The sequence below is a fragment of the Pan troglodytes genome, chromosome 21 (assembly GCF_028858775.2).
Source record: "Pan troglodytes isolate AG18354 chromosome 21, NHGRI_mPanTro3-v2.0_pri, whole genome shotgun sequence".
Taxonomy (NCBI): domain Eukaryota; kingdom Metazoa; phylum Chordata; class Mammalia; order Primates; family Hominidae; genus Pan; species Pan troglodytes.
In genome coordinates, this window is record NC_072419.2 from 28,582,212 (window position 1) to 28,654,300 (window position 72,089).

General features: G+C 38.4%; 1 long non-coding RNA gene across 1 annotated transcript; it reads right to left on the reverse strand.

Annotated features, from left to right (window-relative positions):
- Positions 1–17,626: 17,626 nt before the first annotated feature.
- On the reverse strand, positions 17,627–36,369 carry LOC107969898 (uncharacterized). The gene is made up of 4 exons (XR_001712029.2): positions 36,315–36,369; positions 34,040–34,183; positions 32,561–32,674; positions 17,627–18,161 (listed from the first exon to the last, which is right to left on the reverse strand). It is a non-coding gene; the product is annotated as an uncharacterized LOC107969898 (long non-coding RNA).
- Between the last annotated feature and the right edge of the window lie 35,720 nt (positions 36,370–72,089).

Consider the following 72,089-nt stretch of genomic DNA (forward strand, 5'->3'; position numbering starts at 1 on the left):
TTTGGCTTATTTTACATAACAACATTCATTTAAGGTTCTTTCTTTCTTTTTGTGGCTTTATAGCTCATTGATTTTAATTCCTGAATAATGTTCCATTATATGGATCTAGCACTGTTTGTTTATTCATTCTTCAGTTGAGAGACATCTTGCTTGATCCCAGCTTTTGGCAATAATGAATAAAGCTGATATAAACATGAATATGCAGATTTTTATGAATGTAAGTTTTCAACTCACTTTACAAAACAGGAAAGAAATTCCTGGATGGTATGGTAAGAATAAGTCTAATTTTATAAGAAATTGCCAAACTGTCTTCCGAAGTAGCTGTGCAATTTTGCATTCCCACCAGGAATGAAGGAGAAAGTTCTTGTTGCTCCATATCATCACTATCGTTTGGTATTGTTGTTTTTTTGTATTTTTTTGTCATTCTAATTAGTGCGTAGCGATATTTCATTGTTGATCTCATTGTTAATTCCTTAATGTCATGATGTTAAGCTTCTTTACATATATTTACTTGCCATATGTATCTTCCTTGGTGAGCTGCCTATTCAGATCTTTTACCCATTTTTCAATTGGTTGTTCATTTCATTTCTTTTTTTTGAGTTTTAAGATTTCCTTATATATTTTGAATACAATTCCTTTATTGGATAAGTGTTTTGCAAGTATTTTCTATAAGTCTATGGCCTGTTTTTTAATTTTTAAATAGCAGAGCAGAAGTTTTAAATTTTAATGAAATTTAACATCAGTTTTTCATGGATTATGCTTTTGATGTTGCAGCTAAAAGCTCATCTACAAACCCAAGTTCAGCTATATTTTCTCCTGTGTTATCTTCTAAAAGTTTTATAGTTTGGATTTCATATTTAGGTCTATGGTCCATTTTGAATCAATTTTGTGAAAGTTGTAAACTTTGTGTCTAGATTTTGTTGTATGTGAAATTACAGTTGTTGCAGCTCCATTTGTTGAAAAACTATCATTTCTCCATTGAATTGCACTGCAAAAGCTTTGAAAAGTGAATTGACATTAGAACCAAAGCTCTCAGGTGGTGAATTGGAACAGTTGCCTAATTTTATCAGGTCAATTTGCCACTAAAACAAAAATACTAACATTCTGTATGGAATTAAAGCAAGATCCTGAGTTTTGTAACACAAGAAATAAAATGTCTAAGATTCACTTCAAAATTACTCATCATATGAAGAACGAGGAAAATCTGTGCTTGCAAGGGTAGACAGTCAACAGATGACAACACACAGATGCTGGAACTGACTGACAAAGGTTTTAAAGCAGCTACTATAAAAATGCCCCAAGAAGCAATTGTGAACACTATTGAAATAAGGGGAAAAATAGAAAGTCTCAGCAAACAAATAGAAGCTATAAGAAGACCTAAACTCAATAAAAGGGCTTAATAGCAGTAAGGAGAAGAAAGACAAAAGTCAGTAAAATTGAAGATAGACCAAAAAAAAAAATATCTAATCTGAACAACACAGAAAATTTTAGAGAAGAAAAAAAAGAGAGCCTCATGGGCTGTGGGACAATAATGAAAAGTCTAATATTCATGTCATCAGAGTAAAAAAAGACAGGAGAAAGAGTCTGGTGTAGAAAAATATTTGAAGAAACAATGAGTGAAAACTTTTCGCATTGGTAAAGAGAAAAATGTAAAGATTGAAGAAGCTAAGCAAACCCAATGCATAATAAACCCAAATAAATCAATGCCCAGATACATTGTAATTAAAGTTCTAAATATAAAAGACAAAGAAAAACCTGGAAAACATCCAGGGGAAAATGATTAAGTACTGGGATATTTGAGAAACCATGAAGACCAGAAGGAAGTGACACAAGTTTTCAAATGCTGAAAGAAAAGTATTATCAAACCAGGATTTTATATTCAACAAAAAATTCCTTCAGGAATGAAGGATTAACAAAGATATAGTCAAATGAGGGAAAACTAAGAGAGTTTATTGCCATCAGATCTGTGCTAAAAGAATTGCTTAAAAAAATTCTTCAGACAAAAGGGAAATGATAAGAAATGGAACTTGGAACTTCAAAAATAAAAGAAGATCAACAGAAATAGCTACGTAAATAGAGTAGACTATTTTTCTCCTTTTGAGTTCTTTTTTCCTTTTTTCTATTTGTGTAAATTTAGGGAGTACAAGCACAGTTTTGTTACATGGATACTTTGCATAGTGGTAAAACCTGAGCTTTTAATGTAACCACCACCCAAACAATGTCATTTGTACACCTTAAGTAATTTCTCATCCCTCACCCTCTTCCTACTCTTCCTCCCTTCCAAGTATTCAGCCTTTGTTATTCCACACTCTATGTCCATGTGTACACCTTTTTAAGGCCCTATTTATAAGTGAGAACATGTGGTAGTATATAACTATATTCCATGGAATGCTACTCAGCCATAAAAAAAGAGTGAAATCATGTCTTTTGCAGCAACATGGGTGGAACTAGAGACCATTATCTTAAATCAAATAACTCAGAAACAGAAAGCCAAATACTACCACATGTTCTCACTTATAAGGAGAGTAGAGGAAGACAGATTACCCCAAGAATCTAGGATATGGGTGCAAAAGAAAGGATGGAATCTTCAACTCCAAAATGCAGCATCACCCTGTTTTATCTAAGTTATCTAGTTTACCAGCCTGGAGTTATCTGTAGTATGTGATAGTATAGTATAACATACATTTTCCCCCTTTTAGTATCTACATGGTTTGTAATGATTTCCCCTCTTTCATTCTTGGGGTAATCTGTCTTCCTCTACTCTCCTGACACATACTTTGGGCAGATCCCACCTCTAGGTACAGAATGTGATTGGCAATTCCTGTGGACCAATCTGAGCATTGCTTTCACTTGGCTGTCCTGATTGCTTTGAATGGAGAGAGTAAGGCGCATCAGGCAGATACAAAGCATTTTGCTGAGATTACTGGCACTATATAAACCCTGCACTCCCGGGGAGCAGTAAAAGTCTTGAGAATGGATCCATTAGAGTGTAAGGCAGACGTTAAAGATGGAGAAACCAACTTCTAATGACAGCTTGGAGCATCTGGATCTAGTCCCAGACTTTTTAGTTATGAGTCAATACTGTCATTATTTTTTCTCTTTACTTTTTAATTAAATCAGTGAATTGGATTTTCAGTTAATAGCAGCCACCAGTCTTAAATGATATGATAGCCTATGCTTTGTTAGGTTTTGTTGAATGTATAAGTCTCTCAGTGTTGGTATTAGAATCCATTATTTTCCACGTCTAGTAGTTAGATTGTACTAATGATGTGTATTCCATAGTCTTACTTCTGCAACTATTTTTATAGATAAAAGGCTTTAAACCTTTTAAAAGAGTAGTATCCGTTTTCCGTTTTGTTTAAAAACGGAACAAAGACATAAAAACAGATAATGGTATGAGTACTGCAGTTGAAATGCAATTAGGGATTCTTAGCCTACTTGGTCTTTACACCTCTTCCCCTGTTCCCCATCCCTGTGTGGCATCACAAGAAATCTTACAGCCTGAAAAATATGGAACATAAAACACTGTTTTGTCATTTATCATACAAACAGGGTCAATTTTGAGAATAAAAGAAGACATTCTTAATAAATTTATTCTGGGAAAAAGGCTTAAATGGGTGATACCAGGAAAATTGGGACATACAGTTATCCTGGTTCTATACCACAAGAGTTGAAATGAGAGGAAAGTATGGTTAAGTCAGAAGAAATGGATTCCAGCCCCATTTCTATCATCCACGAGCTGTGTATTCTTAAAAAGTTACTCAACCTCTCTGAGCTTCAGTTTTCTTCATTAGTGTGTCAGAGAGAATAGTAATTACTACCTCACTGGAGGTTGTTGTAGGGTCATAGTTATGAAAGGTCATAGTTAGTTATGAAAGATCATAGTTATGAAAGATCATAGTTATGAAAGTGCTTTGTCAACCATAAGACACAATGTTACTAGTGGCTTTTATTGTATGAACTAACCAATCTAATTATGATGACTCTAACAATGTGGTTGTACTTAACTTTACACAATAGATGAATTCTCAGAAAAAAAGTTGAGTATGAATGGTTTTGTAAATCGTCTCTTACTTAAAAAGCTCACATGAAACAAAATTGTCTGAGAAATTCTTCTATAAAGTTCAGAATTATTTTGTAGAATAAAAAGTTACCCCATGCTTATATCTTATATATCAGAATTTGCTTTTAAGCAAAACATATCCCTAATGTCTTCAAGGATTTGTCTCTCCAGCTAAATGTGGAGAATGAGGCATTTCATAAATGTTAGATTACCTGGCCAGGATGCAAGCTGGGGCTAGGGTTGGAGCAGGAGGCCCTTTTCGGGGCCCAATATGGCCATGAAAAAAAAAAGACAACATAAATTCTTGCAAAGCAGGACCCTGTCGGGTTAATTTATTTCACATTTGCCCTGGAAGCATGAGGCTCCAGTGGGCTAATGAGTACGAGATGCTGTTACAGACAAGAGGCAACCTATGCATGCTGCTTGTATGACTGGCACCCAAATAGGCTTGCTCGGTTGGTGCACTGTCAGGTTTCCAATTCTTTCGATGTGTCTGTAGCCTTGGTCTGGCCAGGCCTGCCTTGTCCTCCTGGATGGACATTTAGGAAATGCATCCTAACCCCATCAGCACAGTCATGCACTGGTCTTCTTTTCCCATATGTGTGTGCCGCCATCTGGGACAACTTAGCCATTGTCTGTTAGGGCCTTTGATGCTTGATTATAGGGAAAGAGGAAAACATCAGCTACAATAGAGCAATCTGTTCTGTTTGGGACATCTTACAATCTTTTTTCCTCTTTTTCTTTTTTTCAATGCACATATTTTTGATCATCTTCACATAGGGATGTATATTGGTAATGGAATGTATTCGAGAATTCTTTCTCTTGAAAGGAATGAAGCTCTCCATTTACCCTGTGCTCATAAAATAGTTTTGTAAATATGATCTTGCTGATAAAACACTTATTCCAGTTCTGTTGTCCTCTTTTTGCTTACAGACTGCCAAAAGAATCTAAGATTTCAAAGCATAAATGCTGATAACATAGTTTTTTCATTGCTTTTGCTCTGTATTTCTGCAGAGCTTATTGTTTATTGTTTTCAGTGGTAAAACTTTCATCTTCAACAATAGTTAGATTAATTTAAAAACATCTTTACAATGGTATATTGTAATAGGTATTAGCAAATTTCTTGCATAAATGTTGTATTCAAATAGAACCAAATCTATACTGTACTGTTAAGTGTATGTGTTAAGTAGGGGGTGACTAAGTTCCAAGGTCATATATACTTTGTAATTTTATTTTGGTAGAAAAATAATAAATAAAGTGATGTACACCAAATAATTACAAGTCATGGTCTCTGTGGGATAGAACCACAAAATGTTTTTCTTTCTTTCCCTTCTTCTTTTTTTGCTCTCTCTCTTTCCTCTCCTTCTGTTTGCTTATTTGCATTTTTGAATTATTTTATAATAAAATTGCATGACATTTGTACTAAATCCCACTCTATAAAATAAGTTTAAAAACATAAAGGAAAGTTTGACAGTCTATGAACTTAATCTCCACCCAGAAATGGAGTGCTGTGGTAAGGCCCAGTCAAGATAACGATGGCAATGGGAAGCTGGAGTGACAGATGGCACACGATGGCAAACAGCCCATACACGTTAGTGCTTTCTGTGGAAAATAATTTTGTATATATATAAATATCTTTTATAATTTAGGAATTTCCACATTATTAAGTCAGGATAGCCAGTATAGCAGAGATACAGGTGTCCAATATCCCTTTCATCCTTCTTCCTTTAGTAATAGTCTATCCGAGTGTATACTGAGTGTGGTCCCTTCTCCAAAGGAACCTTTAAAGTGGTGGTGGCCACATACTAAACTTATAGTCAGAGGTATGTGAATGGCGATGGTGGATATCACCTCTCAGTCATGCTCATATCTTTCCTTCTGTCCCTTGTGCTCTGCACATGGCAGTGGGTGCTGAAGCAGCCACATGAGACCAGGAGGTGCAATCTGTTCATTGAGGACAGCAAAGCGAGAACTAAGGAAGTTGAGTCCTTGATGCTGTTGAGCCACCACATCAGTTCAGAATTGCCTAAACCTGTGTATTTAAGCAAGCAAGAAAGAAATCTTATCTTGTTTAAGTCACCATTGGTAGGGTTTTTTTTTTTGTTATAACCATTGAATCTACATCCTAATAATAGTATATTATATTACTATAATTTTACAGTATATAATAATATAATTTTATAACATAATATGTAGATAGACATAGATAAATATATGAATGGATGGATCTATAGATTGATGAATGAAGGGAAAGGTGGATGGATAGATGAATGAATGGATGAATGGGTAAGTGGATGGATAGGTAGATGGATGACAGATGAATGAATGGTGGATGAATGGATGGATAGATGGATGGATGGATGGATGGATGGATAGATGAATGTATGATTAGATAGATGGATGAATGGACAGATGGATGGTGATATGGTTTGGCTGTGTCCCCACACAAATCTCAACTTGAATTGTTTCTCCTGGAATTCCCACATGTTGTGGGAGGGACCCAGGGGGAGGTAATTGAATCATGGGGCCAGTCTTTTCCTTGCTATTCTTGTGACAGTGAATACGTCTCACGAGATCTTATGGATTTATCAGGGGTTTCCACTTTTGTTTCTTCCTCATTTTTCCTTGCCGCTGCCATGTAAGAAGTGCCTTTTGCCTCCTGCTATGATTCTGAGGCCTCCCCAGCCCTGTGGAACTGTTTAAGTCCAGTTAAAGCTCTTTTTGTTCCCAGTTTTGGGTATGTCTTTATCAGCAGTGTGAAAATGAACTAATACAGATGGATAGAAGGGTGGAGGGATAGATGGATAGAATGGGTGGACTCAATCTTGTTGCCCTTCCTTTTCTTCACCCCATTTCTCTACCCTCTGCAGGAAGAGCCCACCTTACTTCTCAGTCTAAGAAAGTGGCAAGCAGTGCCGGGCTCTTTCCACACCTGTAGTTCCTCAGTTTTCTGAAACATAGGTTGTGTGTTTCTAATCTGGCAAAGACTTGAAAGAAAAAAAATCCTTTTTAAAGTCATTGTAAACAGATATTACTTTTATTTCAGCAATTTGCCTTGGTAAAATTCGAGAATTGAAATGTAAATAACCGGTTATGTACAAATTTGACTGGTTTTGGGGCCAAACCTGTATAGCTGGTAGCCTGCACGGATTCCATGAGGGTTACTTCCTGTGCCAGTCCAAGTGCACAGCACAGGGCAGAGCATTATGAACACATAAAAACAAGGGAAAAGTCAGAGAGAGGGAAACTGAACAGTGAAGATGCAGAGGAGTAAGAGAGTCTTGGGAGCAAGTAACCAGAGAGGGAGTTGAGGCAGCATTCAGCCTAGAGGGCATGATAGGCCAAGGCATAGAGATAGGAAGTGTTGAACACTGGACGCTGTGACAGTGAGGGCAGCTGGCCTGGCTGAAGGAAGAGTTTATGTGGGAAGTGGAAGGAAAAGTCCCTAGAAGGCTGAAGGCAGGTATTGAGCCACCATGGATAGACAGAGGATGCCACCTGAATATTATTTCTTCTATATATCAGGACTGTAGCTCTGTTAAATAGATTCCAAAACTCTTGTTTTCATGCAGATATCTTTTTGGAATTGTGATAGAACATGAGGCTATAAAATTCCAAGCCAAGTGTTCTAAAATCCTCAAGACCATATACAGACTAAGCTTTGTGTACATGGTGTCAAAACAGGCAGGTCAAACCACTTTATTGCTTGCATAGCAGACCCAGCCAGGAAGCTTCCCAGCCAGGAAGCAAAAATCATAAGCTGTTTTTCTATTCTTTTTCCTGCATAGCATGGTGGCTGGAGTTCTAGCTCTCATTTAAGTTCCTCCTACTTAACTGGTGGAATCCAAGTAATTGATCCAGTATCATCTATCACCACCCTTCTTGTCCTTGTGGTCTGCCAGGTTGCTGAGGGAGTGTCACATCATCCCAAAGACTGTAGTCCCAGACCTGCTGTGCAGAGGCTCCAAAACCATGCTCTAACTGGGCTTTCACCTGATTGCCAAAGGGGCTTTCTCTCCCTCGCTGCAGAATGTGCTTCCTTTTTCCTCCTTCCTTCTGACCGATAAAGGAAGCCCCTTTCTGATCATTAAATGGCTCTGTTAAATTATACCCTTTAGGGCATTTTGTTTTTGCTGGGTGAGGGAGCAGGGGTAGTCTTTTTCTCTCTTTCCAAATAACAGCAAGGGCAGTTCCTCAATGTCCTGAAGCTTCCACTGACATTTGGACCCTAGGTCTCTTCTCTCTAGATTGAGCAACAGATGTAACCTATGTTTTGTAGGGTTTCACCATGCAGATAATGTACTAACCTTACTTACACAAAACCACATTTTTATTTGTGTAATTTTTGATTGGTTGTCTCAGTAGGCATCAGATCACTTGTTGCAGGGTGTTGGGGGGAGCTTGTTGATGCACAGATAGTGGGGTTCCATCGCCAGGGTTTCTGGTTCAGAAGGTCTGGTGTGGAGACTGAGAATTTGCATTTCTAACAAGTTCCTGGGTGAACTGCAGAATTACATTTTAAGAACAACTGTTCTGGAGCACCCTTGCCTTAATAATGCTGCAGAGACTTTCTGGGCTGGTCCAGGTGTCTTGTGGCTCCGCTTCTGCTGTGTCAATTTTTGAACAGCATGTGGAGGAAAGATGCCCTCTCCAGGGTGTGGTGAGGAGTGAGGACAATGTGGGCATGTCTGAGCTGTAGTGGGCATGGGTGATTCAGCAAGGACTGACTGGACAACAGTGTCCCTTCTTGAGAGCATCCCAGCAGGCTAGGCAGCAGAGCTATTAAATAAAAATCCGTAGGAAACATTGACATTGGATCCCTCCTGAATGTTTGTTCTACAAATGTGGAATGTTTGTCTCATCCAGAAACCTCAAAATTACTTTGCCATTAACACCTGTGTGAGTGGCAGGGCTTGAATCATTAAGATTGCCGGAGGAAAACGCTGCCTCGCCTTGGCCGAAGGAAGCATTAAAAATTAATGAGGTATCAGTACTCACAGTTTGATAAACTACAAAACACCTCCTTATGCCTCCACTTTTTCAGTTGCCTAAGCCTCTGATACATCTATATAAGACATTTTAGAAGACCAAATGTCAACTGTAGAGCTATGAATGTCAACAGAAAAATGAAAAAGAGAAAAAAAATTTGCATTTTTTTTGCAGAGGATTGTGAAAATACTAAGACATATTTTATATTTTTTATTTGAAGGGTCATGTGGTTCAGACCACACATGGGTATTTGCACTTGCTGCTTGTACCAAGTGAATCAGATGGGATGGTAAGAGTAATTTCTTGGAATGTTTTAGCAACAGTGAGGGTTACAGGCAGATGACCTGGGAGCTAGTCTCTGCTGTTTACTCCTCTGGCTCTGAGATGCCTTCAGGAAAGTTCTGTGTTGTGACATTCTAGAGACAGCTTGCCTCTAGAATATTGTGACATGCCACCTGGAAGTTTTGTAGGTCTGGAAATATTCACAACGTGTGCACATTCAGCATTAGATTGTATGTGGCCGTTCTCTCTGTCATAAGGGAGTATATGCAAAAACTCTCAGATGTCTTTGTTCTGCTCTGTGGTCTGGGCTGGGACAATTTTGATGAGCTGGCAGCCTAATGTTTTCTTGATTCTTATTTATAGCTCAAATCTCTTTATGGGTGCTCTTCAGGGGTATCTTTTCAGGGTTCTTGGTCAGTTGGTAAGTGTTACAATAATATCTCTTTTGAATATGTAACTATTATGCATTATATGTGGCTGCTATGAAGATGGATACTAATTATTGTTCTCAGATCTTTTCAAATATGAGCTCATTTACTCCTCAAGGCAATCCAATGAAGTCAGTGCCATTTTTATCACCATTTTACAGATGAGGAAACTGAGGCACTATCTGTAACTTGCCCAAGGTCGCACAGCTGGTAAGTGGCATACCCAAGGCTAGAACCCATGCTCTTAACTACTACATAAAACTACTGATTGCTTTTCTGATGAGCTTCAACTGGTAGAAGCCACTCGCGTCTACTCACAAGCTTGTTACTGAACCCATTGGGGTCAAAAGCACATGTGTGTTTCTGAACAGAGAGGTGAAGTGAGTGGGCTCATCTTAAAAGCTTGTTTCCATTGCTTTAGAATCAAGTACAAATGCTTTAGTAAAGCCTTCTAGCACTTTTCTCAACATTTCTGAGGTTCTCTCCCAAGCCTCCCTCCCTAACCACATAAGCTTGCCCAAAGCATGCTGGGGGCATGATGCTCTAGACCATTGCTCATAGGTCTCTTCATCTAGAGCTGGCTCCTGTCTCGCACTCTATTTGCACACCTTTGCTGGGGTGAATCATGTTCTAGAGTGTCCCAATTTGAATGTCAGATCTGGTTACAGATACATTGAGATAATGGTCCCTGAACCCTGGGCAACTGGGCATGTTCTGGGGTTGCTGGAGCCCTTGTTCTGGTCACTTCCAGCCATATAAACATACTTTTTTCTTTGCTGAGGAACTGATCTGTGCTGAGGAATGCCACATCTGGGCTCTGTTGAAGAAGGTCGGCAAACAGAAGAGAGAGATGGGGCATTTCTTCCTCCACTCCCTCCCTGCCTTGGGGTCACAATTCCAGCAGCAGTTGTACCCTTCCCTTCTGGTGGGCACTTCCCCTGCAGCCCTCTTCCTTAGCTCCTAGTATCTCCTAGGGCAGTAATAGCTCCAAACTGCTCCAAACTGCTGTTAGTCTTTGCGGGCCTCCCAACCCTTGTTGGTTTACTCTGCCTACATTCTGTCTTGCCACCCCTTGGACAGCATTTCTACATTTGAACCATATGGGTGAATTCCATATCCTTCTGGGACCCTGACCTATAAAACTCCTTCGTCCCAAACTACGTCTGAGCTTTGTCCTCCAACTCACAAATGGCCACTAGCAGATTTTCCTACTCAGCTCACACAGCCCAGGTCCCCACTTATTGGATGGAACACAAGATACCCTTTAAATCATTTGAATCACAATGCACACTTAAGAGTCCATCAAATTCTTGGGAAGGGGCAATGTTGGATTCTTTCTCCTCCACTTTCCCACCATACTCCCTCTGTGGCAGATCACAGGCATGTGTACAGTATAGTGCAGATTCTCCCTTTATCCAGAACACAACTTAGGGGCCTGGGTCTTGTTTTACTTCCCTTAATGTCCATGTGGTTATTGATGCCGCTGTCTTCCCTGGTAATCTATCAGCTCCACTAGAGGAGAATGGGTATCTCTAGGACTAGTTCAAAATAAGTACTTCTTAAGTGAATGAAGGAAGGAAGGAAGGTAGGTAGGAAGGAAGGAACAAATGAATGAAATGCAGCTGGCACAAGTTGGGGTCCATCGTTTAGTCACAGAACAAACAAGCATAAGTTGTTCCCACCCTGATCCTCAAAAACTTCAAAATGGAGCTGTCCTCCTTTTATGGGCCCTGAAGCAATTCAGAGGCCTCGTTCTCTCTTTGATATACTTCCCTCATTGCCAGGTGACAGTCCGGAGGACAACGAGGCATTGAGTGCCTTGCCCCAGCTGGGTAAGCTGCTGAGCAGAGAAGTCAGCATTCCCGACATCCTGCCCGGCTCTCTCTTGACTAAACCGCATGGGCTGTTTTTCTTTGCTCTTGCTTGGACCACTGGGCTCTTCTTGACTCAGACACCACTGATCCCTTTCCCGGGATACACACCCACCTGCTCCCTGGAGCCAAGTTTTGTGAGGCGTGTGGCTTTTTTTTGGAATGCTTGGTCACCTTGGAGCTCCTGCCTCATCCCAGGACAGGAGGATTTGTGTAGATAAATTATCACCATGGGAGACCAGTGTGTGTCCCCAAGCCTTCAGTGCAGTTCAGACACAGTGGGTTTCCTGCAACTCACTTTTATTATGGCGACTTTTGTTATGCACAGTGAACAGGAAGTAGAAATTTGCAGAATATAAGCCTTCTTCACAGGAAACGTATTTTGGAGCTCACCACACCATACAGGCTGCTGATTTAATACAACCAGGATATGTGCAAATCTCCGAGGAATGGCAAATGCCATCCACCTTCACTTTTTTCACCTTCCTTCTCCTCCTCCTCCTCACCTTCATTTTTCAATAACCCAATTATTTGCTGGTGCATATAAAAGTAAACAGAAAATGAATAAGCTGTGGACTTTGAAGGATAGTTTTTGAGTTAGAAATCTGAAGGGGGAGAAAAGGCCACAGAAACAGGGTAAACAGTTAAGGCAAACATTTTAGACCAAAATAGCCAGTAGACAGCAGCTGAGAATGGACCTCACTGCTGGTAAAGAGGCCCAAGTGGATTAAATTGATCAAAACAGTGCTTGGGAGATAGCAAGGAATTTTATTTTTCATTATTTCTCTTCAAAAAGGCATGATGGAAGATTAGACTTCTGTAAGAACAAACGTTTGAAACTTTTCTATTGCTACTGTTTCTGTGCTTTGCATTTGATGTTGGTTATGAAACGTGTATTTCTCAGTATAGATATATATGTATATTTTTATACATACACATACATATATATATTTTTTATACATACACATACATATATATATATATTTTTTCCTTTTCTTGTTGAACCATGATAGTAAAAATGATTAGTGGAGTTGAAATCTGCAGCAATGCACAGAACGCTTTTTCCAGTGTTTAGGATAGCTGAAATATGCAATAATTGATTTTAACATGTGCTGTAATTGGTTCCATATGCATTGCTGTCAACTATGATGCATCATAATTAAACTGACATGTTCAAAACCTGGCCACTGAAATGAGCACTCCCTGCATTTTCCAACTGTGCACAGCTTGCTGCTTCTCCACTCCCTAGCTTCTCAATCAGGAACCACATTGCCGGGTTTTATTTTGCTGCTGGTCTCCTCTATGTTTTATCTATTTTTCCCCCTCAGATTTTAAATGACCTACTGGAGTGGATTCAGGGTCTTTCCCCACCTTCATTTTCAGATGGTCACATTATTTCAGCAGTGATGGATCTATATGCAATTTCCTAAGTCATCATAAATCAGATCTAAACTCATGAGAATGGTCAAGAATTTGATATAAAATAAGACACTGGAGCAGATCCATAAAAGTTCCATGTTTTAGTCCCTCCACCCCCAATTGAACCACGCTTGAACTCTAACTAGAAAATTCACTTGGAGGAAGAAAGCATAGTATATGACACATGTTCACCTCCAGTTCCCTCTCATATAAATGACAATATTCATATATTTGACCACCTTTCTGCTTATTTCTGTGGTCATCAGAATGTTTATGAGTGTCCAGGATGGTCTTACCTTGATGGCCTGATTATCTTTCTCTTTTCTTTTGTAAAAGCCATCTGATATCATTGTAAGGGCATTGAACTAGGATCTGGGGCAGCTCTGTTACTATTAATAGAGTTAGTAAAGTTCTCTGGGTGTTAGCTTTCTCCTTGGTAAGATGGAAAGGATAATACTCTTTCTACTGTCATCTCAAGGTTTAGCCCAATAGAATGAGATACAGGCAAGATTGGATAATGCGGCCTTTGGTTCCTGAATCTCTGTTCTGAATTAGCATGAGTCATGTCTGTGTTTGGACTTTGAGTTACCATAATCTGCTATTTTAATTTCACCAAGAACTGCATCCCCCTCAAATCTCACAGTGTTACACCTTCTCCAATCTGTTAACCACATAAATGGGTCCTGCGATGGCAAAATATTTAACAACAAAAGTTAGTTTATCATCATCCATAGTTGATCAGACGAATCATCACTGTGAGGCTCCATAAGGCCAATGCTAGGAGAAGGGACATAGCAGCCATCTTTCCACTATTTCCACTGGGAACACCAATCTTCCACTCATTTTTGTCATGGTTCACTGGTGGGGATCCCTAATTTCAGTGACCTTTTCCTTGCTTAGAGCATAGTCCTGTAACACAGACCTGGTTAATCATGGTGTCTCTTCTGTTTGTCCGTGGAACATAGTCCACGCTGTAGCAGAATGACCAAGCTGGACCCACAAGGGTTTTCTCATGCACTTTGAAAGCCAAAAGCTATGAGGCAAGATTCCCCCATCTCCTCGGAAATGAGCTATGAAGACATAAGCCTGGTGACACTGGACCGCAGGAAGAAAGCCATGCTCTCCACCGTGTAAAGGAAGGAGAGATTGAGCCCCACACATGGGAGGAATGGAATTGAAAACGCTGATTAATGACTTTGGAAACTGTCCCCAAAGCCTCTGTGGGCTTCACTTTACCTATTTATAAAATGGATGATTTGATCTAGGTGATCTTAAAATTTTCTTTAAGATGCCTCCAAGTCAATGAACTGATCATGAAGTTCTATTTGGAAGGACTGCACTGTCATGTCAGCTTTTCTTTTTCCCTTTGAGACAATTATAGCTAAAAAAGACAGTATCTAATTTCTGCGGAAATTGTGGAAGTGGTCAGAGATCAGCAATAGAATAGTGTAAATATTATATGCTATTAATTCTAAGGTCCTGACGTAATACTCTGCAATTAAGCTTTTCATCTGGAGGTTGTATATTGTTTTGTAATTATTTGCTAATTAATCAGGCACTAGTTCTAGAATTTAGGAAACACCAGCTCAGTAGCTTCTCAACCATGATGAAGAGTAGACAGTATTAGAAAAACACAGTAGTGGGAGAGTAGAAGATTGGGGGAAGGAAAAGAGAGTCCCTAAGCACAAAGTGTGCTTCTCTACCCCTCCTCCTTCTCCATTCTGTGCTTCCCTGGCAGATCTTCTGGGCGAGGAGCCAAGAGAAGGTTTGAAAGTTTGTCTGCAGCTAGATAAACATCTTTAGTGGAGAGATGGATTTTGGCGTCACCTAGGAGGTCCCACCTAATTTTGAAAAGAGAGGGAGAAAAAGGAATATCTGAAGACATCTTCTGGAGTGGAAAGGACCAAAAAATCATTGAGTCTGGCTTTCCTCTATCACCCCAAGTTCCTGCACAAACCCCCTGCATCCCAACAGCAACATAAAATGACTATTTTATGAGTGAGAACAGGAAACTGTGGCTATAACAAGGCTTCTTTGCCCTTTTCTTTTGAGGAGGAATAAATGATGGATGTAAAGACAAATATGAAACAGTAATTTAGAAAATAATTTCTTTTCATGTAAGAGCCACTTTTTGACAACCTGGTGGTATTTAAGAATACTGATGAATGAGGAGTATCATAGAATACTGATGAGTTGATTAGATACATAAGTATTGGGCATCTAACATATCCTAGCAGTATGTGAGGCACAAATTAACCAAACAAAATTATTTCTGTTTTAGGAGATAACAGTTGAGATAGGAAGAGGACAAGTAAACAGATAATTTTATCAGTTCCAACAGGAGTGAACACAGGCTACCACAAGAGAGCCTTGCATGTGTGAATATCAGCAAAAACTCCCTGTGGAAAGTAGTGGCCTCGAGCATGAGTAGAGGTTGGGTCAGATAGGAAAAAGGTGCTCTTTTCAGACTTAGCATCAGACACAAAGGCTCAAAGAGGTGAGTTCATGAAACTTTGATTGTTGAGTATGACTGGTGGCTAGAATTGAAGCTGCAAGGGAAAGCATGGGTACCTATTGACTTTATTTTGATCCACTAGTTCAGTACTAGTCCCAGTTTCCAAAGAGTTTGGTTTTTATTGGTGAGATGGGGGTGGTTGATCATGGAATTAACTGATGTCTATCTGTAGCTAAGTAACTGGGTGGGTTCAGAGCCCTTCCTCTCATGGACTGCTTAACTTCTCTCCTCTACACTGTTGCTGTCCTTTTATGATGCTTTTCCTTGCTTCCTAGGCATGGTTTCTCCATTGCATCCATCCTCAACCCCTTCTCTTCCTGGCTTTACTTTGAGGCTTGCTCTAGGTATAAATTCATTTTCCAAATAGATACATTACATATGACTAATGTCTATAGGGAAATATGACATTTTAAAGGAGGAGAGAGCAGGATTTGCTGCAGGTTGGAGAACTGTTTTTCTAATCGTCTGCCTTTCTAATGTGCTCCCAGATGGTGCTGATGCTGCTGATGCCTGGCTACATTTTGGAGAACCTGGAGCCTTCTTTCAAATGATGGTTGATGAAATTATATTAAACCCAAAATTTAGGTTCTCCAATGCTCTCCTTTCTTTTTCTCTTTTTGAGACAGAGTCTTGCTCTGTCACCCAGGCTAGAGTGCAGAGGCATGATCTCAGCTCACTGCAACCTCCACCTCCCAGGTTCAAGTGATTCCCCTGGCTCATCCTCCCAAGTAGTGGGGATTACAGGTGCACACCAACATGCCCGGCTAATTTTTGTATTTTTAGTGGAGACAGGGTTTCACCATGTGGGCCAGGCTGGTCTCGAACTCCCAACCTCAAGTGATCCTCTCGCCTCGGCCTCCCAAAGTCCTGGGATTACAGATGTGAGCCATTGTGCCTGGCCCCATGCTCTCCTTTCTAAAGGGGAAGAACCTTTTTGTAGCAGAGGAATCATTCTTGAAGGACCCAAGATCCTTTCTGCTAGACTTCCTATTCTTATAGTTGTTTCTAAACTTAGTTATTTCTGGAAAACAGAATAACTGCAAGAAAAAATCTACATCCTGAAAGGGTTGAACCCATCTTGAAAATGGCAAAATCTCCATCCTGGTGATCACTGGCACCATCACTCCCAGTATAGCCATCACTCTATGGGATCCTGGGCACTGCTTAGCACTAGGAAGGCGAATGGCTTTAAATTATGATTCCTGTCCTCAAGAGACAAGTCACATTGTTGAAAACCTGACATCAACATACAAAGATTCATAATCATAAAAGGTAACTCTTGGTAAGTCATTATAATCTTATTAATTGCTTCTAATGGTAAGTCACATCAATGCTGTATTTTTTCAGGTTTCAGAATTTAGCAGGCAATTGAATATGTCACTGTTTGGGTATTACTAATGGGAGAAGTGAAGTTTCCTTTTTAACTGTGATTAGCATTTTGCTTTTGGCTCCAGAAATGTCATAGAAACAACCTGACTTGGGCATATTTCTAGAGACTATCAAGTTACATATAAAGTTTAGTATGTTATTTAGACTAATATTTTATAAATCATGTTCTGGAATTAAGCTGAGTAAGGCCAGGAAGAAAGAGGGTTGAGGATGGATGTAATGTAGGAACCATGCCTAGGAAGCGAGGAAAAGCATCATAAAAGGACAGCAACAATGTAGAGGAGAGAAGTTAAGCAGTCAGTGAGAGGAAGGCCTCTGAACCCACCCAGGTACTTAGCTGCAGATGGACATCAGTTAATTCGATGACCCACCACCCCATCTCACCAATAAAAACCAAACTCTTTGGGAACTGGGACCAGTACTGAACTAGTGGGTCAAAATAAAGTCAAAAAGAAGCCCACTTCAAGAAATACTCCTCTAAATAACTTCAGAGAAAAGGAAATTTTGAGAAACAAGCAATCACACAGACACACCATGTGCTGTTGTCTTTTCAGCACCAGCTCTGTGTTATGGTACAGTTAGGGAGAGGATGAGGAGGGCTCTTCTCTGAGCACATTTCCAACAGTCTTTTCATGGTATGCAGCAGTTGTTTACAACAATGTTTCTCACTTTAATGTGCACACAAATCATGCAGGAACTTTTGAAATTCACATTCAGACTCAGTGGGACCAGATGGGGCATTAGCCTTGCAGAGGTGATGGGCTCACAGGCATGCCAATGGCCTGTGGTCCTTGGATTGCACTCTTAAGTAGCAATGGTTTAGAATATGGTGAAAATATGTTAGAAGGGGCATTGTGAATGTATGGGGGTTCACCTGTTCAAGAAACAACAATGAAAAAAAATGGTGATTAAATGCAACCACACCTAAATAAGGTAGGAGGTAGAACCAGCTTCTCCATGAACAGGCCACATACCATCTCCCGGGGCTGCCTCCAGTGTCCAGCCTGGCTGTGCTCAGGCCCTCAGGGCTTGCTGGACTCTCCTGGCAGTGTGGGGTCAGGACTCGAGTAGGTTGGATGCTGATAGCAGAGAGTGTGATTCTCCGGCCTGATGACCCAGAATCACTCCCAGGACTGGAATCCCAGCTCTCCCAGGAGGAAGGACTCGTCCCTGGTCTCCGCATCTCCCAAATGCTGATTCTGTGTCTGCATGTGGAGGGGTAACAAACAAACAACAAAGGACCATCTCAACCTGCCACACAGAGCAGAATCCCATAAAAAGTTCCAACTCTCTTTTTGGATGAAGCTTCTTTTTTTTTTTTTTTTCTTTTGAGACGGAGTCTTGCTCTGTCACCCAGGCTGGAGTGCAGTGGTGAGATCTCGGCTCACTGCAACCTCCGCCTCCTGGGTTCAAGCGATTCTCTTGCCTCAGCCTCCCAAGTAGCTGGGACTACAGGTGCATGCCACCACACCTGGCTAATTTTTGTAATTTTAGTAGAGACGGGGTTTCATCATGTTGGCTAGGCTGAACTACGGACCTCAGGTGATCTGCCCGTCTTGGCCTCCCAAAGCGCTGGGATTACAGGCGTGAGCCACCATGCCCAGCCTGTATGCCACTTCTTATGATTCTTAGAATCTGGTCCCCTTTCAGAAAACTGAAGCCTTGAAGTACCTAAAGTTGCTACATTGTTCTCTTTCCCAAAGAGGAAAGCAAAGGGAAGGTCTAGGCCAGCACTTTCCAAAATTCAATGTGCGTAGGAACCACCTGCGGAGTTGTTAATACGCAGATTGAGATTTGGTAGTTCTGCGTGGGGTGGGGCCCAAGAGTCTGCCAGGTGCTCCTAGCTGGTGCTGATGCTGCTGGTGCCTGGCTACATTGTGAGTAGCAAGGGCAAGCAAACTAAGTGACCCTCTTTGGTGATCTGCAGAGTCGAGGATGAGGCATCTTTCAGGCCTGAGTCAGACTCTCTGAACTCTAGGGGCCCAGGAGCTGCACAGCTGTGTAAGATTAGAAATCTCAGCGCTGAGCAGGATGGGGCTGGGGCCAGTTAATGGCATCATTTCATTGTAGTAACTACAGCAGGCCAGAGCCAATTGCTGTTTAGTCAGCTTTCCCGTGTTTGTTGATTTTGGTATTACTGATTTATTAAAGGAAGAGGAACTGTGTTGGATATCAGAAAAGTGTTAGAAAGAGGGAAGTAGAGTAAATCCAAACCTCTCTCTCTACACTCTCCAAACCTGTCCCCCACGCCCACCCCACCCCCTTGTTGCCAAGTTATGAGATCTTGGGCTGACTTCCAAGTTCCCAAAGTTCAAGTGTGGAAAAAGCCAACTAATCTCCTGGAAAATCTCCTGATGTGTATTTTTCTTTAACAATCTGGGCTGATTTTAAACTTAGCCCACAGTAAACTGTGCTCAACCGGCATTATCATTATGGACACTTGCTGCTGTATTTTCCAAGGATCTCCCCTCCCCCGCTGGTATTGCTACCAGATACAGAATGGAATTTGTCAGGACAAGCCATGTATTACTACTAAACCATTAATTCAGTTAGTGCTTTAGGAGTAGGAAGACTGATTCTTTGCATTATATTTTGGCTGTCAGGCCTGATTTGAGTTTATTTCTCATTGAGTATTCCATATCAAAGGCTGGGATAATAGAATTACAGGACATTAGGACTTTCAATCTGGAAGAGACCCTGGAGATCATTTAGTGCTGTCTGCTCACTTTACAGATGAGGAAACTATATTTTTCAGTCTTAAGAGCTTGAGCAAGTACTCGGCTTTTGATATGCGCATGTAGTTGCCATTCCCATGTATGGGAGTTATGTGTGTGCTTGAAGGGAGTCAATAATGAATCTTTCCTATTTAGTTTTCCTTGATCTTGGCTTTAGCTTCATCAAAGTCTGTCATACACACCCTCTGGACAGCATACATTTTGCAATAATATGTTGTCTTGGTTCCTGATAATAGTGGAAAAGAAATGTGATGTTTTTACTTAAAAGACACTTTATACAATTTAATAGCAACTGCATCTCTGGCATCTATAACAGATGTTATCCAGTGCAGGCAACTTTTTCTAAGTAATCTAGCTGAATTTTAGCTGCTGAAATTTTCTGTATCATTTGGTGATCATATTTCATTTCAGACTTTTGAACACAACAGATTGTCCACCTGGATCTCATTTTGCCACATTTTATTGATGGCCTGACTCAGATCTTTCAAGTTCTCACTAACTGACCTTGAAGGAGTAGCTTGTTTTTTAAATTTTATGACACAGAGATGTAAACTGCCTGCAAATTACGCAACTCAGTGGTGATGAACAAAGAGAACTTTTTATTACTATTTATTACCTACAGTTAAGGAATTAGCAAGAGCTGTTACTTTGCACCCATTCCTGGGACAAAATCCCAAATTAACTTTATATCAAGCACATGTGTAACAAGTGAGAACTACATTTTTTGTTTGCAAATCTAAGCTCATTGTAGTGCTATTGCACTTATGCCTTCCTGTGGCTGCCCTGATTCCATAAATAATGACAGGCTTCTCCCTCCTGGCCTTGTTATTCTGAGTCGGATGGCCCATTGCCTGAGGATCTGAATGACATTGGATGGAAACTACAGAGAGAAGACGAATAAAAAATACTACCCATCACCCTAGTCTGGCCATGAGAAAAACATCTAACAAATTCAAACTGAAGGACATTTATTCTACGAAATTCCTGGCCAGTGCTCCTCAAGGCTGTCCAGATTATGAAAAACAAGAGGAGTGTCAAATGGCCAGGGTCTCCCAGAGGCTCAGGATATAAGATGACTAAATGTGATGGGGGACCCTGCGTGGGATCCTTGGACAGAGTGAAGACACTTGAGGCAGTCTTCATGAAGTGTGGACTTTAGTTAATAATGATGTGTCCATATTAGTTCATTGATTGAGTCACTTGTGCCACACTAACATAAGCTGTGAACAATAGACGAAACTGGGTGCAGGGTATAGGTGAATTCTGTGCTATGTTTGCAACTTTTCTATAAATCTAAAATTATTCTAAATTCAAACGTTTACTAAAAATAATGCTTATGCCCACTCAGCCTCTGCTGACACCAAGCAAGTGTCTGTGATAGGTCAAGTTTCAGCTCCATTATTTCATTAAATCTTCAGAACAACTTTATGAGGTATTTATTATTATTCCCATTTTATCACTTTGAAAACAGAGAAACTGAAGTTCAGGGAGAATAATCTTTTCTACGTTGATTGAGTTCCCTTGGCTTAAAAATGGCAGAGTTATGATTTTAACCCTCATTTATCTGACTCTAAAGCACACACTTATTTCAGTTCCCCATTTGGTTCTCAGAATCCTGTTCTCAAGAGATGGGGCAGAGGATGGGGAAATGGGATGGGAATGGTGGGAACGGCCTGTGTGTAGTTCAGCAGGACTGTATCTGGTTTTCTGAGCCATTGAAGTTTCCCAAGGAGGATCACGCAGCCTCTATTTTCCCTAAAGGCTAAGGTCCAGGCTAGCTTTAGGTAAGTTTTCCCATTTCCTTGGATTTCATTGAACAAATATTAAAAAAGAAATTCCCCCTACAGTGGCCATGGGTGCAGTGTCTGCCATGCAGAGGAGAAGCCGCTGGTTGTAGCAGCAACACTCCAGCTTATCTGGAGCAAAGTAAGTATGGTCATGCTGCATCCTTTTCCAGAATCCCTACCACTGTCTGTGCATCTGGGTCACTGGCGAGCCTAAGGACGTCCAGAGCCCTAGTTTCTTAAGATTCTGACTCAGTAGATGAGAGGAGAGCCCAGAAATCTGCATTCAAAATTATTTATTGATGATTTGGCCATGAATCTGTATTCTAATTCTGAATCTCAGAGAATCAACTCTTGTTCTCACCTGAAGAAAATGTAAAACCACCCTCAACATGGTTGTCTCTCGAGTAGGTAGCATTAATAGACTGTCTAGGCCAGGAGTCCACAAACTATACCTCTGGTTAAATGGCCCACAGTCCCACCGGCCTGTTTTGTAAATAAAATTTGATTGAACAGAGACATGCTCTTCGTTTATTTGTTGTCTATGGTTGCTTTTTGCTACTATGGCACAGTTGAGACTGTATGGCCCTGAAAGTCTAAAACAATAATCTGACCCTTTACAGAAAAAAGTTTTCCAACCCATGGCGTAAAAGACAGAAAGGATCTGGAATAACAATTAGTCGCAGTTAAAGGGAAAGGGAGTCTAGTTGCTCTCAAGCTTCAGTGTACCCAATAATCTCCTGTGATACTTATTTAAAAATGCCACCCCTTGAGATTCTGATTTAGTAGCCTGGGCTGAGGCTAAGAAATATGCATTTTTAGCAAGGTTTTGAGACACATGGTCCTACTCACCAAGAATACGGACCCTGACAATAGCTTGACCTGGGTCCATAATCCTCTCTAGAGGTCTGTGTATGTTTAGTTATTACTGTGTATTATATTTGGACAAAGATTTAAAAAATAAAACTAAATATCACTTTTGTGAACTAAATCATGCCCCCCCCCAACAAATTCATATATTGGAGCACTAACCCCCATATGACTGCATTCACAGAGAGAGTCTTTAAAGAGGTAATTAAAGTTAAATGAAGTCATAAGTGTAGGGCTCTAATCTGATTGGACTGGTGTTCTTATAAGTAGAGAAAGAGACACTAGAGATCTCTCTTTCTTCTCTGCAGATGCACAAAGGAAAGGCCATGTGAGGACACAGCAAGAAGGCGGCCATCTGCAACCTGACCAGCAAGATCTCACCAGAAACCAACCCTGCTTGCACCATGATCTTGGACTTCTAGCCTCTAGAACTGTGAAACAATAAACTGTTGTTTAAGCCACTTGGCCTGTGGTATTTTGTTACAGCAGCCTGAACTGACTAATACAATCACTAAATTATCAAAAGGTGGAATTAAAAGTGTTATATCTGTTTCACTCAAGATATGAGTAGGAAGCAGAGAAGAGTTAGACAAAAAAAACAAAAAACAGATAAACAGAAATTTAGTAAATGTTTGCTGAGTAATGAATTTAGACATTTTGCTTTTTGATATGCTTTCAAGAACTTCAATGAGGTATAACTGACATTCAATAAACCACAATTATTAAAATGTACAATTTGATGTGCTTTGCCATATGAAACCATCATCAAAAATCAAGATCATAAATACAACTATCACCTTCCAAATCTCCTTGGATACCTATAATTCCTCTGTCTGCCCCTTCCTAATCTGCCCCCTGCCATCCTACAAGAGGAAACCTCTGATCTGTTTTCTGGCACTATAGATCTGTAGGTTAATGATAATTTTCTAGAATTTTATATAAATAGAATCATATGGGATGTCATCTTTTTTTGATTTTTTTCCACTCACTATCATTTTTCTGAGATTCATCCATGTTGTTGCTTATATCAGTGTTTTATTCCTTTTGATTACTGAGTGATATTCTGTTGTGTATACTGTCATTCGTTTATTCATTTATATGTTGATGGACTTTTGGCTTGTTTCCAGTTTTAGGCTATTACCAAATAAAGTGCAAATCTTTCTATGGATAGTTTCATTTTTATTGGATCAACTAGGAGGTGTATATTTAACTGTTAAAGAAACTGCCGATTTTTTTCCAAAGTGGCTGTACCATTTCACATCCTGCCGGCAGTGCATGAGAGTCCTAGTTCCTCCAAATCCTAGCCAACACCTGACGGTCATTTTAATCTGAGCCATTGAAACAGGAGTGTAGTGGTATATCACTGTGGTTTTAATCTGCATTTCCCTAGTGACTAACAATGTTGATTATCTTTTCATGTGCTTATTTATCATTCATATATCTTCTCTGGTGAAGTGTCTGTTTTGCCTATTAAAATATTTTTTAAAGTTATTGAGTTTTGGGGGCTCTGTATTCAGAATGTAAGTCCTTTATTAGACTTATGCTTTGCAAATATACCTTTCCAGGCTGTAACTTGCCTTTTCATTCTTTTATGAATGAAACAATGTTGGTCCAAAAACAAAGGTTTTTAATTTGTGGAAATACAGTTTACCAATTTGTTCTTAATGGACCATGACTTTGCTGTCATAGCAAAGAAGTTTTTGCCTAACTCAAGGCCACAAAGATTTTGTCCTGTTTCCTTCTACAAGTTTTATAGTCTTAGATTTTACATTTCATTCTACAATCCATTTGAGTTAATTTTTGTATATGGTGCAAGGTGTGGATTGAAGTTCATTTTTTGTATATGAATATCTAATTGTTCCAGCATCGGTTGTTGAAAAGACTATCCTTTCCCCCATGGAATTACTTATGCAACTTTGTAGAAAATCAGTTATTTACATACATGTGGGTCTATTTCTCTATTCTCTATTTTTTCCCACTGATTTATTTGTCTGTGTTTTGTACCAATCACACCTGTCTTGATTACAGTAGCTTTATAATAAGTCTTAAGATTAGTGAGTTGGCCGGGCGCGGTGGCTCACGCCTGTAATCCCAGCACTTTGGGAGGCCGAGGCGGGCGGATCACGAGGTCAGGAGATCGAGACCATCCTGGCTAACACGGTGAAACCCCGTCTCTACTAAAAATACAAAAAATTAGCCGGGCGTGGTAGCGGGCGCCTGTAGTCCCAGCTACTCGGGAGGCTGAGGCAGGAGAATGGCGTGAACCCGGGAGGCGGAGCTTGCAGTGAGCCGAGATCGCGCCACTGCACTCCAGCCCAGGCGACAGAGCGAGACTCCGTCTCAAAAAAAAAAAAAAAAAAAAAAAAAGATTAGTGAGTTTTGGTCTTCCAACTATTTTCTTCCTTCCAAAAAAAGTTATTTTGGCTATTCTAGGTCCCTTGCACTTCCATATTAATTTTAGAATCAGTTTGTCAATTTCCAAAATAAAAATGCTGGGATTTTGATGTCTTAGTGACAGTAATGAGACTTCTTCCAAGGGTAAGTGACTCAATCCAGTTACCATTTCATGACAATGGAAGGTATGCAAACATATACACAAACAAAATCAGCAGAACATGGTCACACTAATTTTGCTATCATTACCAGGAAACAATGAAACAAAATTAATTTCCCATCTTAATACTCTAGCTTTATTTCAGCTGTCTGCAGACATGTATGCACTAGCTTCCCTTTGGACACTCTTTTTAAAAAAAAATGAGGTGACATGGACATAATTTAAAAGCAACCATTTTAATGTGAACAATTCAGTGGCATTTTGTACATTCATAATGTTGTGCAACAACCACCCTTACTAATTTTAAAACATTTTCCTCACCCTAAAAGGAAAACTTGTACCCATTAAGCAATTGCTCCCTATTTCTCCCACCTCTGGCACCACCAATTTTACATTCTGTATCCTGGATTTACCTGTTCTGGCCACTTCACATAAATATAACTACACAATACACAACCTTTTGTGTCTGGCTTTTTTTACTTAGCATAATATTTTCAAGACTCATCCACATTGTATCAGGCATCGGTACTTTGACTGAATAATATTCCATTGTATGTATATACCACAAGTGGTTTATCCATTCATATATTGATGAACATTTGGGCTGTTTCCACTTTTTGGCTATTGTTAACAGTGCTGTTATAAATGTACATGTGCACGTATTTGTTCGAGTACTTGTTTTCATTTCTAGAAGTAGAATTGATGAATCATATGGTAATTCTACATTTAACTCTTTGAGAAACTGCCCAAGTCACTGTCAGAATGGCTGAACCATTTTACATGCTCACCAGCAATGCACAAGGCTTCCATTTTCTCCACATCCATGCTGAAATTCATGATTTTCTCTTCTTTTTTTGAATTATAGCCATTCTGGTGAGTGTGAAGCAGTAACTCATTGTGGTTTTGATTTCTCTTGTGACTTATGCTGTTGAACATCTTCCCATGTGCTTATTGCCCATTTGTGTATCTACTTTGTCTTGTCAATCCTTTGTCCATTTTAAAATTTGATTGTTTGTATTTTGGTAATCAAAATGTAAAAGTTTTTATACAGTCTAAATACTAGACCCTTACCAGATATATAATTTGAAGGTATTTCTCCCATTCTGTAGGCTATCTTTTCACTTTCTTATTAATTTCCTTTGACCCAAAAAAGTTTTAAATTTTGATATAGTTTAATTAATTTATTTATTTTACTTTTGTTGCTTTGGCTTTCAGCATTTTATCTAAGAATCTATTCCCAAATCAAAGTCATGGAAATTTACCCCTATGTTTTTCTCTATCTATTTAGGTTTTTGATCTATTTTTGAGTGAATTTTTGCCTATGGTGTGAGGTAGGGATCCAACTTTACTTTTTTGTAGGTGGTTGTCCAGTTGTTTCATCATTATTTGTTGAAGAGACTATTATTTCCCCACTTATTAGTCGTGGCACTCTTGTCAAAAATCAATTGGCCATAGACATATGGATTACTTTGGACTCTCTATTTTATTCCATTGGTCTATATGTCTGTCCTCATGCTAGTGTCACTGTTCTGATTTCCGTTGTTTTGCAATAACTTTAGACATTAGGAAGTGTGAGTCTTCCAACTTTGTTCTCCTTTACTAAGATTGTTTTCACTATTTAGGACACTTTACAATTCCATACATATTTAAAGGTAAGCTTTTTCATTTCTCTAGTAAAGACCATTTAAATTTTGATATCAATTTTTGTGTTGGATATATAGATCAATTTATGAAGTTTAAAAATATCCATTTAAAAAATAAGTTTCTAATTCATGAACGTGGGGTACTTTCCATTTCTTTTTTTTATTGCTATTATACTTTAAGTCCTAGGGTACATGTGCACAACATGCACATCTGTTACATATGTATACATGTGTCATGTTGCTGTGCTACACCCACTGACTCGTCATTTACATTAGGTATTCCTGATAATGCTATCCCTCCCCCATATCCCCCACCCCATGACAGGTCCTGGTGTGTGATGTTCCCCACCCTGTGTCTAAGTGTTCTCATTGTTCAATTCTCACCTGTGAGTGAGAACATGCAGTGTTTGGTTTTCTGTCCTTGCGATAGTTTGCTCAGAATGATGGTTTCCAGCTTCATCCATGTCCCTACAAAGGACATGAACTCATCCTTTTTCATGGCTGCATAGTATTCCGTGGTGTACATGTGCCACATTTTCTTAAACCAGTTTATCATTGATAGACATTTGGGTTGGCTCCAAGTCTTTGCAATTGTGAATAGTGCTGCAATAAACATACATGTGCATGTGTATTTATAGTAGCATGATTTATAATCCTTTGGGTATATACCCAGTAATTGGATCTCTGGGTCAAATGGTATTTCTAGTTCTAGATCCTTGAGGAATCACCACTCTGTTTTCCACAATGGTTGAACTAGTTTACACTCCCACCAACAGTGTAAAAGTGTTCCTAATTCTCCACATCTTCTCCAGCACCTGTTGTTTCCTGACTTTTTAATGATTGCCATTCTAACTGGTGTGAGATGTTATCTCACTGTGGTTTTGATTTGCGTTTCTCTGATGACGAGTGATGATGAGCATTTTTTCATGTGTCTGTTGGCTGCATAAATGTCTTCTTTTGAGAAGTGTCTGTTCATATCCTTTGCCCACTTTTTGATGTTTTCTTGTAAATTTGTTTAAGTTCTTTGTAGATTCTGGATAAACTGAAACTGGATCCCTTCCTTACACCTTACACAAAAATTAATTCAAGATGGATTAAAGACTTAAATGTTAGACCTAAAACCATAAAATCCCTAGAAGAAAACCTAGGCAATACCATTCAGGACATAGGCATGGGCAAGGACTTCATGACTAAAACACCAAAAGCAATAGCAACAAAAGCCAAAATAGACAAATGGGATCTAATTTAACTAAAGAGCTTCTGCAAAGCAAAAGAAACTACCATCAGAGTGAACAGGCAACCTACAGAATGGGAGAAAATTTTTGCAATCCATTTCTTTAGATCTCTAATTTCTAGTTTTGGGGAGAGTTTTTTAAATGTTCAGTAAAATTCATCTGTAAAGGCATCTGATCCTTGGCTTTTCATTGTTGGAAGTTTTTGTTGTTGTTATTTGTTTATTTTAAATTACGGATTCAATCTCTTTACTTATCAATCTGTTCAGATTTTTTGGGTTTTTTTGAATCAGTTTTGGTAATTTGTGTTTCTAAGAATTTGTCCATTTCAGACTGGTTATCTAATTTGTTGATGTATAACTGTTCTCAGTATTATCTTACAGTTTATTTCTGTTAGATTAGTGGCAATGTCCCCCTTTTCACTTCTGATTTTATTTATTTGTTCTTTTTTCTTTTTTGCCAGTCTAGCCAAAGTTTTGTCAATGTCGTCGATGTTTTAAAAAAATCAACTTGGTTTCATTAATTCTTTCTGTTGTTTTCCTATTCCCTATTTCATTTGCTGCAACTCTACTCTGATTATTTCCTTCTTTCTAGTATCTTTCAGTTTAATTTTCTCTTCTTGTTCTAGTTTCTTAAGGTGTAAGTTTAGGTACTGATTTAGATCTTTCTTCTTTTTTAATGTGGGCATTTACTGCAATAAATTTCCCTCTTAAATACTGTGTGGGATATATTCTATTAGTTTTGTTATATTTTGTTTTGATTCATCTTCAAGTATTTTTATGGCCCTTGTTATATCTTCTTTGACTCGCTGGTTGTTTAAGAGTGTATTGTTTAGTATCCACATGTTTGCAAATTTCCCAGTTTTCCTTCTGCTGTTGATTTTAACTTCATTCCATTATGGTCAAAAAAGATATTTTGTAGGCCGTGTGTGGTGGCTCATGTCTGTAATCCCAGCACTTTGGGAGGCTGAGGCAGGCGGATCATGAGGTCAGGGTTTCGAGACCAACCTGTCCAACATGGTGAAACCCCGTCTCTAATAAAGATACAAAAAAAAACATTAGTCTGGTGTGGTGGCTTGAACCTGTAATCTCAGCTACTCAGGAGGCTGAGGCAGGAGAATCACTTGAACCTGGAAGGCGGAGGTTGCCATGAGCCAAGATCGTGCCATTGCACTCCAGCCTGGGAGACAGGGCGAGACTTCGTCTCGAAAGAAAAAAAAAAGATACTTTGTACAATGTCAACTCTTTTAACATTATTGAGACTTGTTTTGTGACCTAACCTATAATTTGTCCTAAAGAATACCATGTACAAATATGAATAATACATATTTTGTTGTTAGAATATGTATTGGGTGGAGTATTCTGTATGTGTTAGGTCTAGTCGTTCAAGTGTTCTATTTTCTTATTCGTTTTCTGTTTATATTTTATCCATGATTTAAAGTGGGGTATTGAAGTCTCTATTACTGCAGAACTATCTATTTCTCCTTCAATTTTGTCAGTGTTTGCTTCATATACTTGAGGTGTTCTGTGAAAGGGCTGTATATACAACATGATCTCCAAATGCAGATTGAGCCAAGAAATGAAAAAATGAGTCAGACAAATCCAGTTTGTCAGTAAATGGTGATTTATTAGAGGACTTACAGACAGAAATGTGGTCTTGGGTGGCTGCAAGCCAGGAAAAATTCTGCAGTGCAACCCTCTAGGCCCAGGGCTTATATATCTTGGGTGGGGGGTAAGTACATATCCCTGGAAGAAATGTGTAGGTGACTTAAAGAATACTACTGGCATCACAACCTATAATGCATCCAACATCAAGGGCTGTTTTGGAGGAAAGGGGAAACTTACAATAAATAGGTATTTCTACATAGGGAGTAATATATCAATGAGACATCTTGGAGGAATTCTCAGACTCAAAGTTAGTCAGGAGTCACATGGCAGATTAGCATCTGAAATAGAATCACTCTTGTCCCCACATGGAGGCTCTGTTGTTATGTGCATACATGTTTATAATTGTAACTTCTTGATGAATTGACTCTTTTACTGCTATATAATGTCCTTTTATCTTCTAACAATTTTTCACTTAGTGTCAAATTTGTTTATTAGTATAGCCACTCTAGCTCCCTTTTTTCTGCTTTTTTTAGAAAAAAATTATTTCAATAGTTTTTGGGAAACAGGTGGTTTTTCGCTACATGGTTAAGTTCTTTAGTGGTTATTTCTGAGATTTTGGTGCACCTGTCACACAAGCAGTGTACACTGTACCCAATATGCAGTCTTTTTTCCCTTACACCCATCTGAACCCTTCCCCCGAAGTCCTTAAAGTCCATTATATCATTCTTATCCCTTTGCATCTTCATAGCTTAGCTCCCACATATACGTGAGAACATAAGATACTTGGTTTACCATCCATGAGTTACTTCACATAGAATAATGGTCTCCAACTCTATCCAGGTTTCTGTGAAAGCCATTAAATTTGTTCCTTTTTATGGCTGAGTAGTATTTCATGATGTATATATACCATATTTTCTTTATCCACTCATTGGTTGTGGGCAATTAGGATGGTTCCATATTTTTGCAATTGTGAATTTTGCTGCTATAAACGTGTGTGCAGGTGTCTTTTTCATATAACAACTTCTTTTCCTTTGGGGAGGTTTACAAAAACTATCTTTTTCCCGTTCTTCTACTTATATATACTTATTTATGTATATTATATATATACCTTTAATATATACTTATTTATATATTAATATAATATAATAATAATTTAATATAATATATGCATATATGTATATAATAATATACATACATATATACATATATTATATAGACATATATGTATATTATATGCATAATACATGTATATATAATATACAAATATTATAAGTATAATATATGTATATATGTATATATTATACATATATATATAATATATATTATACATGTATATAAGTATATATTATACATGCATGTATTACACATGTATATATAATATGTGTATATATTATACACGTATATATTATTTATTATACATGACTATATTATATAGGTATATATGGTATATGTGCATATATCGTATAGGTATATGTGCATATATCATATAGATATTGGTATAGGTACATATATGATATATGATAGGTATATATGATATATGCATATATCATATAGGTATATATGATATGTGATAGGTATATATGATATATATCATATAGGTATATATAGGTATATATCATAGGTATATATAGGTATATATCATATAGGTATATATAGGTATATATCATATAGGTATATATAATATATGCATTTATATTATATAGGTATATATATTACATAGGTATATGTAATATGTGCATATATATTATATAGGTATATATATTATATAGGCATATATAATATGTATATATATTATATAGGCATATATAATATGTATATATATTATATAGGCATATATAATATGTATATATATTATATAGGCATATATAATATGTATATATATTATATAGGCATATATAATATGTATATATATTGTATAGGCATATATAGTGTATATGTTATATAGGTATATATAATATATGTGTATATATTATATAGGTATATATGTCTATATATTATATATGTAATAGGAAGCAGGAATGAATGCACAGAAGACCTTAGAGTTTAAGGCATTATTTGTAAAATGAGAAATATTATATATATGTCTATTAATATAGACATATATAATATATACATGTATACATGCATGTATACATATATACATGCATGTATACATATATACATGCATGCATACATATATACATGCATGCATACATATATACATGCATGCATGTACATGCATACTTATATAATACATACATATAATATACATATATAATATATACTATGTATACATATATACTATATATACATATATATACATACATTATATATGTGTATTATATATGTATATATTATATATGTATATATTATATATGTATATATTATATATACATATATATTAAGATACATATATATATGTCTCATTATACCAATAATGCCTTAAACGCTAAGGTCTTCTGTGTATTCATTCCTGCTTCGTATTACATATATAATATAGATACATATATAATATATACATATATACTATATAATATATGTATATATAATATATACATATGTTGTATATGTATTATATGTATATATTACATATTATATATACATATGTATATATATTATATATAATATATATATATCTTAGGCAAACTTTCATTGCTCATTTTTGTTAAATCCTGAAAACTTTCACTTTACTCCATTTCTAAGTTTGATATTCTGGTACAATTAAAGTAAGAGTTTTCTTTCTTTCATCTCCTTTTAATCTCTCTCATATTGATTTCTTTTAATGGAAAATTTTTTTATTTATTATTTTATCCTTCCGATAGACTTCGCCAAGCATCTCTCCTCAAATCTGTATCCAGATTATTTCCTCAATTTTCTTGAGTTGGCTGTGCTATATCATTATTTTATGTCTTTTTGTCTTCCCATGTAAATACTTTACTAATTCTGGGACCAGAATAGACATCTTTGTATGTGTTTTAGTTAGCTATTGCTGTATAATTCCAGTATCCATTTATGTTTCAATTATCTACTGCTAAGTAAGAAACTATCCAAAAATACTGTGGCTTAATGCAGCATCTCAGTATCTGAGCATTAACAGTATCTCATGATACTGAAATCTGAGCTTGGCTCAGTGGGCTGGCTTTGCTGCTTAACATGGCAGTGGCTGAGGCTAGAACATCTGAGATAGCTTATTCACTTACTGTCACCTGCTTTCTGCGGGGTGGCTCGAACATCTGGAAACTAGCCAAGCATTTTTCTTTCTCTGCATGGCTTCTCTTGGGCTTCCTCACAGTATGGTGGTCCTAGGACAATGGCTGGTTTCCAAGGGGAAAAAAAAGAAGCTGCCAGTTTTCATTAAAGAAGCTCAAACTGGCATAGTGTCACATTTGCCATATTCTATTTATGAAAACAAGTCACAAGAATATTCAATGAGGAAAGGAAATAGGTTCTACTTTCTGATGGGTGAAGTGTTGTGTTTGGACTGTGAAAGAAAGGAAGATAGTAGCCATCTTTGTAGATTATCTGCCACAGGAGCCTATCTACCTTTTTTTAAAAGTGTGAGTAAGGATTCTTTGCCTATGGCTTTACATGCTCTCTTGGCACCTAATATACTATAAAAGTATATAGGAATTGTTAGATAAACACCAGGGAGTCAGCTTGGAGTCATATTGTGAGATTTCACAGAGCACTCATAATTTTTTAATTACAAAATAATTTATTTAAATAACCTGTTTTAGTTGAAAAACAATGTGTATGCAATTTTATGTGAAACAGCACTAATGTTTTCTAGGGAAACAGTCTCCCTGTCCCACCCCTGCACCCTCCACCATTCCTCCACCCAGGTTCCTACTATATATTCCCCAAAATAGTTGCCTCTTAGAGGCATGGTCAGAGCTCTCAGCCCTTATATACACTTTTGTTGAGCTGTTCCCTCTGTCTGATCCTTTGCTTTCATTTTAGCCACCTGAACTGTCTACCTGTCTGTATTGCAGGTGTTTGACCTGGGTACCTAACACTCTTCCTCACTGCATCTTTACCATGGAGACAATTGGGCTCAAAATTGTTGGACATACAGTTTTTATTGTATCTGCTTTGGCCTCTTTCTGCTACCAGAAGGTTGTGACACTGAACTTTTTGGTTTCTAAATGTTCTGCTTGTTGGCCTACAGATATTGTTCTGCCATAGAAAGTGATACAGTAATAAATCACAGACCCTCAGGAGCACCCAACACTCTTTGAAACTACTACATGCGTAATTCTAAATTCCCATTCTCAATTGTTATTACTAGTTTTCACAGTAATTAATACAATATTTTTTGTCTTTTCTATAGCTTGTCATAGAAAAGGGATATATTATGCATTTGCTGAAGTTCTGATATACATGCATTATTTTCCTCCCATGTATCACTCTATTCAGTATCTGATTTGATTACTTTTGTTATATTTTAATGTCTATTTCCCCATAATTTTATATCAACTTTAGTGGCCATTTCATGACTAAGTTCAACTTTTTCATGAGCAATTGTTAAGTGCATGGTGCATATTATATGTACTCAGAAAGCACCAGGGATTGTCCCTTGCTTTGGAAGCTTGAGGTCAAATTGCGGAAGAATATGTATATTTTTATAAAGTTAGAAAACAAGGATCACAGAGAGAATGAAGATGTGTAAGTTATCTCACCTTCACTGAAGAGTCGGTCTTTACAATGGGTAGCACAGTCGAGAGGGGGTTTTCAGAGGGAAGGAGATTTGAACTCGAGTTTGAAGACGAAGTAGAAGGGACATAAAAGCTGGGAGGGAGGTGGAGATGAAGCACACAGAGAAACTCGGAAGAATCGAAGAAAACATTTGTTAAGTATCTATTAGAAGTCAAGTATTTTCCTAATCATTGTATAGACATTACCTTAGTGGATCCTTAAAATATCCATGTGTGGCAGGTGCAATTATTATCCCCCCTTTACATATGAAAAAACTGAGGCCCCTAGGTTGTGAACTAGGATTTGAAACATGACCTAGCTGACTCTATATCCTTTGAATCCATCAGGATTCTTCTTGAGAAGGAAGAAAATATTCCTTTTCTATGCTGATTGTACAGGACAAGTCGTGGTCTTCGTGTAAAAAAAAAATCCAGATAATGCAGAGTGTTTTCACGACTATCCACTTGAATAATAATGAGATTGGCATAGTCTTAAACAACATGTTGTCCTCAAGTGAAAACATTTTTTATTGCCTCTTATAGAAGCTGATGCTGCTGTACTTTGTCAGCTTACAAACAGTACCAGGATAATAAACACTCAGCCCTCACAGGGGGAGAGATGTCACTTCTGCAAGCTAACATACATAGAGAAATGGACCAGAAAGGTGGACGTACATGAATGAAGTTGTGCCAAAATAGAGAAATAGTTTTTCTGTTCAGCCTGTTTATGTTTCAACCATGGAAATCAGCAAACACTACAAGTTAGGGCTTTCCCCCAGTGGTCTCCCCACCCCCAGACAGCCAGTTATTAAACATTTAACAGCACATGACTAGATTAAGTGCAGGAAAAAAAAAAAAAAAAATATATATATATATATATATATATATATATATATATATATATATAGTCTCAATCCTAAAGCTTCGTTCATGTATTTTCATTCCTGATCAGTTTCTTAAATTATGCCCAGGCATTGAGATGTCAAAGTTTCCAGGGCATAATCCCCGTTCAGGCATTTCCTGATGTGCTATTGGCCCTTCACTGCCAAGGACCTGCTCTTGGACTCTATAACCAGTTGCTTTCTTCTCAGAAGTCTTCTTCCTTGTTTCCTCTTGACTTCATGGGAAACAGTAGACTCCTACTAGGACAGCATTTGATGTTTCTCTTTCAGTGAGCTGGAGATCCTCCTGTCTTAAAAAGCCTTTTCTGGCTATTTTCTCTTCTTAATTCTTATACCAATTCTGTATTTGATGCTCGTTGGCTCTTGTGGGGGCAAATAGACTGCTCATTCTGTTTACTCTCACCTGGGGTTTCTATTTATTTATTTCCAGAAACATTCTAGAAAACATTTAACTGGCTCTGCAGAGGGTAGGGGAAGCTCTGATCTGCAGTGTTTGCCAATTTTCCTAGCATGAATACTCCCGCTGTTGCTGATTTAGAGCTGCCAAGGTGATGTAATAGAAGTTAGAATCAGGAAGAAATATACAATGGCTTGCCATTATATTGTTTTTCCACCATACAATACAATAGACATAAATAAGTACAAAAACATACATAATAACAAAATTTAATAAAATATTTAGGAATGATGAAGTTTGAATATTTATTTCCCTGGTTTTGAATATGTTACTTAATCATAAATTTACATAACATATATATATTTTTTGAGACAGAGTCTCACTCTGTTGCCCAGGCTGTTGTGCAGTGGTGCGATCTCAGCTCACCTGCAACCTCTGCCTCCCAGGTTCAAGTGATTCTCCTGCCTCAGCCTCCCAAGTAGCTGGAACTACAGGCACGCGTCACCATGCCCGGCTAATTTTTGTATTTTTAGTAGAGACAGGGTTTTGCCATGTTGGCCAGGCTTGTCTTGAACTCCTCACCTCATGTGATCTGCCTGCCTTGGCCTGCCAAAGTGGCACGCACCACCACTCCTAGCCAATGTAATTTTTAATAAGAACTATGTTTACCAGCTCGTGAAACTACTGGAAATTTAACCATCATCTTCTAGGAATGGGTAGAAACTGGCCTAGCACACCACACACAGCACCACAGCCCTCTTCTGTGCCCACAACTAGTTTTGCTACGTTTTCAGTCTCTTTTGCTCCAGTCCATTTTCTCAAGATTTTTTTAAAGAGCAATTATTTTTGCATTAATTACAATAATCTTATTTTTAAATAATCAGTTTCTTATAAGGGGTTCAATTAAAGACACAATTTCTCATCTTGTGGATTATGAAAATATTCAAAAAATTTTAATTACCTGTTCAACATCACATCCGAAAGGAGAACCCAGCTCTTTGGATATAGGTTCTTTTGACTGGCCAATAGAATTCCAAAGTGAGAACACTCTATTAATGATCTATTGCTTCATAATCACCCCAAAACTTAGCAGCTCAAAATAACATTTATCGTCTCACACAGTTTCTGAGGGTCAGAAACCCAGGAATGGGTTAGCTGGGTGGTTTTGCACCCCAGCCTCTCAAGAGACTGCATTTGAGCTGCCGACCATTTCTGCAATCCCCTCAAGGCTTGACGGGGGCTTCAGAATCCACACCTAAGTTCACACACATTTGTCCACGGCCTCCTTGCTTTCTTGGCTGTTAGCCAGAGGCTTCAGCATCTTGTCTACTAGGTATTTCCACAGGGCTGCTCACAAAAGGGCAGCTTGCTTCTCAGATCAAGATCTGAGAGAGACAGAGAGAGGAGCACAATCCTCTACAACATTATTTGTTTCAGAAATGACATCCCATGACTTCTGCCATATGCATTAGTCACGTAGACCAAGCCCGAAACAATGGGGAAGGGGATGGAACAAGGCTGTGAATTCTAAGAGGCAGGGATCACTGGGCACCATCTCAGAGGCCGCTACCACAAAAATGCCATGATATGACTGAGCTAGCAAGGACTGTGGAGGTCAACTACAAAAATGTGAACTCATGAAGAAAGAGAATGTGTGCTATTCACCTCTTCATTCCCAGCATCTCATGATTGTCACACTGTGGCAGCAGCTGAATAAATTTGGGGTGACGACAGATCTTGTGTTCTACCTCATCATTTCACTGGGAAACCATAGGCGCACTTTGTTAAAGAGTGGCTCATCCGTCTATGGTCACATGAAAGGAAGGACAATTCAGGGTTCTTCTAACCATCCCTGTCCCACAGATCTTCCAAGGAGACAATGTGGTCTCATCATGTCTTCACAATCATTAGTGTAATGATTTCCATATTTCACAGAAAACCCAAAGCAAGGCAAAAGAGCGTGGTTGAGTCACCCCAAGTGACAAAGTCAGTCTTAGGCTTCTGGTTTCAGTCAGTCATCTTTGCTGAGAGGTTGGAGAGCACATACTAGTTAAGACAAATAAATAGTAATTTAAACTTTGAACATGCTTTCTTCTCTTAGCTATGGGAGGGACACATCTTTGGAGAAAAATCAAAGCATGTCAGGAGGGATGTAAAAACATTTTTATTTCTAATAAACAAGTTTATAATGCTTTAAATGCTTTTGGTTTGTAACAAGTTAAAAATGAATGTCTATTTGTTTTTTTTTAAATCTGTCTTCTTTGCAGTGTGATTTCCTTGGTGTTAGAAGAAAAAAAACTGTGCCTTATGAAAATATAGATTAAAAATGTCTAAAGATGTAGTTATTAGACATTTTTCTTCAAATGCAACAATATGTAGTTAATCAAAAGATAATTACGTTTCCTGAAAAATTACTTTTCCTATTAATTCAGTGTTTTTAAAAAGACTTTGTATAGTATGGCCTAATTAAAACAATATACACAGTCTTGCTAGATGCTTTGCCAGAGACATTTCATTGAAGTGGTGACATTTCTATTCAGCTATCATTAGCAGGACTGAGGGGCATCTAGAGTCATTTCACTTTTCCGATTCTAGTGAAGTCTGAAACTAATTTAGGGTTAAACGAAAAAAGCTTCAAAAAAGGCCAAGAACAAGTATAAGCAGCCATGGGCACAGTGGAGCCAGGTTAGAAGGAAGTCCTAAATTTCAGGACAATAATTAGGAACAACCATTTGTCTTCTAGAGATGTTTTGGGAAACCAAGGTCCTATAGCAGAAAAATTTCTTAGGATTCAGATAAAATCCTGAGTCACCTAGGAACAGAATATTCACACCAGCTTTTCTTATAAAAATGAACACTCCTCCCCTATTGCACTCCCACAGCCTCATGCCCACATCAACAGTTGTCCCAAGTATGCCTGTGTCAGCTCAGTTCTTGGGTTCTGGTTGTAGGGCTCCCTGAGTCAAATTATAACTCAGTGGGCTTTACTGATTATTGACTCTCCACAATTTGTGGCCTCAGGTGAGGCCTAACTTGAACTAGAGTCACCACCAGCATATTTTTTAAACAGTCCAAGAAGAGGCTAAAAGCTACAGTATGGGGTGACAAATGGAGGTCTTCTTTAATGACCTTCTAGAGTTTCATTTAACTAGGGGATTTCTCAGTCAGTGGCATGAGATCCGAGAGATTTTTGAAGACAAAGTGTAATTAATAGAGTGGGCCATGGACATAAGAGAGAAAGCAACTTCCCAATTTTGTATACTGTGCACTATTTCTGCATATTTATGATGCTTAAGTTAGAGTGCTGAGTGTCAAATTCATATGTAAAAATTTAAACCACATGACCTGTGAATTGGCAAGTTTTTGAAAGAATTCTGTTTAATGTATTTGAATCTCATATATACTTCAGTTTGAAACTCCTGTTGAGTGTTTATTAGTTCTGTTCAGTAAAGTGTTACATGAAGATAAGTATTAATTTTCCCTGCAAAAAAGTAGCAAAATATAAACTATAGATCAAATACTGGCCAATTTGTCAAAAACATTTTTGTGTAAAAGAACATTAAAGCTTAATAGATGAATTGAACAATATAATTGGTTGAATAGTTTCCTTCAAAATAACATAAACACATATGTTGGTAGGAATCACATGAATAACCAAATATCACATAAAAGCCTTTATAAGATGGGCAAGGTTATGCTATAAATAGTTTAAGATGAGTTTTCCTTTGACGACTCTGTTTTGTTATCTGGTATTAAGTAGTTTTTATTCTGTAACTTTGGGTCTGCTCCCTATTACCAAATATTTATTGTGTTTTCACTTAAAGTAAACTTGACTTTAAAAAGAAATCGTAAGAAGAAAATTTTGTTTTTGTTGGTTTCTTTTTGTAAATGAATATTTACCCAAATCATAGATTCTCTCTTTGAACTACAGAGGCTTCAAGTGGGAGAAATCCTCCAAGCCATGGCATATTTTTATGGTGTAACTATTCACTCAAATGTCTTTCCAAAGTATGTATTATAATAATCATTCACAAATAAATGAATAAACACAAATGCATGCTCATGTAACATGTGTGTATATATTTTGTCCAAGTGTGTGGGACATCTTTTTAAAAAGATTCATGGTTGACTAAGAATGCCCACTTTTTTAGAGCAACTAAAGTTGTAGGCATTTTCTGAGATATAATTTGATTGTCTGACATTCATGATTGCTTCTTTGATGTATTAAATTTGATCTGAAAAATTAAAAAAGACAATAGAATGCTATTCATGAGATGCTCTAATTATGACACATTTACTCAAATGTTTATTAAGCTTATTAAACTAAAATAATTACTGATTACTGTAATACAGCCCACACTAAAATTTTGTGTTTCCTTTAACTCAGCAAATAATTTCTAGAATATTATCCCATGAATACTTGTAGAACTTTGATGGTAATACTGTTTATCTCATCCCTAATTATGGAAGCAAAAAGTGAAAATATAAAGGTCCAAAAATATAGAATTAGTTAGATATTATGTGATAAAAGATAATATTCACAATGCCATATTAAGTAAAAAGTTCGTCGTATATGCATCAAATAACCAAAAGTAGGTTATTTGCAATTCTTGGAATTGATGTATTCAACGTTCATCTAAATCCCAAATGTAAAGAATTGTACCTGCATGTCTATGTGGATATATATGTATACATATATATGGGTAATTATGTGCATTATATACATATATATGTAAAAGTAGTATTTATTGTTAATATTGTAAATATTCCTTAACAAAAATGCAAATATTGCTAATAATGTGAAAATCCATGAATACTTCTGGTAGCACACAGAAAACAAGAAAATGAATGTTTGGCACCACTGGAAAATGATGTTTTGTTACCCAAGAACTTGCTGTCATTATGTTTTCTGAGAGAAAATCAATTTTTGTCTTGTACTTACTTATTTTGACTAAATGCTTCCACTGCTTAAAACTCTCTGTGTTCTGAAGCCATGTCTATCTCTAACGTTGACAGAAGCACAGCATGCAGATCTTCATTGCCTTTCCATGCAGTCACCTTTGCTTTGAAGACATAAGGCAAAAAATAGAGAGAAGCATTTACCTGGGGCCTCAACTACATTAGTCCTAAGGTGGCTGCTTAGGGTCATGTTCTGATTAAGGTGCCCTATATTTATTAACTTGGGTTTTTTTTGGTGTGATATTTGGAGTGTATACTTTAAAGTATACGCATATGGCAGAAGTCTCTTTTGCCCAGGCAGAAGGGTATGCTGTTTATATGTAATACTTAAGCCCATTGGCTAGAGACATTGTTCTTTAATATTTTTCCATATATTTTTATGTCTTCTTTCATCCTTTTATTTTCAATGATTTTTATCTCTGAATATAAAGTGTGTCTCTTATAGACAGCATATAGATGGATCATTTTTTAAAGTACTGTGTGACAAAAATCTAACTTTTGATTGTTTACTCCATTCACATTTAGTTCTATTATTGACATAGTAGGATTTTTATGTGCCATTTCAGTTTTTGTTTTCTATGTCTCATGTAATTTTTATTCCTTTATTCTTCCTTCACTGCTTATTTTTGCATTAAGTGGATGTTTTCTAATGTAGCATTTTAGTTTATCTAATATTTTTTCATTAAAGTTTTGAGGTTTTTTCTTTAAAATAATTCCTCTAGGGTTTACCACATGTATCTTAATTTATCAGAATCACCTTCAGATTTGCACTTTCTTAATTGCAGTTATATATGGAAACATTAAATGGAATAATGATTCCATTAGAGCTTTATTTCATTTACCCCTTTTTTGGTATTATTTTTATATATATCATTACCTCTATTGATATTACAAACCAACAATGCATTGTTATAGTTATTGATTTACCATCTATCCTAACACAGTTTTGCTCCCTGTCACCTCTGTTGTGCTAGTATCGGCAAATATATTATCCATATGTCGCATATTTATATGTGATAAGCCCAAAATTACATTGCACATATACATATTATTTTATACAATTGATTTTAAATAACATACAAGAAATGATAAAATGTGCTTTTATGCTGTTTTATAAAATTACAAAATTATCTTTACCAACGTTCTTTGTGTGTGTGTGTGAATTCAAATTAGTGTCTAGGGTTACTTACTTTTTGTCTGAAGGACTTTCTTCAGTATGTCTTGTAAGATTAATCTGGTAGCAACAAATGATCAGTTTTTATTTATTTTAGAAAGTCTTACTTTACTCTCATTTTCGAAAGATAATGAAACGCAGCTTTGCCGGATGTAGAATTATTGGTTGAATTTTTTGTTTTCGGCACATTGACTGTTTCATCCCACTGCTTTCTGTCTTTCATTGTTTCTGTTGAGAAGTCAGCTGTTAATATTATTGGGGTTCCATCGTAAGTGATGAGCTTTTCTCCTTCTGCATTCAGGGTTTTCTCCTTGCCTTTGACTTTCAGCATTTTTACTATGATGTATCTGTTTGTTGATCTCTTGTGTTTGTCCTAGTTGAATATTCTAGATGTGTGAGTTAGTGTTTCTCAATAAATTTGAGAAGCTTTCTGACAGTGTTTTCTTGAATTTTTTCTTCCTATTTTCTCTCTACACCTTCAGGTATGCCTACATGGTACAGGTGACATTGTCCCATATTTTTCTCAGTCTGCCATCATTTTTCTTTATTCCTTTTTATCTCTGTTCTTCAGCTTGTATAATCTCTATAAATTTATGCTCAAGTTCACCAATTTTCTCTTTTGTCAGTTTAAATCTCTGTTGAATCATCTAGTGAATTTTAAAATTTCAGTTATTATATTTTTCAACTCCAGAATTTCCATTTCATTCTCTTTTATAATTTATTTCTATTTATTAACACAGGTTGAATATCCCTTATCTGAAATGCTTAAGAGCAGAAGTATTTCAGATTTCAGATTTGGGTTGGGTGGATTTTGGAATATTTGCATTATCTGTTGACTGGTTCAGCATTCTTCATCAAAAAATTCAAAATTGAAAATGCCCCAGTGAAACATTCCTTTGAGCATCATGTCAGTGTTCAAAACACTTTGGATTTTAAAGCATTTTAGATTTCAGATTTTCAGATTAGGGATACTCAACCTGTATTATCTTTGATGCAATGTTATCATTATACTTTATGCCTATTATCATGCTTTCTCTTAGTTCTTTGAACATAATTATAATGGCTATTTTGAAGTCTTTTTCTCTTAAATCTGATGTTTTGTCATTCTCACAGACAAATTTATGTTTTCTGCTTTTTTCTGGTATATGGCTCATATTTTTCTGTTTCATTGCATGCCTCATCACTTTCTTTTGGAAGTTGGACAATTTAGATCATATGTATTGCAGCAACTGTGGGTAGTAGCCCTTCCCCAACGCTTAGCTTGTATTGTTATTTGCTTCTTTATGTTTTAGTGAGTGGCTGGATTATTTTAGTGATGTCTGTTTACCTCCAACAGTGGTAAACCTCTAAGGTCGTTTCTCAGGGAGGTGCAGTTTTGAGTATGTCTGTAGTCACTTGGGATGACACTGATATTGGTAGTCTCTTTTCCTGACCAACTCAGATATTAAACTCCACTAATGCTAACTGATTACTCTATTGTTTGCAATGATTCCTGGGGGCATAGGTTGCTCTACATAACAATCCAATCAAGTATGGCTCCTTTGTAAGAAAAGTTTCTAATGTTCTGTGTAATATTTGTTCTAACCCAGAAGGGTTTTTCTAGATGTCTTATTCCTTGTTTCTCTCTGGCAAACCAGTTGGTTAACTGTCTTGGGTGTATTTTTATTAAATACAAGAAAGTTCCCCAAATTGTCTTTCACCACAATATCCACTGTTCTTAAGAGTGACTTTAGGTTTAAATTTCTCCATGCTCTTTTGTAAATAAAGATAGTTCCCTTGGGAAGACAGTAAGAGCTATATATTTTATAGATTATTCATCTTCCCAGGAAAATTCTGAGCCAGTGCTCTGGAGCTGGCAGTAGTGGAAATGGAAATCTTCTCTCCTAGTGATATCCCCACTCTAGGAGCTGAGCACTGGGTGAAGGGGATAGCAGACTGAGGAGGTACTCCTGGCTTCTCTCTCCTAGCATGAATCTACAGCCTTATGAGCCAGATAAAGGGCAGTTTGGGCTTCTGAGTTCTCAGCATACTGTGCCTATGGTCGAGCCTCTTTTCTTTAAGTGGGGCCTGGGCAGATAAGGGGAACCTCCACCTCTTGCCATTACTTGCCTGGAAATTAGCCTCAACAACAAGTAGCTGAGAATAGGATGAGAAATGCTGAAGTCCTAATCATTTTGGGAAACAGGAAGCTCTGTGTTCTTGGCTGTAGCATTTTGGAGAAGGGTCTCTGCCTTGTTAAATTGAGAGGGGAGGAAAGAGGGCAAGGTATTGGTTCATATACCACATGGCCTCACCTTTGTTACTGAATTTTTTTTTTTTTTTTTTTTTTGAGACAGATTCTCAATCTGTTGCCCAGGCTGGAGTGCAACGGCACAGTGGCATGATCTTGGCTCACTGCAACCTCTGCCTCCTGGATTCAAGTGATTTTCCTACCTCAGCCTCCTGAGTAGCTGGGACTACAGGCATGTGCCACCATGCCCAGCCAATTTTTTTTATTTTTTATTTTTTAGTAGAGACGGGGTTTCATTGTGTTAGGCAGGATGGTCTCGATCTCCTAACCTCATGATCTGTGCACCTCAGCCTCCCAAAGTGCTGGGATTACAGGCTTGAGACACCACGCTTAGCCTGCTACTGAATTTTTATAGGTTTTCTTCAATAGATGTTTATTCATTTACTATTTGTCTTTAGGGTTATTTCCAAAAGGTTGTTTTAAAATATTTTTTATTAATTTCCCTGGGGAGTAAATCAGCAGACCTACTCATGCTGTCATGCTAGGCATCAGTTTTCCCTTGCCTTCATTTTTGAAAGATAGTTTAGTTTTGCTGAATACAGGATTTTTAGTTGACAGATTTTTTTCTTCTGGTACTTTCAGTACATTGTCCCACAGCCTTTTTTCTTCCTCACTTCTCATGAGAAGTCATTTTTTAAGCCCACTCATGTTCCATTGTACGTGACTAAAGACAAGTTTTTTTCTCTCCTGTTGTTTTCAAGATTTTGTCTTTGTCTTTGTCCTGAAACATTTTGACTGTAATATATCTATGTTTGGATCTCTTTGTGTTTATCCTACTTGAAGTTTAGATTTGGTGGTGAGCAATTAAAAAAGGCTATTAACTCAGTGAAAATAATGACAACAAAGAAAATAGATGACTACCCAGGAGTTTAACAGAAAGAACCAAAGAAAAATATTTTAAAATAAAAAATAAAAGCCTAGTAAGACTACATTCAGTCCTGGGAATCTGAAGGCTATGTACATGTGCCAGACTGCACTTACCCAGGAGTGAAATGGGACAGTTCCCTGGTTCCCCTCACAGGACTTTGAGACAGGGGTGTTGCCTGCTTGGTCACCCCAGAGCTCAAACCCCTAAGGGGACCATGCAGACAGGCAGGTGCAGAGGCTGGTGTGAGCACTTTTGGGCTCTGGCCCCATGGCAGCATTTAGCATGGGGGTCTGCTACTCTGGAAGCCCAAGTGGGCATGTGTTACAGTGTGCTCTTTCAGCTTTGCTGTCTGCAGATGGCTTGTGTTAATCAACTCAATAGACCCTCTGCCTTATCTCAAGGGCAGGGGGTCAGTTTGACAGCCTTCTACATCCCAAGTCCTTGCCCAGTGTACCAGAAGAATCGGACCACACATGGGCTTGAAGGATGAGTGCAAGATTTTATTAAATGGTGGAAGTGGCTCTCAGTGAGATGGATGGGGAGCCAGAAATGGGGAATGGAGTGGAAGGTGGTCTTCCCCTAGAATCAGGCTGCCCGGCAGCCAGACACTTCTCTGACTGCTCCTGGCTGAACTCCCCTTGGTGCCAGACATCCCTCCTCTTCTCTCTTTCTCTGCTGTGTTGTTTCACTGTAGCTGGTCTGCTGGTCCTGATGTTCAGCCACTTGTTTGTGTGCCTGCTGAGGTCTCAGGTTTATATGGGGCAGGATGGAGGGGGCATGGCAGGCCAAAAGGCAACTTTTTGGGTGCAAAACCAGAAATTCCTGTCTTTATTTGGGGCTGCAGATTTTCAGGCTTGAGGGTGGGGCCTTTGCTGGGGATCCACCCTCTTCTACCCAATATTTCCCTATCTTCTGTCTGTATTAGGAGCAACCAGATTCAGCACTAGAAAGCTGCCATTGTCTGGCTAAATGTGGAGTGGACTTGAAAGCATTCCCCAAACTATACACAGATTTATCAACAAAGGGCTGAGGTCTTACAAACTTAAAGGGCAACTCTGACCAATAAGTATCTCAAGTCTTGGTTGTGTAGATTAATGTTTTTCATCATACATTAGACATTTTCAATCATTACTTCCTCAAACATACTTTCTATCTTATTTTGCTCCTCCCTCTCCTTCTGATACTCCCATTATGTGTCTGTTGGTATGCTTAATGATTTTCATAGCTCTCTGAAGAGTTTTGCATTTTTCGTCATTCTCTCATTCTGTTATTCAGATTGTAAATCTCTAATCATCTGTCTTCAAGTTTGCTGATTCCCTTTTTTGCCGGTTGAAATGTACTGTTGAGCACCTCTAGTAAACTTTTCATATCAGATATTGTGTTTCTCAATTCCAGGATTCCTATTTGTTTTGGAAGTAGTTTCTATTCTCTACTGGTATTGTCTATTTGATAAATCATTGCATCAAACCACCATTAATCCTCTAAAAATAGCTTCTAAAGAAACCTTTGATCTTATTTATAATAGCTGCTTTAAAATTTTTGTTTGCCACATCCAATATCTGGATTCTCTGAAAGGCAGCTTTTATTACTCACTTTTTTTTTTCTGTATACTGATCACACTGTCTTGCGTCTTTAGCATGTCTCATTTGTTGTTGTTTTTGTTGTTGAAAACTGGACATTTTAGATAATACATTGTGGCAACTCTGGATCTTAATTAATTAGTGCCTCCTTCTATCAGAGGCATGTTGATGTTGGTAGGTTTTGTTAGTTTATTTGTATAGTGGTTTGCCTGAACTAAATTTGTAAATTCTACTTCCTCCAAAGTGTTGCCTCTGATGTCACTGCTCAATCTTTTCTTCTTTGTTTTTATTATTTATTTATTTATTTTGAGATTTTTTTTTATTATACTTTAAGTTCTAGGGTACAGGTGCGCAACATGCAGGTGTGTTACATATGTATACATGTGCCACGTTGCTGTGCTGCACCCATTAACTCGTCATTTACATTAGGTATTCCTCCTAATGCTACCCCTCCCCACTACCCCCACTGCATGACAAACCCCGGTGTGTGATATTCCCCTTCCTGTGTCCAAGTGTTCTCATTGTTCAATTCCCACCTGTGAGTGAGAACATTTGGTGTTTGGTTTTTTGTCCTTGTGATAGTTTGCTAAGAACGATGGCTTTCAGCTTCACCCATGTCCCTACAAAGGACATGAACTCATCGTTTTTTATGACTGCATAGTTTTCCATGGTGTACATGTGCCACATTTTGTTTGTTTTTATTTTTTAAGCTTGCCTCCTGGAAGCCACCATTTGCCCAGCGTAGTTGAGTGTTCATTCAAATATTGGTCAGAATTAGTGCCCTTTAAGTTTGTACAACTTTGGCCCTTTGTTGATGAATATGTGTATAGTTTCAAGTTCACCCCACATTTTAACAGATGCTAGTAGCTTTCAAGTGCTCCATCTGGCTGCTCCTGGGTGAGTGCAGCCTAGCGCATATACACAGCTTTCAGAACCTCAGGGCTCAATATAGTCTTAGCAGTCTTTTTATTTCTTTTTTTATTTTTTTTTCCAACTCTGTTTCTTTCTGTTAAACTTCTGGCTGGTCAGCTATTTTCTTAGAACTCTACTGATGAGTTTTTAGACTTTTCTTAATTGCTCACCGCTAAGATCTCTATTATTTTCCACAATGCCTTGAGACCTGAGTTTCTCCAGATAATATCAGCCCTTCTCTCAGATCTGTAGAGCTTCCAGTGTTCCCATCTTGCCCCTCCCTCTGGGAAGAATCTCTAGCGCTCTACTGTACCAGAACTGGAGGTGGAGATGGTGGTCTTCTTCCAGATGTATACCTTTAGCTTATAAGTGGGAGCTGGGAGTAAGTATAGTAGCTTGTGGTATTCTCAGCTTGCCCCTCTCTGAGGGGAGCCTATAACATACAAGTAGAAACTGTGGACAGGCAGTAATCAGGGCCTGGTATTCTTGGCCTAAAAAGCCTTAGATAGACCCTCCACCAAATAAGTGGAAGTGGGTGGGAGAAATGAGGCCCAGTTCTTGACTGCACCTCCCAGAACAGAGAGGAAAAGAGGTGCCAGCAGCTTGCCCCTCTTGGGGTGAAGCCGTAGCCTTATGACTGTGTCCTGGGAGTAAAAGGATCTGCCATCCTCTTGGCCACACTGTTCTTTCCAAAGTTTCATAGATTTTATTGAATAAATTCTTCTCAATTTGCTGTATGCCCTTAGGTCCATTTCCAAAGACTTCAAATGGTTGTGTTTTATAATAATCGACACTTGATCATTGTTTCAATGGGGAGAGAAGTTGCTGAATTCCTTATAGTTGATCCAGAAGTCCTAATTGCATCCTTGTTTTTTTCCTATAATAATGTGTCTCAAGTTCATTTTGTACAATTCCTTTCCAGTCTTGCATTCATTTTCCAAAGGAGAACCTGTTCCTTTCAATGGGAAATGATATTTAAAGATCACAGCTTGGGTGACATTGTTTCTAGTTCTTTTCACTATAAAGTAAAATGCCTTTTTCACTTTACATTTTCACCACTAGGAAATGATTTTTTAAAAAAGATAAAATACATCATGAGGTCATACTGGAAAACCTTATTGTCACAAACGCCAACATAACAACTTGTTTTATCCTACAAAACACACACAGCACCATTGTTACTACATATAATAAGATAATGGAAAAACCTATATACAAATGAAAAAGAGCCTTAAACGTTGTTTTACAGTTCTTCTTGTCCTTAGGACATGTCCAACTAGTAATGTACAGTCAAATAATGTATCTTAAAGTAGCTAGAAATAGTTCCTCTGAGTGTGTTTACACCACAAACTGCATACATAGTTGCTTTTTATTTTTATTTTTAGAAATTATTTTATGTATTTGTTTATTCAAATTATATACAAATATTTACATGCTTTCAAAATTAAGCATGCAAAATAAGATGTATTTTAAAAAGTTTAATGTCTATTTCTGTCTTCTCTATCTTAGTCTCTCTTTCTGCCATAAGTCAACATTTAAAATATTTTAATTTTACTTTTCTAATACATTTTAAAAAGAAAATTTACAGAAGCTTGTATTCATATCACTTTCCTTTCCTGAATAGTGCTAGAATACAATACATTTTTTCCTACACTTTGCTTGTTTCTTTTTTAACAATTTAACTTAGAAAACATTCTGCAGTAATATATTAAAATATCTCTATTTTTTGTTTATTTGCTAGTATTTTATTTGGGATTTTTGCTTCCATGTTGATGGAGGATCTTGAAAATAACTGACCTGTGTGTTTGTTTGTATTTAGAGTATGGTGTCTTTGGTCCACAGCTAGTGGGGCATGAACTCTAGTTTCTGGGATCCTGCTTTGGCCTTGCAGCTTCACATTGATCTCTTTCATATGTTGAATATTGTGTAATATTCCAGTCAAAGAAGATCCTGAAAATGTTTAAAAATCACTGCTTCAGAGTGACTCAGTTGAATGAATATATTTTTCCTTGCTAAAGGAAAACATTGTAATTTAAGAATTTCTTTTGAAATTTTTATTTTCCTCTGCCAGTTAATTCAGTGTTATTTTATTTTACCAGTTGGGATCAATAAATCTTTGTTACAGTCATCAACCATCACTATGATAAATTTTGAATTTCATGAGCTACTCACTCAATATTTTTAAAATTATTTCAAAATCGGACACTTAAGTTCATCTATGAGCTGGGTATAGGAAACAGTTAAGAACGTGTAGGTATCAGTGCAAACTGTGTCTTCCTGTACCTAGAAAATCCCCTGAATCTTTCTCCCATTCAAAGGACAAAATTTCTTTGTCCTACTTTGCACTTTTTCCTTCTCCTTTATTTCCATTAAAATGAAGTTGCAATCTCTAGATGGCAGATATTTCTTAAGCACGAAAACTGCATAAATTTCAAATAATTTAATTCATTTTTCCATTAGTCAAATACACTTTAAAAACTTAAAGTGTATTTGAAAAATTTAAAGTGTATTTAGATTAATGCTTTTATCTATATAAAAGTAAACATGAGGCTGGGGGCAGTGGCTCACGCCTGTAATCCCAGCACTTTGGGAGGCTGAGGCGGGCGGATCACGAGGTCAGGAGATCGAGACCATCCTGGCTAACACAGTGAAACCCTGTCTCTACTAAAAATACAAAAAAATTAGCCAGTAGTGGTGGCGGGTGCTTGTAGACCCAGCTATAGGGAGGCTGAGGCAGGAGAATGGCATGAACCTGGGAGGTGGAGCTTGCAGTGAGCCAAGATCGCGCCACTGCAGCCCAGCCTGGGCAACAGAGTGAGACTCCGTCTTAAAAAAAAAAAAAAAAAAAAAGTAAACATGAAATATCTAACTATGCACTTGAGAAGTTTCTCAAGCTATGGAAATTTGTTGCCCCAGAATTCAACTAAAAACAACTGAGAGACTCAATATATTGACTTTTCAAAGGAAAATTTTTTAAAAATTAGATGGATGTGGCTGAGACCGAACCTCTAGCAGAAGTGGGAATTGATATGGGTTGTTTGGTTAGGTTTGTGTGAGACTGCTAATTATTACAGTGAGAGTCCATTAAAAAGTGTTCTGACAAAAAAAAAAAACAAAAACAAAAAACAAAAAACGTGTTTCTGGCAGCCTTAGTTTGTTCTATAACACTAGGCATTTTCTTTCTTTCTTTTTTTTTTTGAAGTGTGTACTTCCATTTAATTCTACTTCCTCTGGAAATGAGTTATCCATCACTTCTCTCTGTTTCCTTTTCTTTTATGTGTAAGACATCTCTGAGTAATGTGGAGTTCTTGTACCCTCCAAAGTGAAGATGTCTTTTGTCATTGGACCTTTCAGCTGCAGAGCAGGTTGTGTGAGGGGAGAGGTCATTGGCTCTGTTACTTATGTTAAAGACAGAAAAATTAGGGAACAAACAGCTGTAGTCATTTTCCCAGTATATCTCCTTGGGTTTTCAAGCTTTATCTGGTGTGGAGGGAAGGGTGTTTGCGAAGCAGTGTAGAGAAGCTACATAAGGGTGAAGCTATCCCAGGATGGAATCATAGCTGTGGGTCACTTTTTCACATCAGAGGCTCCACTGGTAGATGTTGGCCCTTGGTCTTGGACTTTCATGGATCTTAAGAATTTCATTTATCTTTGAAAGACCAGATATCATGTTTCTTTTTGAATCACTTTTATTTCTTCTCATCCTAGGGTTGTTTCAATGTAAAATAAACGAGAAAGACTCTTTGCTTTGTATCTGATTGCAGTTGATTTTATTGTGATATCTTTAAACCCATCTGCCAATACCGATCATCTCCTCTGCTGGCTGAAGATGATAAACTCTGAAACATCTTCAGAGTCTGCATAAGGACAGGAAACGTGTGTTACTGGCCCCAGGAGGTCAACTTCCCCATCCTCTACATTTTTTCCTAACTCTGGCTTTAGTTTTCAACAAACCTTAGCTGGTAGCCAAGAAAAATACTTTTAAAAACGCCCCTTCAAAACTGAAAGAGACAAGAGTCATAAATTTAAAAATAATTATAATGAAGCAGGAAGCTTGGCTTTCTATGCCCATCTTCCCCGTCCTCTCTATGAAAGACTTTGTGGGAAGGAGTCTGCTCATTTCCTTGATGCTCTGAACACATGAAACCCCTGTGCTGCTCTTCCTCTCCACCAGAGGGATGTTCCTGGACATTGGGCATGTGGCATTTTTCAGGGGAGGAAAAAAAATCCTGGTTTTGACTTAAGACCTCTCACTCAAATCTGAGAGGAAAAGCTGTACATAAGTCTTGGTTCCCCAAAGGAGAGAAAATGAGAAAGCACTTCCTATCCATTAAAATATCCAAAACATTGCTGAGGGAAAGTTAAGCCAGTCCAGATGCTAAGAACGTTAAGTCTAAAGAAGCTCAGAAACCCTGTATGCTGCCAAAAAACAGTTAGGGTCATACTTCATCTAGGCCATTTCCTTGAGGAAGCTCATGGCTTTCCAGTTGATTCCATGAGTAGGCAACACACTTACCTGTAGAGATCAAAAGCTAAACGTAGGCCCAGGGAGAGTGAGCTTTTCTCATGTTTCTGCTTCACACATGCATACTCTGGAAATGATATGAGTGAGGGTCGATGGGCTCCAGAGGCCTCCTCCAGAAGGAACAGGATCACAGTCCGAGGAAACAGCTCACCATCCTGCTTCACAGAGGCTTTTCAGAGTTCTGCATGCTGCCCTTGAAGACAGTGCCATGAGGAGAAAAAGCTGCTGAAGCTATAAATCAGTGCAAATCATGTTTGCTATTTTAGTAAATGAAATTTTTAAAATATAAACATATGTATGAATAATAACAGAGGCACTTCTTGAGTCCATTAGTATAATACATGAATTAGATATTTAAAAGTTGGCCAGTATGGTTGAGAAAGTACCATAATACATTTTTTTGTTTTTATTATATTTTAGTTATACAACTGTACTGCAAGTCCTATGATCATGCAGCAAGAAAGAAAAGGAACTGAAACATGCTGTAGATGTGTGCTATGGTTTGGATATTGTTTGTTTGTTCCCACCAAAGCTCATGTTGAAACTTAATCCCCAGTGTGGTGGCATTGGGAGCTGGGGCCAGGTGAGAGAAGTTTCAGTCATGGATGTGGTCACTCATGAAGACATTAATGCCCTCACTCAGGGGCGAGTGACCAAAGACAAAGATTCTGGCTTCATTTGTTTCTCTCTCTTGCTTCCTCCCACAGCATGTGATCTCTTTGCACATGCTCACCCCCACTTAAACTTTCCGTCATTAGTGAAAACAGCATGAGGCCATTACCAGATGCAGCTGCCTAATCTTGGACTTTTCAGCCACCAGAACCATGAGCCAAATATACCTCTTTTCTTTATATATTACCCAGCTTAAGGTATTCTGTTGTAGCAACACAAAATAGACTGAGACAGTGTGTGAATGTGGAAAAGTCTGGGAATGTGCAAGTAGGCAGTAAGATGCTGTCTAACCAAAGCCTGAACTGAAAGGGCAGTGATGGGTATTTCTGTTTTCCCAAAGATTTTTCATATCATAGTGTAATTGTATCAACAAGCACTCAAAGTTTTCAGAAGTTTCACAATATGCCTACCTTAAGGCATACCAGATTATATAGATTCATTTTTAACAATAAATAACCCCTTAAATAATATTATTTTCCTGAATCTAATAGAGCAGGTTGTTGATAGAAACATTAATTGTTAGTTTTATTTTAAGATGAATGTTCAGATTTTCCTCTTTTAAAAAAGTCGAAATTTGCATATTCTCAGAAGAAGAATGATTTTTTTTCTTTTTTTTTTTTAAACTATAGAGTAATGTTGGAGCTAGTGAAGTCTGCATTGACAAGGTTTACTGCAGTGGCAATCTTAAAAAGATGTGGTAGAATCCGTGCAACCATACAAGGTATCCATTTTCTTTACAGCATGCTGCATTCCTACACCTCTTAATTAATGCTTTTCATTGGAAAAACAACAACCTTGGATTCCTGTCTTCATTGAATTCTGACAGAGAGTGTGTGTGGTTATAGTGGACTGTATCAGTTCAAAGACCCAAAGATTAGCTATTCGTTTGTGCTTGGGTTTTAAAGTGGAGTTTTCTGAGCTTTCTTTGTTCAGTACTCACTACAGTTGAGTAGATTTTGGGGAAAAAATCTGTACTGTATTTGTGTAAAATTACAAAATAACACTGGTTTATGTCTGATGTTATATGTTTTCCCCAATTTTCTTTTTATTATCCTTTGTATAATTGCAAGGCAATACAGCCTTCCAATTACAGGGACCACTGACAAACGTAAACAGCCATCAAGTACCAGTTGGCACACATCTCCTGTAGTGCATGCCATTGCCATCGCACCACTCCTCAAAAATGCACCCACAAGCTTATTCACAATTACGGATGCCACGGGAACAGGGAAAACAGATCCCGAGGGAAGCCAATGGTGACTGAAACTACTGGCTGACCTGGGAAACATGAGCCCATGTGGCAAAAATTAGAAAAAAAGTATTCATGGTCGAATCTATTGGCCACATTGCTAAGGTCAAAAATCTAACCAACCAGGATGAGATTCAATAAAAATTGTCTGACTTTTATGCCAAGCCATGCAGGCCTGGAAAAATCAATTTTCTGGAGCTTGTAAAGTCTTACATAGTCGAGGCAAAGTTAGCATTCCTCTCCATTCTTAGTCTCAGAGCTGGCTTAGGAGGCCCGGAGAGACCTGGGTCAGCCACAGCCTTGGCTGCCCTAAGCAGGTTGTAATGGAAATGGGTAACCGGAAGAAAGGGTGAAAAACATGAATGTCGACCATTGTCAAACTATATGTTTCCATGCCATGCACTATCAGTGTCATTTATTTATTCATTTTCATTTATTCATCAAACATTTAGGGGACTTCAACTCTGAGCCAAATGCTGTGCTCCAAGTTGGGAAAATCAAGATGGAAACACATGGTCCCTGTTCTCAGTGAGAACACAGTTAAGCAATCACAAGGTAGTGCCACAAAGATTCTTCAAAGGAATGTAGAGGATCCCATGAGAACATCCAAAAAAGTCGTCTAATGAATTAAAGACTGAGAGAGCAAGAGTCTGTTACCAAGGAGGTGACAGCTTAGATTACCTTGAGGTCTGTATAGAGACGAATAGCCTGAGAGAGGAAGAACATATTTGTGTAAGCATCAGGGGTAATGATGTGGAGATGTCTGTGTGTCTGTGTTTGTGTGTGGGTGTGTGTAACAGGATAGCAAGAGAGGAGACAGAGAGAGACAGAGAGACAAAGAGAGACTGAGAGAGAGAGGCAGGGAGAAACAGAATGTGTGTGTGTAAGAGAGAGAGTCAGAGAGAGGAGAGAGACAGAGGCAGAGAGAGACAAAGTGTGCATGTGTGTGTGTGTGTGTGTGAGAGAGAGAGAGAAAAGAGGGAGAGAGACAGAGACAAAGACCAAGATAAAGACAGAGACAGAGAGAGAATGGAAAGAGAGAGCGAGAGAGAAGATGATGAACTGGAGGTGGCCCTGTGTCAGGCTGAGGAATTTGAATTAATCCTGATGGCTTTGGAAAGCCAAAGCTACCAACATTTTTGAGCAGAGGAGACACATGTTAACATTACATTTTAGAAAGAGCCTGGACGTATGTGGAAGATGAATTGGAGCAAAGCTGAAGCCAGAGACATTGTATGTTTAAAGAAGTCACTGTAGTAATCAAAGAGAGTTGAGTTGGTTGGGGGGATGTATTAAAAAGTTTATGGTGATGAAGGCATGGGAATCAGAACTGGGATGGTTGGTGTAGAGATGGAGGCATGTAGGACGATGACCTACTCTCTGCCTTTGTTGACTGAATGAAGAATAGGGGTATGCATCAGGCTAGGCACACAGAGGGAAGGGGCAGATGTAAAGGGTGAGGCAATAAAATGGGTGTGTACTGGTATTGGGGTTAAGTAGGCAACTGGGAGCATAATTCTGGGTTAAGGATAAAGTGGGCGTCATCAGTCTGTGGGTTATGGTTATATATTTGGGGTATAATGGAGGAAAGCTGACCAAACAGAGAAATATCAAGTAAAAAGAGATTATGGCTTAGGACAAAGTCCTAGAGGGTAGTAAGGTGAGGTTAAGACAGCAGAGAAACTCAAAATCACTGAGTAGTCATCGAGAGAGGAAGGCCACCAGAGAATAATGACTTTTAATGCAAGGAAAAAAGGTTCTAAAAAAGAGGGCCAGTTTCATTTTCTGCAGAAAAGTCAGCAAGATAAAAAGTGTGGAGCAGTCTTAAGAGGGCTGGGCTTGAGGCTTGGTGACAAGCAGCCTTGTGACACACAAAGTTTGTGGAGGCTGCATGCTGTGTTGTAAGCACACAGCAGAAATGATCAGGACAGGGTGCCAGGAGATATTGCCCTGAGCCAGTTCAGAGAGTATGGCTTCTAGGATCTTCCAGTTACTCATGGGAGAGGGTCTTGTTTGGATTGTGATGACAATCTGCCTGTTGAAGATAGGATCCTGCCAGGTCAAGAGAAGCCCTGAGTGGGGGATTATTAACCTTGTAAATCTTCAAACTCCACTCCTTTTTAATGCAAAAATGGCCTTTTCATGTTACTGGAATCAGGTTCCAAGTACCATATTTTATTGTGCCACCCTCCCTTCTGTCTACACAGTCCACTGGTGGTATAAAATGGCTTGATAAGACCATGCAAAGTGGACTGGGGTTTGCTATCCTGCTGGAGATTTCTTTTAGTTCATTTTGCCACATTGAATCTAAAGATGGGAAGAAAACCAAACCTGGAGTAAACTACTGGTCTGACATTCAGGGACTCTTTGATTCTAGCTTTGGGCTTCCTGGGGTAGATGCTGCCAGTGCCCCATCCCCACCTCTTTGGCACCTGCTCTTTTTGCATCATTGTTGGCTTTCTATCTCAGGCACCCAGAATTATGCCTGAGAGCTTTTTATGTCCTAGCAAGGTGTCCTCAGCCCAGGCGCAGGGTAGCCCATTAATGCTGGGGAGTTCATGTCCATCTGCAAGGAGCAGCCCTCACATGAATGCTGATGAGAATTGGTGGATAAATGTTGCAGCTTCCTTGCCCCTGGAAACAAGGAAGAATTGTCATGGGGCAACTCCGATGCACTGTCCCTGGAGGTTCTCAGCAGGGTTGCTTAATGCCCGCAATGGAAACATGCTTGATCCACACCTTTAAAATTTTTTTTGCTGCCTTCTCTTTCTTGTCTCATTTCCCTATTCTCTTAGGGGTGGTTCCTGGGATCACCACCAAAATAAGTACTTGCGTGTGAATCCTTGTTTCAGGGTCCACTAGTGGAGAAATCCAACCTAATCGCCAACCAAATCCAAACTCAAAAAGCTCAAATGTACTTGGTATCATAAATTGAGGGCTAAAGAGAGGACTAGGTATAGTAGGAATGAATTCATCAGTCCCCAAACCCAGAAAAATAAAGGTAGCTTTATTTTTCTCTTACTATGCTTAGTTTCAACCTGGTCATCTGCCCTATAGGGCTGCCTGTCCTCTTCCTTTTGGTCCTTTCTTGGCTCACCTTGAAAAGAGGAAGAGAACATTAGCATCTCCACCTGGGACGGTGGTGATGAGGCAAGTGGCCAGGGCAGGACCCTTGCACTGGTGCTCTTGCCACCCAAGTGGGCTTGCTTCAATTTACTGTAGAGGTGCAAGGCTGGTAACTCACCACTAAGTCCGCAGAGCTGAGAAAATATTTGCCTAAAGATTAGCAGGGGAGGCCCCTTCTGATTTCCAATGTGCTGGACCTGACGAACTCCAGGCTTTTAACCGCCTCAGGCTAGAGTTAGGGAAATATAGCTCTGGCCTGTGAGTGTGTGTGGGTTTGGTGGCGGGGGGCTGGGGCTGGGGGACACTGTTCTAGGGGTTGGTTGTGGGCATTTCCCACACGCAGCCAGCTGTTCTGGAAGGGCCCTTGCTTCTCCCCCTGGTCACACAGCACCTGAGGATGCCAGGCATTTAGTATCTCTCATAGCTGACAACTGTGTTTTGGTCTGCAGGGTGACCTACACTTTGCTGGTATAGAGGAAATTCAGCGAATTAACCAAATTCTCTTGTGCAGAAGAGCTGTGCAGATTGAGTTGTCAGCTGAACTTGCTTTCCTGTTGGTTGGTTAAGTTGTCCCAGGGCCTCTCTGCTGTTTCTAAATAAGAACTTTTACTATGGAGTAGAAAAAATGGCCTTCTACTCCTAGAGTGCCTGAGGGTACAGTCCAAAGCAACCGTGACAAGTGTCAATTGTTTTTTAAGTCTGCTGTTTTTAAGTTTGAAAATTTAAGTAAATTTTGCATATGTTTTTATTTTAGTTTTATAGGATATTTTAAATTTCTTGTCACGACACAGGAGCCACATTGTGTTATTTTGTGGCTTCATGTATTTAGCATCTGATCTTATCGTCTATATTTCTCCAGTGAGAAGCAAAGTGAGGGATGGAGTACTGGAGGCAGGACAGGAATTAAGGGCATTTTACCTGGTTCTGCACCTAAGTGACCATGTACACTTGGGTAAGTCATGGCAGCTCTATTGTCTTCTGTTTCTTCTCCCAGAAGGTGAGGTGGAGGGTGGGATGGGACAATATTTGCACGATGACTTCTAAAATTCCTTTGGCTCTTACATTCTAAGATGTATCCTGTGATTTTAGGTATTCTGATGATGTTTTCGTTTTTTTTTTTTTTTTTTTTTGGAGATGGATTCTCGCTCTTTTCATCCAGGCTGGAGTGCAGTGGCACGATCTTGGCTCACTGCAACCTCTGCCTCTCGAGTTCAAGAGATTCTCCTGCGTTAGCCTCCCAAATAGCTGGGATTACAGGCATGCACCACCACACCCCGGTAATTTTTTGTATTTTTAGTAGAGATGGGGTTTCACCATGTTGGCTAGGAGGGTTTCTGTCCCCTGACCTCATGATCTACCTGCCTCGGCCTCCCAAAGTGCTGGGATTACAGGCATGAACCACTGCACCCGGCCTCTGATCATGTTTTCTAAACATGTTCTCATGTTTAAGTTAATGAACATACACTGCTTATTGGAAATGAATCTACAAAACATATTTGAAGGGTAGATGATCTGAAAGTAGATGACATTAGACCAAACCATATCTCAGAGGCTGTCCCTAAAGGTATTGAAGACTTGAGAGCTCAAAGAGAAACAGGAAGTAACTTAAAACAATTTATGAACTTTTGAAAGACTGATGGGAGGATGTTCTCAATCAAGTTGAGTATCAGCATGCATATTTTATTAGCTGGAAGGAGAAGTTGCGTAAGGCGCTGGGAAAATATAACATTGGGGGTTTTTATTTTTATTTTGACATAATTTCAGTATATACAAAATATACAATGTATGCAAAGCATATTTTTTTCTTAAACATATGAGAATACTTTGAAGACATGATTTCATCATATCCTTTATCTCTAGGTAGTTCCAGTTGCATTTCCTAAGATCCAGGGCATTCTCTTACATAACCACAGCATAAAATCAGGAAAGCAGATACTGATACAATACTACTACCTAATCTATAATGCACATTTAAATTTTGTAAATTGTTTCAATAATGTCCTGTCCAGGGTAAAAATTCTTGGTTTAGGATCCAATCATGGATTATGTATAACATTTAGTTATTATGTCTCTTTTCTGTTATTTAATCTGGAATGATTCCTTAACCGTTCTCTGTCTTCCTAAATTTCATATTTTTGAAGAGTACTGGTCAATTATTTAGTAGAATGTCCTTCACTTTACATTTGTCTGATGTTTCTTCAGGGTGAGATTCAGGTCATGCATTTTTGGCAAAAACACCACATAAGGTGGCAGGTCCTCAGTGCAACACCTGAAATTGGTTTGTCCTATTACAGGTGAAAATAATTTCATCACTTGTTAAGGTAATTTAAAAAAATCTGATCCTTGAATTAAATATACTGTAAGGTTGAAATTTGCTGATTCTTCCTGACGCTGACTTCACTAGAAGAAACAGCCTCATTGCAACAGTGCCACCTGCTGAAAAAAAGAAATGACTGTCTTAGAATTTAAGTCCCCAGATACAGCTTATATTTTGATGGCTTCCAAATATTATATAACTTAAGATAAAATCTAAACTTTCCAGAGGTGGGATTGGTTAGATAGCAAAGCTTGGTCAAGAGTTTAAGGCAGTTGAAAAGGAAAATGTAGAGCAGAAGGTAATTGTATGAAGAACAGGGTTAAACAGGTTCTAGTGCCTCCTGGGGGTTTAACCTCTCAGAGCACCTTAGGAAGGCACCACTCATCATGAGAGGCTCCCATTCCTAATTCAGAAACAGAAGGACCCAGACCTGTGGGTGGGCTTCACCTTCTCAGGTAATACCTGATAGTCCACCAGGCAGATAGGGGTTGGCGATGCTTCCAGCGCTGAGCACTCTCTGGGTTTGCTAGAACTACCCAGGCCAACACCTCACCACCTTTTTTTTCCTCTCATTTTTGTAATGTGGCTTCTTATAAATTTAAACTTGTTTCAGCATTTGCCTTGTTGCCTATCTGGAAATAACAAGTTGTTTGTTTTGCTTTATAATTTGAGAAACAGGCTACCATTCCCTTCCCATCATGGAAAACATTCTGCAATGATCTGTATCATCTTCCAATCATGGTAATCACTGACTAACCTGTTTTCACCAGAGAGGTTTTTTATCTAATTGGAAGTTTGAGCCTGAAACTCAGAGAAGATAAATGGACAATTTTGGTCTCACATGTTTTGTTTAATCACTCATTTCTGCGTAAACACCATTTCTTGAGGTATGGAAGGATATAAGATCTGTTGATGATATTTGAATTTGGGACAAGTTATTTTTGTCCTGTTATTGGCCATTCTTGACCATCAAGAGCCAAAAAATTGATCTGGAATTGAAGGATAAGTGGGAAAACATGAAAGACGATTTTGGTTCTGTAGTTAAGAGATGGAAGAGTTAATAGCACAATCTGAATGCCAAATACAAGAATATCTGATGAGATCATCTCAGTCTTTATTATTTAGATCTGGTATCTAGGTGGATGAGTGGAGGGAACAATCGACTGCTCAGACCACAGCCGAGATTGCAGAGATGGCACTTAACTGTGGACTAACACAAAGAGGAACCCATCAATGGAGAGCAAGCAAGATGAAAAAGAAACCAAATGTCAGGCCACATGATGAAGAATTGGGAACTGGGGAAACACTGGACTTGGGAAACAACATTTAAGACAAAGGAGGACAGAATAGCTAAGTGCAACTATTTACGAATCTAATAAGTTCCACACTTTACTTCTTTTGACCCAAGAAAGAATTGCTACTAGTGAACTGAAGTTGCAGAGAAATACATGCCACCTTATGATGAGGAATACAACAAAATCTAACAATTGGAAGTATCCAAGGATGGTTTAGGATGATCTGGAGAGGGAAGTTGTAGGAAAGGTATGTGTGACCAAATTATATGACCTTAATGTCCCATATATCTTGAGATTCTATGATTTAAAGATGCCTTTAGTATTTAATCCATGGCTTGACCCAATCCATAGTCAACTTTTTAATCTATAACATTTTAAAAGATAAGCAAATAAAGCCAAGTTGGTTAGATTCTCCCACCCAAATCCAAGCCTAAACTTATGTAATTGACATTGGATTTATTAGTCGCAAAAATTATGTAACACATGGGAAATATATATTTGTAAAAAAAAATGAGAGTTTTTTAAGGTCAACTCTTTGTTAAAAGAATTTGGCATTAAGTAAATGTTACATCTACTAAATATTTAAGCTTAATCACTATGTGAACAAATATAATTATTCCTGGAAATAATCAAGGAATATTTCCAGAAATATTTATGACATGGAGGAAGACGTGGAAATACTCCATGTCTTCATTAGTTATTTAGTTTATAAAGTTGGGCTCTCTGTATTACCATTTCATAACATTTGGAAAAATCCACAAAGAGAAAAAAACTCATTTGTTTCTGAACATTTTTGAATGCTATTAGGTTGACTCATGTCAAATTTTTATTTGACCATTTTAAATTAAAATATTTATTGAAAAATTATAGGTTGACATGCAGTTGTGAGAAATAATACATAAAGAATTTATGCACCATTTACCCAGTTTCCTCCAATGGTAACATTGCAAAACTATGGAACATTTTTGATCTATAAAAGAGTAGTTTTATATGGTTAAACCTAATATAGATGGAGGACAAAAATCACAATTTTTGCTGGGTTAGGCTGCATGAATAATCCTAAACTCTCAAACTGAAGTAACTTTGACGGCATTGAAATATGGGCCATTACAATGGGTTTATGTTGTGGGAGAGGAGAGGTTTCAAGGGAGATTCTAGTGGTAGGCGAGTGGGGCTAATGGTTGGATTTTAAGAAATGCTGTGAAGATTTCAGGATAATGAACACTGGGAAATAGATAAGATGGCTTTGATGAGGACACACAGGGTGGTGGCAAACACAACTCAAAAACCAGTAAGCAAGGGATGGTGAAGTGAAGGCAGCCTGGGCTGGTGCCAGGTTAGCATGGGCTATTCTGTTTGTAGATTAAGGGGAAGATGTTCACTGAGAGAAATAAATTGCAAGCTGGGTGACGTGGCATGTACCTGTAATTCCAACTACTTGGGAAGCCAAGACAGGAAGATCCTTTGAGCCAAGGAGTTTGAGGCCAGCCTGGGCAACATAGCAAGACCTCGTCTCAAAAAAAAGAAAAAAATGGAGATGCAGGAGAGGTTGGAGGGCATGTGGCTGAGCTGGAGAATCAAGAGCTTTACCTCAGTGAAAAGAAGAAAGACCTTTTTTCCTGCCTATATGGAAAGGATAATGGGTAGGATGACTTTGACATTCAGATGTCAACAGGAGGGAATGCTTTGTAAAAGTCGCCGGTTTTCACATGTTTTAAAAATAGTGTACTCCATTGTCTTTTCTACACTCTTTCATGAGGAATGCAGAAATACGAAAGAAATGATATCAGGGCCGGTCTTGTCGAAATGAAGGTGAAGCCCAACTTCTGCTTCACCTTTAAAAAGCCCAGAAGTTATGTAAATTCATTATGAAATGAAAAGAATCCACAATGGAATGAAACTGGTAAAGTATTCAAGCTGCGTAAGTCCTGGTTTTATCAGGTCACAAAAATTAATTCTCATATCATTCTGTTGTTTTGCAAACAAACTGCAAGATTGCAGAGGGTTTTATTTATTTTAGACAGCCTGAAAACAGCAAGGTGTACAATAACAGGAATAACCAGGTCATTTGAACAGGATCGTGACAGCTATTGATGCTACCTGTCCAGCCTGGACATGATTTGGCCTGACCAAGCACCCAAGAAGGCTCAGTGGGTTGTGAGCACACCCTGAGCCAAAAGCGTTATGGGCTGCTCCAAACCAAGTGTACTTTTAACGTGGATTAATAAAAACCTGATATTTGGGTTCAGAAATATGACTGTTGCATTGTAAGGCTACATCTAGAGTAGTGCCTTTCTTCTGGTCTCCACATTTAGAAAGGACAGGGACAAAGTAAAGAATTTCAGATGAAGAGGAACAAAATGGGAAAGGCCATGGAATTGATTTGTTATACATATTTGTTCAGGGAAAGAAAGGACAGAGGCAGAATGATAAGAGGAGCAAGGAACACAGGACAGAGGGAAGGGATGAGGAAGGCACATAAAGTGATGACATGTGGTTATGATTTAAAGAGGTTTTTTCAGAAATGAATATGAATAAGCTTAAAAGGGGAGAAGCAGATTTATGAAAGGTGATAAGAAGATGCAGGACAGGAGTATCAGATATGGCTTGCCACCTCCCACCACTGTAAATGTCATCTGGGGTAATTTGCAGTTGTCAAGATTTAAAGCTTTAACTCCTACCACTACTCAAGATGCTTAAGTAAGAATTCCAATACTCTGAAATCTAGTTCTGTATACCCACTCCAAATTCATTTGGGTGTTAAACACATGTGAGCATTCCAACATAAATATTTATAGGGCAAAGACCTTAGAAAGCACAGCCTACGTTTTCCGTATTGTATTCCACAGAAAAACCCAACCCCCTTGCCTGCTCTTTCCCCTGCCTCTCACTCCCCCACCCTCCTTCTAAATCTTCTTCCTTCTCTCCCTCCTCCTCTTCCTCTTTCCTACCCCTCTCCCTCTCCCTCCTCCTCTTCCTCTTTCCTACCTATTCTTCTTTCAACTCATTCTTATAAAGCACCACTGCCTTCCGTGCACCACATGTACTGTTGACCAAAAACAGGTTTGGCCCCTGTTCTCACGGAGCTCATACTGAGTGGGGGAAGACAGACATTGACCAAACTGTTGTCACCTTCATAAATTGTACATTGTATTTCTTTTATTACTACAGAAGTGGAACATTTTGTCTCATATCTGTAGTTTGTATGATGCTCATACACCTTTTAACCCAGGTGTGAAAGCCAACTTTATTTTATATATCTGAACTTAATTTACTTCTGTAGTCCCTATATTGCCCAATTAGAGAGTTGATCTATTTCTTTCCAAGTTTAAAAATTAGTCCCTTTAATACCTAGTTTATTGAAAGTTTTTAACATGAAGGGATGTCGAATTTTATCGAAGGCCTTTTCTGCGTCTATTGAGATAATCATGTGGTTTTTGTCTTTAGTTCTGTTTATGTGATAAATCCCACATATTGATTTGCATATGTTGAAGCAGCTTTGCATCCCAGGGATGAAACCAACTTGACCGTGGTGGATAAGCTTTTTGATTTGCTGCTGGATTCAGATTGCCAGTATTTTATTAAGGATTTTTGCGTCGATATTCATGAAAGATATTGGCCTGAAGTTTTCTTATTTGTGTTGTATCTCTGCCAGGTTTGGTATCTGGATGATGCTGGCCTCATAGAATGAGTTAGGGAGGAGTCTATCCTTTTCAATTTTTTGGAGTAGTTTCAGTAGAAATAGTACTGACTCTTCTTTGTAACACTGTTAGTAAAATTCTGCTGTGAATTGTCTGGTCCTGGGCTTTTTTGTTTGGTAGGCTACTTATTACCGCCTGTGTTAATCCGTTCTCACACTGCTATAAAAAATACCTAAGACTGAGTAATTTGTAAAGGAAAGAGGTTTAACTGACTCACAGTTCCACTCACACTTACGTCATGGCAGAAGGGAAACCAGGCACCTTCTTCACAAGGTGGCAGGAGAAAGAGTGAATGTTTAGGAGGAACTGTCAAACACTTATATGCCCATCAGATCTCATGAGAACTCACTCACTATCATGAGAACAGGATAAGGGAAACCTCCCCAATGATCCAATCACCTCCCACCAGGTCCCGCTCTCAGCATGTGGATATTATGGGGATTACAATTTGAGATGAGATTTGGGTGGGGACACAGAGCCAAACCATATCACTGCCTCAATTTCAGAACTTATTATTGGTCCATTCAGGGATTCAATTTCTTCCTGGTTCAGTCTTTGGAGGGTGTAGTTCAATCCTGGGACACATGTCCAGGAATTTACCCATTTCTTCTAGATTTTCTTGTATATTTACATAGAGGTGTTTATAGTATTGTCTGATGGTTGTTTGTATTTCTGTGGGGTCAGTAATGATATCCCTTTTATCATTTTTGATTATGTTTATTTGATTCTTCTCTCTTTTCTTCCTTATTAGTCTAGCTAGCAGTCTATCTATTTTATTAATTTTTTCAAAAAAATCTCCTGGATTTGTGGATTTTTTAAGGGTTTTTTATGTCTCGATCTCTTTCAGTTTAGCTCTGATCTTGGTTTTTTTCTTGTCTTCTGTTGGCTTTGGGGTTTGTTTTCTCTCGGTTCTGTAGTTCTTTTAGTTGAGATGTTAGGTTGTTAACTTGAGATCTTTCTAGCTTCTTGAGGTGGGCATTTAGTGCTATAAATTTATCTCTTGACATTGCTTCAGCTGCATCCCAGAGATTCTGGTATGTTGTCTCTTTGTTCTCATTAGTTTCAAAGAACTTCTAGATTTCTGCCTTAATTTTATTATTTACCTAAGAGTAATTCAGGAGCAGATTATTCAATTTCCATGTAGTTGTGTGGTTTTGAGTGAATTTCTTTTTTTTTTTTTTAATGGCAACTTAGCTTTAATAGTATGCAAAATATACATACACTATATAAATAATATATAACTCTGTCCTCCCCCTTTATGTTATTATTGTCACAAGTTACATCTTTATACAGTATGTGCACATTAGCATATATTTATAATCATTGTTTTATACATTAATCTTGAGTTCTAATTTGATTGTGCTGTGGTCTGAGAGACTGTAATGATTTCAGGTACGATGTTTGGCAAACCCACAGCCAACATCATACTTAATAGGCAAAAGTGGAAACATTCCCCTTGAAAACTAGTACAAGACAAGGATACCCTCTCTCACCACTCCTATTCTACGTATTACTGGAAATTCTGGTCAGGACAATCGGGCAAGAGAAAGAAATAAAGGGTATTTGAATAGGAAGTGAGGAAGTCAAACCATCTTTGTTTGAAGATGACATGTTTCTATGTCTGGAACACCCCATTCTCTCAGCCCCAAAGCTTCTTAAGCTGATAAGCAACTTCAGCAGTCTGAGGATACAAAATCAACTTGCAAAACCCACTAATATTTCTATATACTAAGAAGAGGCAAGCAAGGAGCCAAATCATGAATGAACTCCCATTCACAATTGCTACAGAAAGAATAAAATACTTGGAAATACAGCTAACAGGGGAAGTGAAGGCCTTCTTCAAGGAGAACTACAGACCCCTGCTCAAAGAAATCAGAGAGGACACAAGGAAAAGGTAAAATATTCCATGTACATAAATAAGAAGAATCAATATCATGAAAATGGCCATACTGCCCAAAGTAATTTATAGATTCAATGCTATTCCCATTAAACTACCAGTGACATTATTCACAGAATTAGAAAAAAACTATTTTAAATTTTGTATGGAATTCAGACTCTGAAAACAGAGCCGAAATAGCCAAGACAATCCTAAGCAAAAAGAACAAAGCTGGAGGTATCACACTACCCAACTTCAAACTATACTACAAGGCTATGATAACCAAAACAACATAGTACTGGTACAAGAACAGACACATAAACCAATGTAACAGACTAGAGAACTCTAGAAACAAGACCACTTGCTTACAACCATCTGATCTTCAATAAACCTGACAAAAACAAGCAATGGGGAAAGGATTTCCTATTTAATAAATGTTGTTGGGAGAACTGGCTGGCCACATGAAGACAATTGAAACTGGACTCCTTCCTTACACCATGTACAAAAGTTAACCCAAGATGGATTAAAGACTTAAATGTAAAACCCCGAACTATAAAAAAAAAAAAACCCTAAAAGAAAATCTAGGCAATACCATTCAGGACGCAGGCACAGGAAAGGATTTCATGATAAAAATGCCAAAAGCAATTGCAACAAAAGCAAAAATTGACAAATGCGGTCTGATTAAACTAAAGAGCTTCTGCACAGCAAAAGAAACTATCATCACAGTGAACAGACAACCTGCAGAATGGGGAAATTTCTACAATCTATCCATCTGATGAAGGTCTAATATCCAGAGTTTACTAGGAACTTAAACAAATTTACAAGAAAAAAAAAACCCTATTAAAAAGTGGGCAAAGGACGTGAACAGACCCTTCTCAAAAAGAGAAATACATGTGGCCAACAAACATAAGAAAAATGCTCAACATCACTAATCATTAAAGAAATGTAAACCAAAATCACAATGAGATACCATCTCACATCAGTCAGAATGGCAATTATTAAAAAGCCAAAACACAACAGATGCTGATAAGGTTGTGGATAAAAAAAAATTTACTATTGGTGGGAATGTAAATTAGTTCAACCATTGTGGAAGACAGTGTGGCAATTCCTCAAAGACCTAGAGGCAGAAATACCATGCGATCCAGAAATCCCATTTCTTGGTATTTACCTGAAAAAAAATAAATCTTTCTATTATAAAGATACATGACACATATGTTAATTGCAGCACTATTCACAATAGCAAAGACGTGGAATCAACCTAAATGCCCATCAATGATAGACTGGATAAAGAAAATGTGGTAAGTATACACCATGGAATACTGTGCAGCCATAAAGGGACATGGATGGAGTTGGAAGCCATTATCCTTAGCAAACTAACACAGGAACAGAAAGCAAAATGCTACATGCTCTCATTTATAAGTGGGAGCTGAATGCTGAGAACACATGAACACATAGTGGGAAACAGTACCCACTGGGACCTCTTGGTTGGGGGCTGGAGGGAAGGAGAGTATCACAAAGATTAGCTAATGATCAAAACTTGAGAAAAGTCCTGGAGCCAAGATGGCCGAATAGGAACAGCTCCAGTCTACAGCTCCCAGCATGAGCGATGCAGAAGACGAATGATTTCTACGTTTCCAACTGAGGTACCAGGTTCATCTTACTGGGGATTGTTGGACAGTGGGTGCAGGACAGTGGGTGTGGTGCACTGAGTGTGAGCTGAAGCAGGGTGAGGCATCAACTCACCCAGGAAGTGCAAGGGGTCAGGGAATTCCCTTTCCTAGCCAAGGAAAGGGGGGACAGATGGCACCTGGAAAATCAGGTCACTCCCACCCTAATACTGCACTTTTCCAATGGTCTTAGTAAACAGCAAACCAGAAGATTGTATCCCGTGCCTGGCCCGCAGGGTCCTATGCCCACAGAGCCTCGCTCATTGCTAGCCCAGCAGTCTGAGATCAAACTGCAAGGCAGCGGCGAGGCTGGGGAGGGGCATCTGCCATTGCTGAGGCTTGAGTTGGTAAACAAAGCAGCCAGGAAGCTTGAACCGGGTGGAGCCCACCACAGCTCAAGGAAGCCTGTCTGCCTCTGTAGACTCCACCTCTGGGGGCAGGGCATAGCCAAACAAAAGGCAGCAGAAACCTCTGCAGACTTAAATGTCCCTGTCTGACAGCTTTGAAGAGAATAGTGGTTCTCCCAGCACGCAGCTTGAGATCTGAGAATGGACAGACTGCCTCCTCAAGTGGGTCCCTGACTCCCAAGTAGCCTAACTGGGAGCCACCCCCCAGTAGGGGCAGACAGACACCTCACACGGCTGGGTAATCCTCTGAGACAAAACTTCCAGAGGAACAATCAGGCAGCAACATTTGCTGTTCACCAATACCTGCTGTTCTGCAGCCTCCGCTGCTGATACCCAGGCAAACAGGGTCGGGAGTGGACCTCCAGCAAACTCCAACAGACCTGCAGCTGAGGGTCCTGATGTTAGAAGGAAAACTAACAGAAAGGACATCCACACCAAAACCCCATCTGTAAGTCACCATCATCAAAGACCAAAGGTAGATAAAACCACAAAGATGGGGGAGAAACAGAGCAGAAAACTGAAAATTCTAAAAATCAGAGCACTTCTCCTCCTCCAAAGGAATGCAGTTCCTCACCAGCAATGGAACAAAGCTGGACTAAGAATGACTTTGATGAGTTAAGAGAAGAAGGCTTAAGACGATCAAACTACTCCTAGCTAAAGGAGGAAGTTCGAACCCATGGCAAAGAAGTTAAAAACCTTGAAAAAAGATTAGATGAATGGCTAACTAGAATAACCAATGCAGAGAAGTCCTTAAAGGACATGATGGAGCTGAAAACCATGGCACGAGAACTATGTGATGAATGCAGAAGCCTCAGTAGCTGATTCAATCAACTGGAAGAAAGGGTATCAGTGATGGAAGATCAAATGAATGAAATGAAGTGAGAAGAGAAGTTTAGAGAAAAATGAATAAAAAGAAATGAACAAAGCCTCCAAGAAATATGGGACTATGTGAAAAGACAAATCTATGTCTGATTGGTGTACCTGAAAGTGACAGGGAGAATGGAACCAAGTTGGAAAACACACTGCAGGATATTATTCAGGAGAACTTCCCCAATCTAGCAAGGCAGGCCAACTTTCAGATTCAGGAAATACAGAGAATGCCACAAAGATACTCCTCAAGAAGAGCAACTCCAAGACACATAATTATCAGATTCACCAAAGTTGAAATGAAGGAAAAAATGTTAAGGGCAGCCAGAGAGAAAGGTCGGGTTACCCACAAAAGGAAGCCCATCAGACTAACAGCGGATCTCTCAGCAGAAACGCTACAAGCCAGAAGAGAGTGGGGGCCAATATTCAACATTCTTAAAGAAAAGAATTTTCAACCCAGAATTTCATATCCAGCCAAACTAAGCTTCATAAGTGAAGGACAAATAAAATACTTTACAGACAAGCAAATGCTGAGAGAGTTTGTTACCACCAGGACTGCCCTAAAAGAGCTCCTGAAGGAAGCACTAAACATGGAAAGGAACAACCGGTACCAGCCACTGCAAAAACATGCCAAATTGTGAAGACCGTCAAGGCTAGGAAGAAACTGCATCAACTAACGAGCAAAACAACCAGCTAACATCATAATGACAGGATCAAATTCACACATAACAATATTAACTTTAAATGTAAATGGGCTAAGTTCTCCAATTAAAAGATGCAGACTGGCAAATTGGATAAAGAGTCAAGACCCATCAGTGTGCTGTATTCAGGAAACCCATCTCACGTGCAGAGACACACATAGGCTCAAAATAAAGGGACGGAGGAAGATCTACCAAGCAAATGGAAAACAAAAAAAGGCAGGGATTGCAATCCCAGTCTCTGATAAAACAGACTTTAAATCAACAAAGATCAAAAGAGACAAAGAAGGCCATTACATAATGGTAAAGGGATCAATTCAACAAGAAGAACTAACTATCCTAAATATATATGCACACAATACAGGAGCACCCAGATTCATAAAGCAAGTCCTTAGAGACCTAGAAAGAGGCCTAGACTCCCACACAATAATAATGGGAGACTTTAACATCCCACTGTCAACATTAGACAGATCAACGAGACAGAAAGTTAACAAGGATATCCAGGAATTGAACTCAGCTCTGCACCAAGTGGACCTAATAGATACCTACAGAACTCTCCACCCCAAATCAACAGAATATAACTTCTTTTCAGTACCACACCACAACTATTCCAAAATTGACCACATAGTTGGAAGTAAAGCTCTCCTCAACAAATGTAAAAGACCAGAAATTATAACAAACTGTCTCTCAGACTACAATGCAATCAAACTAGAACTCAGGACTGAGAAACTCACTCAAAACCGCTGAACTACATGGAAACTGAACAACCTGCTCCTGAATGACTACTGGGTACATAAGGAAATGAAGGCAGAAATAAAGATGTTCTTTGAAACCAATGAGAACAAAGACACAACATACCAGAATCTCTGGGTCACATTCAAAGCAGTGTGTAGAGGGAAATTTATAGCACTAAATGCCTGCAAGAGAAAGCAGGAAAGATCTAAAATTGACACCCTAACATCACAATTAAAAGAACTAGAAAAGCAAGAGCAAACACATTCAAAAGCTAGCAGAAGGCAAGAAATAACTAAGACCAGAGCAGAACTGAAGAAGATAGAGACACAAAAAACCCTTCAAAAAATCAATGAATCCAGGAGCTGGTTTTTTGAAAAGACCAACAAAATTGATAGACCACTGGCAAGACTAATAAAGAAGAAAAGAGAGAAGAATCAAATAGGTGCAATAAAAAATGATGAAGGGGCTATCACCACCAATCCCACAGAAATACAAACTACTATCAGAGAATACTATAAACACCTCTACACAAATAAACTAGAAAATCTAGAAGAAATGGATAAATTCCTTGACACATACACCCTCCCAAGACCAAACCAGGAAGAAGTTGAATTGCTGACTAGACCAATAAGAGGCTCTGAAATTGAGGCAATAATTAATAGCTTACCAACCAAAAAAAGTCCAGGACCAGATGGTTACACAGCCGAATTCTACTAGAGGTACAAGGAGGAGCTGGTACCATTCCTTCTGAAACTATTCCAATCAATAGAAAAAGAGGGAATCCTCCCTAACTCATTTTATGAGGCCAGCATCATCCTGATACAAAAGCCTGGCAGAGACACAACCAAAAAAGAGAATTTTAGACCAATATCCCTGATGAATATCGATGCAAAGATCCTCAATTAAATACTGGCAAACCAAATCTAGCAGCACATCAAACAGCTTATCCACCATGATCAAACGTGCTTCATCCCTGGGATGCAAGGCTGGTTCAACATACGCAAATCAATATACATAATCCATCATATAAACAGAACCAATGACAAAAACCACATGATTATCTCAATAGATGCAGAAAAAGCCTTTGACAAAATTCAACAACCCTTCATGCTAAAAACTCTCAATAAATTAGGTATTGATGGGACGTATCTCAAAATAATAAGAGTTATCTATGACAAACCAATGGTCAATATCATATTGAATGGACAAAAACTGGAAGCATTCCCTTTGAAAACTGGCACAAGACAGGGATGCCCTCTCCCACCACTCCTATTCAACATAGTGTTGGAAGTTCTGGCCTGGGCAATCAGGCAGGAGAAGGAAATAAAAGGTATTCAATTAGGAAAAGAGGAAGTCACATTGTCCCCGTTTGCAGATGACATGATTGTATATCTAGAAAACCCCATCGTCTCAGCCCAAAATCTCCTTAAGCTGATAAGCAACTTCAGCAAAGTCTCAGGATACAAAATCAATGTGCAAAAATCACAAGCATTCTTATATAGCAATAACAGACAAACAGAGAGCCAAATCATGAGTGAACTCCCATTCACAATTGCTTCAAAGAGAATAAAATACCTAGGAATCCAACTTACAAGGGATGCGAAGGACCTCTTCAAGGAGAACTACAAACCACTGCTCAACGAAATAAAAGAGGATAAAAACAAATGGAAGAACATTCCATGCTCACGGGTAGGAAGAATCAATATCGTGAAAATGGCCATACTGCCCAAGGTAATTTATAGATTCAATGCCATCCCCATCAAGCTACCAATGACTTTCTTCACAGAATTGGAAAAAACTACTTTAAAGTTCATATGG